The following is a 71189-nucleotide window of genomic DNA, read 5'->3' as shown; positions in this document are numbered from 1 at the left end:
CGTGAAGAATATTGACGCTCGGTAGACAGTCGCAGAAAAGTGTCATTGTTTAACAGCTGAAGAACATTAAGTTGTTCAGGGCAGTCTTATTCTAGGGTCTTAAAATCAGCGACAAAGCAACAGTTTTTCTGTAACAGTTCCATTGTAACAGCTGTTTTGCAACACCAATACACTGTTGCAAACAGTCTGTGTTATTACTTTTCACTCTTTTAATCATCTTTTGAGCAACAAACACATATTTTGTGATCATGATTAATATGAGGAGCTAAACCCCATTGCTGAGGCGATAGAGGAAGCTATTTTTCCAACAAAAAGTGGTATATTCTATTTTATCTTTTTATTTGCAATAATTATATGATTATTTGCCTTGAACTATTATTGAATATGATTTTTATTTGAGTGATTGTGATCTAGTTTGATGGAGTATGCTTAGTTTTAAGACTTTTGATGCTTCATACTTGGTATTTACAATTATTACTTTTGAAAATCTACTTGTTGCAATATTTTAGAATCAAATTAAATAACAAAATTTCACAAATATAAGTATTGATTTAATCACTTTGAATTTGGAAAATAGTGGAATATTAGCCTCAGTGTTTCTTTTAGTATTGATATCATCTTTGATTGAGTTTGCTATAATTTTTAGTGAGTTTTTTAGTATTATAATTTAAGTCTAATTAATATCCTTCACAAGTCTGAGAATCAAACCAGTTTTACCACTATCTACAAATCACATCAATGGCGCAGACTGTTGGCTTGGCATGGCGTTGGCTTGGCACCATGCTGGCTTGGCGTGGCGCAAACTTGATCTTGCGGGCCCAGTTGCCTCTTCCCGTACGTAGCTCAAATATGAAACCCTTTCCTTATTCAAATTCCAAAAGTGCCTATGAAAGGGGTTGGCTCTCCTTTTTATCCTGTACCTTTGTTATCACGTCCTGGTGTTAGCGGTAGCAATAAAGTGGGAAAGCATATTCCAGCTACGTACTCCATCGTTCCTCTTTCAATTCGTTTTCTTGTTTTCTTGTGTTGGTGCAAACCCTAGCCATAGGTATGCCTTCCATAAATCTGTAGAAATATTGTTCTTCTGAACTGGTGTAAACCCTAGCCATGGGCATGCCTTTCATAAACTTGTAGAAATACTTTATCATAAACAATTCCTCTTCGAATATCACCGTAGTAACGTCGGCTACCTCATGAGTAGTGACGTGACATGTAATCATTATTATGAAAAGTAGACACGTACGGGTAGGTGGCTGTGTTTTTTTTTCTTTGAAAGGAAAACAAAGCGCCTGGTTTATGGTTTGATTTGAATTGATAGATAACTGTTATTTATAAGGGTTTTGGATTATTATTCTTGGAATGAATTGTTTTAGAATAATGTTTTCTTGGTTTCGATTGCAAGTGAGCGAACATCCCAGGAAAACCATGGAACCGTGAGCGTTGCGTGTCAGTAGATAGCATGGGATAAAACATAACATGGCTACCGGTTTTATCATTCCAGTGAAAACTTGAAGTAGTAAACCATGTATTTTGTCTAAGCAAGACTTACTCGGTTTTTCGGATCTCCTGACGAGAAATGAATCTTCCGGGTGAAAGTCCAATTTTTGTGGGAAGCACCGCCGTGAGTGTGGAAAGTCTCCATTCGTCCCTGAATCGTTTGATGACCGAGTTGTCAATCCCTGATCGGCTCGTTTGCTTCTAACCTCTAGGAAGTTCCCAGTCATCCCTTGTCGCGTCACGACTGGTGATCGGGCCATCCGGTAACCGAGTCGTGGATCCATGATAAAATCGCTTTCTGCCGCCACCTTGGAAGTACCCAGTCATCCCTTGCCGTGTCATGACTGGTAACTAGGTCGTCTGGTAACTGAGTCGTCGATCCCTGAGTGGATCGTTTGCTTTCACCACTTTGATGTCTGGGTTGAAGTATGAGATTGGGAATTGGAAATTGATATTGTAATCGAGAGATTAATCTCCCACTTTGGTCGCCAACTGTTTGAGGGTGAAAACAGTTTCTGCTGATTTTGGTAATTTCGGGTGTATGGGTGAGAAACGAATTTAAATCATAAACAATGTACTGCAAGGGAGTACTTTAAATTCGAGAGATCAATCTGTATAAATCCGGCTTAAACTAAGAAATGGTCGTTCCAGACTTGCTTCGGTCACAAAGTGAAGTAGAAGGGTTGGTTTTGGGGAGGGAAGCGAAGAAAGTGTTGAGACCAGAATAATTGATTCTGGAAGAGTAGTTGTTTTACGACTTGTATCAGAAAGTGGGAAGCTAACAGATGGAGAGCTAGAAAATGTTTTTTGAGTGTTGTATGCTCCTGACCTGAACTTGTTGTACGGTGGAAATAGGTAATGCCTATTTATACAAGTCGAAGTGAAACGTACTCTGGTCTCATTAAGAAATGGAAAACGGGTGAGTAAATGGGAGGAGGTGGTAACCGGTAACGCATAGAATTGATGTTTCATAAAATAAAGCGTTTCACCATTACTCCCTGTATTTACTAACCGCCTCATCCTTATGAAACTTTATTATAACGGGCGTAGTGTACGCCGCAGGCTGTAAACGTCCAAACCAATACACAATGAACATCCCCCAGTTTGTGACATGCGTTGATGTCTCGAGTGTTTTCGTGGAAAAAATTTAGCATGTTGTTGTTGTCTGGAAAGTTGAGTTTGGGATACTTGCCGGCTCGGTGGTGACTTTCGACGATCGAGATTTTGCATCTTAAGAGGAAAGGTAGCCGTTGATTATTGCAACACTTCGTTTGGTAGCCAGTGGCATGAAAGCATGATCAGTATGGCTTTAATATGGCCTAGTTTAGGCGCAGCCAAAAGTTAGGGCCAAAGGTTGCCATGCGTTAGCTGGTGACCTTGGACGGCTAAGATCTGCACCTTAGATAAAAAAGTGGTCGTTGATTGTTACAGGTCTTCGTTTTGGTAGCCGCATAGGGAAGGCCGGCATGGTATGGCGAGGCAAGGTGGTTGGCATGCCATTGGCACACGTGGCATGGCATGCCTTGGCGTGGCCAAAACTAGGGTTTTGGGCCAAATGTTACCATGCGTTGTTTGGCGACCTTAGACGGCTAGGATTTGCATCTAGAATGGAACGGTAGTTGATGGAGGCGTCATTGTTTGTCATTGACAACTAGTTTTTTTTTTCACTTTTTCTATTTCTTCTTGGCGTGTAGCCGCTTTTGATGCTTTCAGGGATTTATTTTTATTTTCTCGTTTATATGAAGGAGCTAGGACTTCGCCAAGTAATATTCTTTCATTAAGATTTTGTAGTTTCACGTCTTGAATGAATGAACATCAAAAGAATCCGAAACCCCTCTTGCGAAAATAAGTTCCTTGATTTTCCTAGACCATCCAGCAAATGGAAAGACATCGTACACAAATAGTATCGATGGAATTGCCATGCGTGCTGGACAACATGTTGTTTTCGCAGCTAACACCTCTGAGTGCCAACACCATCCATAACAACCCAAAACAGGGGAAATAAAAATAATGGTTAAAGGTTTGACCGACCTGTTTCTTGGCTCCCCCTTGTAGTAGCACAGTTGTCGCACGCCGCGAGAAACAGAGGAGCGTCAGCTGAGACTTGAAACTAGATATCCTTGAAGAAGATATTTGTTCCGCCACTTGATGATTATCTTTTTTGCATATTCTCTTCTTCGGTGTTTTCGAATAAGGTATTTCTTGTAGGGTTTGACTTTTCTGGGTTCGATTTGATGGACAATGGTTTTTGTGAGGGTTTGGATTTAATCGGTGTTTTTCTCTTGAAATAATCCAGGAAAGCTTATTTTTGAAGGGAAGATGCTTTTTATTAAAATTGAAACCCTAGCCATGAATGCAAGAAGTGCAATCACTTTGGAAGGAATTACAAATATTGAATGAAAGGGAAATTGCTGAAAGAAATACTAAGGAGAATTTTGAGGCAAGAGGCGGTGTAACACTTTCAAGTTTTAAAAGGTTTAAGCCAGCGGGCATGTATTATTACACCTTCCAACTTGTCAGCATTGATGAGCTTGCAGTAGCCTCCTGAAATGACTTCTGCTACTAAGTAGGGTTCATCCGCGGGCTTGGACGAAGGTGGCTGAGCGGAAATTTTCACCACCATATCTACGACCTGGAAGGGGTTTTGAGGATGCGTGGCTGCTTGATCTCCGGATCCATTATTCTCGGTGACATCATCCAGATTTTTAACAAAATACTTGAAAGGCCTGGAAACCCATTCACATCTCTTAGTGGCGCCCGGGTTAAGGATCAGATCGAGTCCCCAATTCCGTACGAGAGGAGAAGTGGGTGATTGCAGAAAGGATTGTTCAATAAAACTTACTTGTGCTCGGAATCTGCGGATGAACGTTGGCAGGTTCTCTCCAGGTAGTTGGGTTACATTGGAAAGTTGTTGATACGGCAACCGATAATCTCCAGGACTGGATGGCTTGTTGGAGATTCTTTCAGGTATGGACACCGGCAAAAGGGACACACCCAACTTTGCTTTATTTCCATATACCCACGAGCTCCCAGAATCATTTCATATTTCAGAAATTCTTTGACAATGTGGAATTTTTCGCGTGTTAGAGCATCTCCCACCTTGATTTCGAGTTTAATATAGCCGTACGCATTCATTGCTTCCCCTTCCGAATTCTTGACCACGATTTGGGAGTGGGTAGCCTCCTGTTTCGAAATTCCTGTGGCTCTCAGGGTCTTGATGGTAACGATGTTGAATTCAGAAGCTGCGTCGATCAACGTGCTATCAAACTCGGTATTCTTCAAGCAAGCTGTGGTGAGTAGTCCCCAGTTGCATTTTCCAGCACAGCTTCCTGAGAGAGTTTGGGATTCTGGCGTGGCCTCTGTAATAGGAAAAAGTCGCTTTCCCGATACAACACGCTTAAGGGCTGCAAATATATCTTGACGTTGTGCCTTGGATAAATAGAGGATTTCGCACGCATGCTGCATGATGGATTGCACGGTTTCGTGAACAGAGTCCCCAGAGAGCATGCAACTCCTGACTGGAAGTAGATTTCTGTGAACTCCCTCGTTGCCCGGTTGAAGTTTCCCTGCCTCCACCTTTTCTTTGAAGATATGCTTTAATCTATCGCAGTCACTGGTCGGGTGATGGACAAACCTGTGGTAGCGAAAATACTTGGGATTTGTCATTTCTTCTTCGGTTAGTAGGCGCCTGATATGAGGCAATTTGATGGCGTCATCTTGGATCCATGCCTCCAGGAGTTCGATTACTTCCTTGATTGGGAACGAGAAATCTAAAGTATTTTCTCCGGATTCTTGGTGTCGCGCAGAAGCTCTGGCTGTAGTCTTCCGCGGTGGAGCCTCCTGACGTGCTTGGATTGTTGTTCTGCCGTTGGAGCCTTCCTTTTCCCTCCTTCCTCTACCACGCTCACAGAGGGGCCAGTGTTATATTTCTTGTTTATGAGGCGTCTATTTCCTCGAGTTTCGTGTGTGTCCTCACCTTTAGATGGCCTGGTTCTTTCCAACAATGTTGGTGTTGTTGTGGCCAACGTTTAGCAGCCTCATGAAGTTCATAAAATATCTCGAATTGCAGATTCTCTAGTAAGGCGCGATAGACGGGAACCATGCCATTGATGCAAGAATACACCTATTGTTTTTCGGTCACGTTTGGGTTGTGATAATCCAGCGCTTGAATTCTGAACCTTTTGACAAAATCATTTAGATGTTCATTGTTTCGTTGAAACATCCTTCCTAAATATGAGAAGGTAATTTGCTCAGACACAAAGAAGTACTTCTTGTAGAAGATGTAACCATGTCACACCAGTTGGAGATGATGTTTGGTTCAATGCTGTTGTACCATGTGTATGTTCTTCTAGTAAGTGACTTCGAAAACTCACTCAAACGGAGAACATGATTGTATTCGTGCTCGCCCAAGGATTCCAAAAATCTAGAGATATGTTCACGCGCATTACCAGTGTCGTCATACAGGGATAATTGAGGGGAAGAGTACCCCCTCGGAAGAGGGATTCTTTGTACTTCAGGAGGGTACGGGGGTTGATGCTGATGCATGCCTGCAGAATCACTTTTGTCTCGGTTTCGAAGGAGTTGTTCCAAATCTTCTCGTTTGACGAAATTGGATGGTTGATTCCTCTCCGCTGGAGCTCCTGAACGAGTCTCTTCATCTGTAAAAGTATGCCATATTGAGGTATCGGCGCCAGGGGTATTGAAGGTATTCCTCATTGGCTCTGGTTGGCGTAATTCCTATGGCAGATGCTCCGTTAATGTCTTGAGGAAAACAACCACCTCATTCTGATTCGAAGCCATGTCTGTCCGATCTCTAGCAAGAACTTCTTTCCTTTTCATGGCTTCCTATGGATCCTCCAGTCAATCGCCCTGATGGTGAAGTAGCAGTGGCTCTGGTGACGGTTGGAGGTGTCATACTTGAAGAAACGTTGAGGGTAGCAACAGTGGATCTGGCTCTGGTGATTGGAGGGAGGCGTAACGCCTGAAGGAACACTTTTCGCGTCGCTGGTGTTGGCAGGTGGCGTATTAATGGCACTGAAAGGAGTGCTAATACCGAGGATGATTTCAGGGCTAATGCTCTCAGGGTTTTTTGCTGATCCGTACCTGAGTTCTACCATCTTGAGACCGGGGTTGAAAACTGAAATTGGAAATTGGAAATTGATATTGCAACCGACAGATTAATCTCCCACTATGGTCGCCAATTGTTTGAGGGTGAAAACGGTTTCTGCTGGTTTTGGTAAATTCGTGTGTGTGGATGAGAAACGAGTCTAAACCCTAAACAATGTACTGCACGGGATTACTTTTGATTCAATAGATCAATCTGTACAATCCTGGCCTAAACCAAGAAATGGCCGTTCCAGGCTTGCTTCGGTCACAAAATGAAGGAGAAGGGTTGGTCTTAGGGAGGAAAGCGAAGAAAGTGTTGAGACCAGAATCGTTGATCCTGAAGGTGTGGTTGTTTATGACTTGTATCATAAAGTAGAACTGGCTAGCAGAATGGAAAGCTACCAGGTGATTTCTGGATACTATGTTGTTCTCCGACCGAAACTTGTTGTCTGGTGGAAATAGGTGAAACCTATTTATACAAGTCGTAATAAAACGTACCCTGGCCTCGTAGGAAGTGGAAAACGATTGAGTGGTGGAAGAATGGAGTAACGTGTAACACCAGGAATTATGCTTCCATAATGAATGATCCGTTTACACCATTACTTCTTGCCATTAGTAACCGCCCCACTTTATGACACTTTCTTGTAACTGGCGTATTGCACGCCGCACGCTGTAAACCACCAGACCAATACCCTAATGAGTATCCCCCAGTTTGTGACATGTTTAATGTCTCGAGTGTTTTCGTGGAAAACATGTAGCACTTTGCTACGCGTGGAAAGTCAAAATCAAGAGGCTTGCCGTAGAAAAATAGCATGTGATGCTAGTAGGCTCGTCTTGGCTGGTCGCCTAAAACTTGCCACAAGTCTGTCAGTTCGGTGGCAAACTTCGATGGCTGAGATCACATCTCATGAGGAAGGGTATCCGTTTATTATGTCTATCTTGTGTTGGCGCCTGATAATGTCGCAGTGGCGTTTTGGTGTATGCCAGTGGAAGTGCGGCATGGCTGGCATGGCTCGTGCATGCCAGTGGCACGGTGGTGCAAGTGACGCCTGGCGTAGCCATGGCCACTAGATTTAGGCGGCTGGTCGCCCAAAACTTGCCACAAGCCTGTCAGCTTGGTGGCGAACTTGGATGGCTGAGATTGCATCTCATGAGGAAGGGTAGTCGTTGATTATGACTACCTTCTGTTGGCGCCTGATAGTGGCACAATGGCGCCTTTAGTGCATGCCAGCGGAATTGTTTCGTGCATGCCAGTGGCACGGTGGAATGGCTAGCATAGTTTTTACATGCCAGCGGCACGATGGTGCTAGTGGCGCCTGGCGTAGCCATGGCCACTGAAATTTTGGCACGTTGGTGTTAGACTCAAACGTGGTGTGGAAACATCAGTTTCAATGGCCACATTGATTCCCATGTTCTGTGGAACATTGTTTGTCTCGGTTGGTGCGGCAACTTTTCCTAAATTAGGGTTTGGCATGTCGAAACCCTAATTAGCATATATGGCATGTAGCATGCGGTAGGAGGCCATGACATGATATCTTATACAAACGAAGCCAAAGTCATGCCGGAGGAGCCATAGGCAGGCCACCATGTAGAAACGACCACATGATCAAATATTTCGACGGGTGGCTATGATGTGGCGCCTTTTTTAGGGTTTCCTAAGTCCGTACGACTTGTGGCATGTTGCGGGCCCGAGGTGGCATAGTTTTGTGCCACGATTTGATATTAGGGTTTCTTCCACCGCCACTAGAGCATGGCCGCACCTAGGGTTTTGTCTATCCAAATTGAAGTCCGTTGTGAAGCTGGTCACGCACGGAGAGTTGGTTGGAAAGTTTTGGCATGTTGTCGCGGTAAGTGACGCGTTTGGCGTGTGCGCCTGGCATGCTTGTTTTGGCATGTTTGGCATATGCCGTTAGCATGTTGGCACGGTTTTGGAAATCCAACTTAGTATGGCGACCTTTTGACACAATTTCCACCTCTTTTAAGGATGTGGCAGGTTTATAGAAACCTGATTGGTCAATGAAAGTAGGAGGCCGGCAAAGCACGGGCGCGGCTACCCTTTTGGTGTGCGTGGCAGGTTTAATGCGACCTGATTGGTCGATAAAGGAATAAGGGTCGGTTGAGTAGCATGGGGCGTGGCCGAGTGGCGCTGGCTAGCCTATGGCGTGGCCACGCTCCCTTTTATTGCTGCTACTACCTCGCGGCTCCATTATTCTTTGTATTATGATTTTGGGTAGGACCCTGCTCCTACTAATCCACAGCGGATTAATTGCTTAGTTGTTTAAGCATAGTCTCGACCGACGAGGCGCCGAAATTTACAGAGCATCTGGGGTAGTTGTTACACGCGCCAGTCTGGATAAATTTCATATAAACATATTGAACGGCTCAATAAGTGCGCCGGCGGAGAGGTTGACCGAGCAGTGCTCTAACAAGTCTAAAAACATAAATGCCATGTTTTCCAAAGACTTAAGCTGTAAGACGGAAGGTGGGATTGGATGTCGGATTGCAGGGTGTGAAGCGGACTTGAAAATTTGCTTCCTACCGACATTGTGAGTGAAGTAAGGAGATAATTGGTCGGGTTCAGAATTTCTTGTTTGGCGACATAACCGACCCTGAGTCTAGAATATCCATGTGCGAACTTAATTATACGGATTTTTATAGAAGGATTGATTGGGAGATACTTTTTCTAATCGGGAGATATTTTTCTGTAGCTGCCGGCATGGTTTTTCAATGAAATCAGCATGGTTGATGGATTGTGTGCATTGAAAAACCATGGCGGCAGCTACAGTGAAATATGGGTAAAATTTTAAAGTATCCCCTAATTAATTGTTCTATTTTTATGGGTAAAATTTTATTTTCTTCGATAATATAGTACATGTTAAAAAAACACCATTATCAAAAGCAAGAAAATAAAAATGTGATGAGAAATATTTTCATTTTTTTTTATCATCAAACCACAAGTATTTCATTCCACAAGAAACATTTACATGATGGTTTAAAAGTGAAACAAGTATATCATAACATGAAATAAATACAAAGAAAAATACAAAACGTTAATAAATCGCGAAGAGAAAGAGCGATCTACCACGATAACACCCAAATTTTGTACTTTGAGATTGGAGAAGGAATGGTATACGAAACTATAATTCGACTATTCTGATAGATTTTTTTCTTCGTGGAAAGGAGTGACAGAGGAGTGATATACCCAAAATTCTTCATGTGCAACTAACCCGAACCCATGAACTATTTTTCTGATGAAGAAGAAATTGATCTTTGCCCTTGCTAAATCGCTGATGTACTTTTATCAACAAAAACCAAACACGAACAAATCCTTGGAAAAAAACACTAGAAAAGTGTAGATAGAATCGCCCAAATAGTGAAGATAAAAATCGCTCTAATATCGAAGAAATTATTGAAAACAACAAAAATAATTAAAAATAAGCAATCTTTGCTCAGACCTAGCCCCTAAAAGACTAAACCTGAGCAAAAGAAGAAGAAAAAGAAGAAGTTAATGGGTTTTTCTCTAATTTTTGAGAAGAGGGAGAGAAAAGATGCGGTTGAGAGATCGAGTTTATTTAAAAATCGAGGTTTATAGTCAGTTTTAACATATGATAATAAATAGAAAAACTTTACACTTAAATGTGGCACATATATTCTATTTATAAAGCCAAAAATAATAAGTAGTTATTGTATTAACTATTAGCAATGAGAGATTAATAGTCAATAAGGAAACAAAATATTAATTGAGTACACGTAAGGAAGTACCACACTATAACCTGGTTAGTTTGGGGACTAGTGTGATTATTTGGGGCATACGACTACAAGAAAAAAAATACTTTGAAGTAAAATGGATAACTTATCCAATTATTTTATTAAATGGTAAAATTATCTCTGATTAATTAGTGTTAATTTGGGTGATTAAATGATGTTTAATCAAGTTAATCCTGAAACAACTACCATTAATTCATCATCAAAACTTGAAAAAACTTGAACCAGAAACGGTTGATGTCAGCGCGGTTGTAAACCGATTATGGGTTGAGTTTTTCTAGTCGATGAAGAAAACCCAATATCGGTTTTTGTTAATGTCCACATAAACCGATTATTATAACGGAGTTTCTACAAGTCCACTTGATCCGATTGTGACATATTTTCAGAAACAAAATATTCATTACATAGTTTAGGAAATTAGCGCATTACATATATAGGACAATTCAACATGCGAATTCTAGAGTGAGACACGTCAAATGTTCGTCAATGAACCTCCTTGCACGACGGTGCAAAACCGCATATTCCTTGTGATGAATGAAATTATTTTTCCCATTACGAATTCTCCATAGGCCGTTGAAACGTTCCACCTGAAATTAAATTAATTATTTGATGTTGTATGCAAACATTAAAAGATGACATGGGCATTAAAATATCAGATTACTCACTTTTTCACGACGGGAAGATTGAGGATGATGGTCTAACACCATTTTGCTTACTTTAACATACTCTCGCATTGAGATTTTTATGTATTGGAATCGAAAACCTAAGTCTCTACGTTTACGGTTTTTAGGATTAGTGGTGTGTTTATAATAGAACTCTTTCACCATCTTCCAAAAAATTGAATATAGTCCGTTGGGACGTTCGTGGAAAACGGGGATGAACGACTTCATGAGCCGCATATCTTCTTTCGGAGCCCATTCCATTTTCTAGGCTAAGTGTGTGATGTAGGAGTGGCTCAAAGAGGTTGTCCTTATATTGATAAAGACTCAACAACTATTTTTTTCGAATTCAATTCACATAATCGGATTTTAGGGATGTCCACATAGACCGATTCTGGCCTAACAAAATCATATAAAATCAGCCTCGCCACAATCATATAAAATCAGCCTCGCCACAATCATCTTTTAAAAATGCACATGTAATCTGATTCTTGGCAAAAAAAAAAGTTACAGAAAAATAGCCAATTTTCTTTACTAGAATCGGATTACATTGAATGTCCACATAGACTGATTTTGAAGGTAGTCAAAATTCTGCCTCTAGACAATTGGTTTTTAATATTTCACTTGTAATCTGATTCTTATAAAAAAAGATACAGAAAAATTGCCACTTTTCCTCACAAGAATCGGATTAAATGGGATGCCCACATAGACCGGTTCTTATGGTTATCAAAACTTTAGATTTTTTTGTTTTCCCAGAATAGGACTTTAAAAGTATCCGTATAAACATATTCCGAATACTTACAAACCAGGTGAATGAAATTTTCAGAATCAGTCTATGTTGTGCACCCACAAAACCATATTATGAAATTGCACCCTTGGAGAACTGTCAGAATCGGATTTTATATAGGTAAATGTAAACCATTTTGACTGTAATACTTCCAGAATCCTACATATTTTGCACACACACATTGTAGTTGGTTCTTTTGTCGCGTCTTAGGAAAACACAAACAATTTTTAAAAGAAACCAGATTCAGTCATTCATAAACTAGGAATATAACCAAACATAATTCGACAATAAGTTTAAGACATAAGTTTTGACTCCATAATTATCCATAGTTAAAGACATAAGTTTGAAACCATTCATTCATCAACATCTTCATCACCACCAACACCCCCACCACGACCACCTCGTCCTCGTTTATCAGGTTGGGGGCTGCTCGATTCACATTCAGACTTCCTTTTTGCGGTGTTTCTCGTCCTCTTTTTCTTTGTATGCTCGACCACCTCCGCTTCCCCAAACTTTGCACCCACTTCTTCATCTTCGAGACTGTTCAATTCATCAATCATCTTTTCACTAGCCTTAACATTATACCTTCCCTGATATCTAGCATTGCTTGGGTTATCAAGTTCCCGACTCGTCTTCTCGGTTTCCATTTTAAACAACAAGAATTCAATAAATCATGATAAAGCCATTAACAAAACCATAATTGAGTAACAATATGCACTAGGTATACGAGAGTTGTATCTTTGTCATGTATCTGGGGCCTCTCATTTACTCGTGTCGCTCGAGTATGCTAAGTGTTTAGGTACCATGGCATGTAACCCGGAATTACCTCATCATCTGTTTTCGAATGACCATCCATATCATGTTTCTTGTACCTTCTCTCGTCCCAGTATTCACATGATGGTAAAGGGTCGTGAAAAATCTCAATATTATTATCTAATGACTCACTTTTTTTCTCATCGATATTAAACTTCTTGTGCTCCATAGGGATTTTTTTTGTATGTATCCCCATTGTCTTGCGACTCTCATCGGGTTGTACATTACATATCCTCTTGGGTGAAACAAATTCCCAAAATAACATTCTTGCTTGGTGCACCCAACCATTTTTCCTTTTCCTTTAGCCAAATATTTGTTGTAAGGGTCAAAGACAACATCTTTTGTCGTCAAGTTTTCCAACTGGTGTCTCAACTTCAGATAATCCATATTTTGGGACTTCAGCTTGATGTTGTAGGTGTACATGTCTCCATAACAGTTACATGTCTCCATAACTTCGGCTCCCGAGCCCCTTCGGTGGGAAGCATTTAGATTTTTACCACCCTCTCGACGAGGTTCCAAACTTTGAGGAGAATCAAAGTCATTTTTCCTCTTATATTTGTTTTCGGCTTGCCTTGGTTGCTATCCTTGTTTGGTCTGTAGAATACGGAGATAAGCGACAAACAACAATGGAATTCAATGCATATTTTTAAATTTTAGGTACACAATCGGTTTACTCGATACACATTTAAAATATGATTCCTAACATAACACATAAACAATCGGTTTATATAAGTGCTCATGTAATCCAATTCTAACAAAAAGAAGATACAGAAAAATTGGGCATTTTTTCTCACAACAATCGGTTTACTCGATGCACATATAAATCCGATTCTAACATTACACATCAACAATCAGTTTTTATAAATGCTCATGAAATCCGATTATGGGCTAAGCAGTTATGAAACCGAAAGCTACACAATCAGTTTTTGTGGACACATACTTAATCCGATTCTAACGAAAAAAAAAGTTACAGAAAAAATGGTTATCTCTACAGTAACTGAATCGGGTTATGTGGATATTAATATTGTCCGACTCTGGCTCAAATTTCTCAAACCAAAAAACACATGCACCACAATCGGTCTTTGTGGGCAAGAACATCAACCGTTTCTAAATGCAATAGGTTCACAAGTACTCTGGCATAATCCGATTCTGGCAAACCCAGGAACATTTGATTTCAAAATTTTCGATTTTTGAGCGATTGCATGTTACTAAAACCTAGTTTAGAAGATTGGGTTGATAGAAAAGTACATGATTCGACCCATTTCCTCCTCATGTTGTGTGGCCAAAGATGGTTCTTCATCCTCAACCGTTGTGTTCTTCCTTTTGTTTCGAATCGCTTCAACAATTCCGGTATTATTCTCACTAGGAAATTTCATGTTAGTAGCATGCTTCACTCTTGTTTGTTTCGACATTTTATAGAAAAAAGAAAACGATTAATCGTTTTTGGTTGGTTTCGGAAAAACATAAAAAGGGAGAAGAAGAGAAGAGAAGAATCGGTTTATAGCGAAAATGAAATTGATTTTGGTTTTAGGTTTTATTATTAAGAGTTAATAGGGGTAAATTGTTAGTATTAATATTTAATAGAGAGTAAATTGGTAGTTTCAGCAAAATTCAGACACCCGTTATCATTTCCTATTGGGTAGATGAAATAATAAATAGGCCTTAAATAATCACACTAGGCCTCAAACTAGCCAGTCACTATAAAGCCTTTTTTTAAATACATTTTTCTTCTTGTTCGAATTTAGTTCCAGCTAGTTAACTCGTATGCTCGATCATATTCTTCTCAATTTCATTTGGAAAATTTCTACAATCCATGTTACCGCAATCTAATACTACACGAGGTTTACCTGAATTTATAACAATACAATAACAAGTCAGTGATTGGCACCACACTTCTTCAATGTAAAGTTGGTTTTGCTTAATAAGATCAAACTGCGTGGAAATGTACAGTAAAACCTTGTAAATTAATACTCGCTAAATAAATAATCTCGCTAAAATAAAAAAAAAATTAGTTCCTTTTTGGGCCTGTAATGCTAAAATAATAATTTCGGGCGTATAATAATTTAATAGGTTTCAAAAATTTCCCTTAAATAATTATGGGTCCCAAATATTATATAAATTAATATTATATAAATTAAAAGGTTTTTTATACATATCAAACTTTAAAAGTTTTAATTAGGGTCATTGACCAACAATTTCCAATGGATGAATACGTATCTAATTTTCTATAGGCAATAGTCAATAGTAGAGTACTTCAAATTCCAAATCCTTCAAATTCAATTTACTAACCTTATCAATAAGAATATTCTCTAAATTAATATATTATTAATTTATCTTTAAAATAATAAATTATTAAATTATCGATAATTTAATATCTCTTTAAATTAATAAAATTTAGTGGTCCCAATGGTATTAAATTGTAGAGGTTGAACGGTGCTCGGCGTGGAAAGGCCCACCTAATAACTAAGACCAAGAGCATCCACTAGCTTGGGAACAATATACTGGTGGCAGCCCATCAACAAGTAATGTCGCGCATAGGAAGCTTTGTTCTTGCCAAACAGGCAACGGCCTTTTACTTGTTTTACCTTTATCCTGGCTCTACATGTAGTGGTTATTCTTCATGGTAATGTGGTCGTGCAAATTGGTTAGAAAGGTAAAAACACTGATTAATTATTGAATAAAAGTGACTAAATTAACATTGGAAATTCAGTTAATCAAAAATATAGAACCTTGAGCCCATGAGAATCGAAAGCCAAACAAAACATGAAAACACGTACCACCACTAAAATTCTTCAAATACAAGATTAAACAAGAAGGAAAAAAAATCATTCAATATCTTTTTGCATCATCTTCTTAAACTCTTCAAAATTAATATTACCATCACCATCAGTATCAAGAGCACTAATAATTCTTGCACAATCATCAGCGGAATAACCTAAGCCTTGTTGTAATTCTTCAGGAGATATCAAACCGTTTTTATCCATATCATACATCCCAAACGCAAACCTTATTTCTCTATCTTCAAAAACAATAGTCCCATCAGTAGGGCTGTTCATGGTCGGTTTTGGTTCGGTTTCTAGCCAAACCAAAACCGAAACCAATACTATCGGTTTATAAAAATCTAAACCAAACCAATCCATTAACCATTGGTTCGGTTTCCAAATGGTTCCAGCTGGTTTCGGTTTGTCCCAGTGGTTTTTGGTTAACCAATAATTCTATATATCAAACCAAAAGAAAAGTTGCACAACTTAATAGACAAAAAAATCGTGCCGATAGTATTGGTTTACACAAACAGATAATTTTTTTTATCAAGAATAGTTAAAGCTTACTCTATATCTAGAGATCGAAAGAAGATATATATAATATATCTTAATTTAGTTATTGACAAACAAAAAAGAAGGAAGAGGGGATGAAGAAAGTCTAGTAGCAGTAATGGCAGAGAGAAGGAGAAAGAGAGAGAGAGTATTATAATGAAATATTGGATTTAGGGTTTCTATTTATCCTTTACATCAATGGGTAGAATCTAATACTTGTACATCAACGATAGAAACTAAGTTTAAAAATTAATCGGTTTTCCAATGGTTTTTGGTTCGGTTTTAGCAGTCAAACCAAACCAAAACCAACACTATTGGTTTTCCACTTTCTACACCAAAACCAATCCATTAGTAAATGGTTCGGTTTGGTTTCTTCCTAATTGGTCTGGTTTGGTCCGGTTCCAACGAAAAACCGAAACCATGTTCAGCCCTACCCATCAGTATTACGGTGATATTCAATAAACTCTTTCAAATTTATAAATCCATCGCCATCTGTATCAATATCATCCATCATCTTTTTCAATACTTCTGGTGTCATTTCATCTCCAAGCTCTTTATATACATCTGATAACTCGGATAATGAAATTTTGCCATCTCCGTTTACATCAAACCGATTGAAAATATTCTCGATATCTTCTAATAATTCCTTTTCGTCTGCTGTCTTGCTGCTACTCATTTTCTTGTTCTTACAGCTCTCTCTCTCTCTTGTTTGATTTTTGGGTTTTGAATTTCTAATATGGGTGATATTAATAAGGAGGGAGATTTGTAACGTGGTTTTAACTAAGGAGGGGAAATACCTGACTTGCACTGTTGTCATTGCCACGACAAGAGGATTCCAATAGAATATATTCTATTTTGATTTTCTTGCTTGCCATTGTCTGATTGATATTCTTTTGCAAAAGAAATGCATGTCTATGAGAGGGATATGAACCTAACCGGAAATCAGCAACTCCCTTCCTTCACCATTGACTACATCTTTGCAGCAAATGGCTGTCGACAGTGTCAACCATAGTTTATTAAATTGCTGGTGTGAAATTCAAATTCAGTTAATGGGCATTTCTATATTGAAGTAAAACATTTATACAGTATCTTTTCGAAATGAAAGGTCAAAAAATAGTGCTATACAAACGCATAAATGTCATAGAAAGTGGTGCCCAAATAACTAAAAACAGCAAACAGAAAGATGATATCACAACTTGCCGTCCATTATTGGTAACAAGAATTTACATGTGAACCAATTTTTCTACACATTTACTACCCAAGTCTTCGATTGACGAATTGAGATGGTAATGCACATTGATTTGTTTTGTCTTCAATTTTTGGCCATGGTTGTTAAAGACTTAAAGAACGCGTTGTTACTTTCCAACCGAAGGACCCACCTTTTAGCAGAGAATAGATACTAGCTAGATGGTAAAGAAGTTGTGCTGCTCATTGTGCCATTATTTCATTGCGTTTGACACGAGCAGTACAGTTATTATGGAATAACTCTTTACATTAGAGAATTTTAGGTAATACAGCCACACTGAGTCATGAGCATTAAAATGTAGAATGGTAAGTTGTTCTTTCCTCATTCCCACACTGCACTTGCACATAACTAGAGCTGGAGGAGTGTCTACCTGTTGCTGAAAGGGATCCATCCCCTGCAATCTCCTGGTTAGTGCTAATATCTGGGTTGCCAATGATCACAATATATTGTCAACAACTGAGCCCCGTCATTCACTTTGATCACATTAAAGGGTAAAGCTTAGATTTTAAGTAGATTCAGAGAGCGTAAAAATATTTTGGATTAACCAACTATGACATTCTTAGATCATCTACAAATCCTCCAAATTTTAGAATACCTCGAACTTCCATGATATAGTAGTAACTAGAGCAGCAGTCATTTGTGAATTGAACTACTTATAACCTAAAAAGTCCTGAAATTGTGATCAAGTTATCAATGCCCACCAGTTATGCTTTTGTTGGATTTTGTTCTTAGTAACTCGTAATGCAAGTTACATGAGTTACGAAATCGGGGTCCCTTATCACACCTAAAATCAGCAATACGAGTCGACAAAAGAGTTGCCAAGTTCCCGGGATAATCTCACCAGCTTGGGAACTCAATGGGCAAAAGCTTTGAATCTTCAACACATAATCTTCGAGCTCAATGGTTATGGTTGATGCAAGCACAACCATAGACATATCTACAATAACCCAGCCGACCTGTATTAGACTTTATCTTAATAGAATCTTGTTTAAAAATTGATTCTGATTAATCAAAAAGTCAGAATACTTAATTGACTTCCTCCATTTAAGCTTAATTTATTAGTAAATGATCGTCATCAGATCTTGCCCATTGGTTAGGAGGTATAAACTAAGCAAAATTAATCAAACTAGAAAAATTAATCAATATCTTAAGACACCAAAGATTGAAAAGCCAAGATCCATTTCATTCATAATTACTCTCTGTTCCAAACAACTACAGTCAGTCAAATTATTACAGACTAAAGAAAAGAAACAGATCTCAAACTTTCCGGTGAGTAATTAAGTAAGTAAAAACTAAAAATTAAAAGATAACCACATTCATAATTCCCCAGAACAGCTGAACAAGTACCTGTTGTAGGAAATTAAGGTGACAATTTGGAGTATAGAGCAAGACAATCATCATCATCATCTAAGATTCTTCAGATTTAGGAGTAGAATTAGTCATCATCTTCTTAAACTCTTCAAAATTAACATTACCATCACCATCAGCATCAACAGAACCAATCATCTTCTCACAATCATGAACAGTACAACTCTCACCCAAACTTTTCAAAACCATATGTAACTCAGTAGCAGAAATCAAACCATTCTTATCTTTATCATACATATCAAAAGCATCTTTCAACTCTGTAATCCCATCAGCAACATTAGCACCATTAATATTAGATCCATCAGTAGTACCATGATGAAAATCAGCAAACTCTTTCAGATCTATAAATCCATCACCATCTTTATCAATTTCATCCATCATTTGTTTCAATTCTTCTGGGGATGTCTCAGATCCAAGTGCTTTTAATACATCTGATAACTCTGTGCTTGATATCTTACCATCTCCATTTGCATCAAATCTCTTGAATACACCTTCAACTTCTTCCATGTTTTCCAAGGATACTGAATATTTCTTCCCACTACTACTCATCTTTCTTTTTCTCTCTGGAAAAAACTCAGTTACAGTAAATTATTGCTTCGGCTGTGGCTTCTGTTTGGTTGGTTGTTCTTAAATAAGGAGGGAAAAATTTAACGCGTTTTTTGACGCGTTTGCCTTATAACGCGGATCTCCCTCGAAAAGGTAGTTTTTACTTTTTTTTTTTTTTTTTTTTTTTTTTTTTGGAGTTACTTTTTTTTAGTGTCTGTGGAGGAGAATCCAAACACGGGATGATGGTACGGGAACGGCAGAGCAAACACGCAATAGCAATGACCGTAGGGTGTATAGGTAGGTTGTACATGGAGGTAATGAATAAAGTAAACTCTTGACTTACAAGGAAGAGGTTCATTTGGTCACCGTAGGATTGGTTATAAATAAGGAAAGCTTTTGCAAAGAGCCAAAGGAGTCATTATGGTGGCAAGAAAAAAACTGTTCGTGGAAAATGATATTTGAAGGAGACGAGGAAATAAAGTGGAAAAAGAGGTGATAATTTTGTTCTTCGAGTATCAAGCACTCATGTAAACTTTTATCATCTTATCTCGTCTTTTTGGTAATTTGGGTCAAATCCTCCGGCATATTGCAAGTATTATTGCTTCTCCCTGTTTGGGACCTGTAATATCGATTAGGGAGTAACGAAACAAAACACAAAGTAAAATAGAACATATTGGAAGATATTTTTTTAATGATGGATAAGCAGGTTTTTCTCTCAGAGAGTTTTACAAAGCATGGATGCCTGGAGTTGGAGTAGCGACAACTATTTATGCTCTAGTTCTTACACACAACTAGAAGACGTTCTCCTCCAACTCCTATTAATTCTCAACCACTTAGGAAATGGTTTACCAAGTTAACCAACGAGAATTAAATACATAAGCCCATACCTATCCACCACTAAACTAGCCTTTAGGCAGTACATGAATGGGTTTTAAGTCCGTTAGAAACAGAAGGACTTATTCTTCCCACATCCATTTGATGCACCTAGATTAAGTATCCATGTATACTAAAATAGCAGCATCATGGTCAAATCCTGAACAACCAAATTATACATAATTGTACCACTATGGTCATATGCACATGCCAAATGTGTTTAGTGAAGACGATGCAAATATTATGTATAATAATATAGTAGAATGAAACAATGCAAGTGTTGTGTGCAAAGAAGTGTCGATAATTATTTGTGGTACTTTCCCCGATGGTGTGAGGCCTGACATTATTAACCAGCTTTGTCCATCAACACCATGGTTATCATTCGTAATCTTAGGCCGATTGGCCATACGGTCCAACACTCCCAACGAAAATGATTTACTCAGAGAAGAATTTGCACCGCATTTTCACCGTGTCCAACACTCCCAACGAAAATGATTTACTCAGAGAAGAATTTGCACCGCATTTTCACCGTGTGAGAGGATAAGTGGGGTCCATTTCTACCCCATCTCTATCCCAATGCACCGAACGGTGTCCTGAATCCGTGTGATCTTTCTCAGTGCATTCACGGTGCAAATTCTTTGATGGGTCTAGCAAGATTGAGATACAAGGAAAAAAACAAACTCATTGCCTGATGAAACAAATTAACAGGTTTTCAACCATAAGATCTCTAACAGATTACTTAATAATTTTTTTGATTAAACGGGTTACTACTTAATCACGCCTCTATGCATGGTATTATTCCTTTTTTCTCCGTGTTGTCCAGACTATATGCCATATGCGTTATTCGCCACATAGCTTTAGACCACCCCTGGTTCTCTGCTTCAAGCTTCCAGGGAATTTAATGGGCATATAGCTTTATACCCCTTGTTCCCTTCTTGAAGCTTCTGAGGAAAGAACGGTTGTTAAAATGTATTGTTAAGCTGCTCAAATTACTCCTATAGCTTCACTAAACTTGATCCTTACTTGAAAAGTATACTTACAATGATGCCGTATCATGTGGGAGTTTTAACAAATGTATTACCACTGGTCTCCTGTTTCAAATTTTAACAGCTCGTTTTATGTTGGCCAACCTTACAAAAAAAAACTTCAGGCTCTGCATTGTGAAGGTAACTTGTTATAGGGGCGGCATGGTTTATTAGAGGGGCGGCATTGTGATAGTAATGTCCCTCTAATTGGTTAGGGGATGTCCTATAAGGGTGTAAATTAACTAGATTACCTTTCCCATTTTTTAACATAAATCAAAGCTAAATTGAAAATTTGTTTTTTTTCTTCTTCTCTTCTCCTCCTCCCATCAACCGTAACCTCTATTAAAACTCAAAATTTCATCGTCTTCGATTAATCGACGATTCGAAAATTAATCAAGTGTAGTGTAATGACTTATATGAGGTATGTTTTGAAAACCCAGTTACGATTTGGTTTATTTTGTTCGATTTAATTTTAATTTCTATCAAAAATTAGGATTTTAGATGAAATTGAAATTTCTGGGTTTATGTGACTTACGGTTGTTTTTAACTCAATTACAAACCGTAACTGGATATTTTGATGTTGTTACGATTGGTAATAGTTCAATTACCAACCGTATGTTCTTATATCTGAGAATTTTCTTCAGTTACGGTTGGTAATCATTTTAGTTTACGAATCGTAACTCAGTTACGGTTGGTAACGAGCATTTGGTTATCAACCGTAACTGAGTTACGGTTGGTATCGAGCATTTAGTTACCAACCGTAACTGGTTTTACGATTGGTTTTTCTTCAAATTTAACCAGTTACGGTTGGTAGTTCATCTTTTACTAACCGTAACTTCGATTTACGGTTGGTTATGAAAAAAATTCCAACCGTAATTAGCTCTGAAAATGTAAAAAAATTGAATTTTTTACGTACTTTAGATAACTTTGAGCAACAAAAAGTTAGTTGGGACTAATTAAGAAGTATATCCGGTCATTTTTAGGTCCTGGTTCTTCATTTTGTTGGTTAATTTATTCAATTGATTGAGATTGACCTTCTCCTCTAAACTTTTTTTTTAACTCTAAAAATCAGATTTTGATTTTGAGTTAATATAAGTGAAATTAATCATTAACACTAAACTTGATTATCATCACTAAACTAGGTTATCAATTATGAGGGTTAATTTGCATTTCCAGTATTTTTTTTATAATGGATACTTTGAATGATCATATAATGACCTTTTTTGTCCTATTAGAATGCCGCCCCTCTAATAAACCATGCCCCTGTATAACTCAACCATCACATGGAACGTTTCACTTATTTATTTTATCTACATTCTACACTCAGTTGAAATATATATGTGGTGAAAATGACGGGTTCCATCTTTGTGGAGAATGTCGTCCATATAAGGTCGTGTTGGTCATGTCCCCAACCCCAAAGATATGCATAGATTTCCAGTTCATTTTGACTTGTTAATAGTCTACGGTTGACCGTGTTATAGGCATTCCTCTTAAACACAAATTCCGGACCAACAGGTGTTTAGAGTTGGCGTAGGTCCCATCTTGAAATTTAAATATTTAAATAGAGCTGTCAATTAGTAATCCGGTCCACGGGTTGACCCTAGCCCGGCTTGTTTTAATCCGGCTTGACTGGGCTTATTTCCTAAATGGGCCGGGCTAGGTCTGTTATATCTGACCCTAATAGAAAACAAGCCGGGCTAGGTCTAACCCGCGGGTTACAAGCCAACCCGTTAAATTAAGATAGTAACCTGTAATCGTAGGTATCGGTAGAATTTCATCTGCTACCCAGGTAACCGGGAACTCCTCATTCTTATCTATGTTTTCTAAAAGAAAGAGAAATCAGAAAACAGAAAACTTCTCTTCAAGACTTCAAGTTTTAGATCTGGACTGGAGGCAGAGGTATTCGTGCGTATTCGTTTCTTTTTTTAACTTAAAACTAAATAGGGTTGTTTTTTCTATTCTGAATTCTAGATTAGATTTTGATCTTTAGGTTTAACTATAATGATTTATTTTTTTTTAATTTTCTAACTATCTGTTATTCTGTTTGATTTTCAGGGGTTAGGGTTAGGGCTTTACTCGTAATCAACTAACCAAGTTTTATCCTTTAGGTTGTTTTTCACTTCTAAGTTATAGATTAGATTTTGATCTTTAAGTTTAACTTTAATGATCTTTTTTTTTTAATTTTCTAACTATCTGTTTGATTTTCAGGGGTTAGGGATTTCTTTAGACTACCGTTGAAGAAGAATAGGAAAAATTGGCCGATGATTTTACTTCTACTTTCCTAATCTAGGTGAGTAGTTCTAAGTTTTTAATGCATAACTTGTTTTAAGTACTGTTAGGTGTTTGTGGAAATGATTCTTAGAACCCCAATCCCCTTTTCACGAATTTGTGTCATTTATTGTTAACTCATGTCTCTTAATGTCAATCTATCTCTTAATGTCAATCTATAATAAATTAATAATGCATAGCTTGCTTACGTTATGCTTGTGATATTTATTTGAATTACAAAGGTTTACTGATTCTGAAAATGGAAATGAACTCCATATGCAGCATGTCAGAATCAGAAAGCACATGTTTTATTTTGGCTTACATGAAAGTGTAAAAAAACATACTTTTGTTGGCTTTGCCTTTACCAGTTTGGGATGTGTACTTGTTGGGATTTTAATTATTGACAGCTCTAGTCCCCTGTGATGTATCTCAAGGCTTACTAATTTTGATTTTTGAATTCTTTATGTAGCTTCCTAAAATGTCAGTTGAAGAAGACCATGACGATGTCATGAGTGAAGAGGATATCACAGTAGTAGAGTCAATGACAAGTCAAGAGCATGCTTCAAAGAAAAGGAAATTTACATCAAAAGTATGGAATGATTTTGATTGGTCACGAGACAAAGATGGTAAAGAAAAGTCTACGTGCAAGCATTGTAGGAAGGAATATGCTTATGACAGTCAGAAAGGAGGAACATCAACTATGTCAAGGCATTTAAAGAAGTGCCCTAGACTGAAGATGCAAGATGTGGGGAAACTTTTGTTATCTACAAATAATGGAGAACTGGCTACTCGTGCACGCAAAATAGATCAATCAAAGTTTCGGGATTTAGTTGCAAGACTAATTATTGGTAAAAATCTCCTCTTTAATTGTGTAGAATGGACTGAATTTAGGGAGTTATGTAGTTATCTGAATGTCGATGTTGAAACCATATCAAGGAATACTACAAGGTCTGATATTCTTAAAATGCATAAGTTCCAAAAAGAAGTTATTCGCAAGAAATTACAATGTGCTCCAGGTAAAATATGTCTAACATCAGACATGTGGACCTCCGTCAACACCACTGGATACATAAGTTTAACAGTACACTTTGTTGATCAAGATTGGGTATTGCAGAAGTTTCCTTTAAATTTTTCTCCACTGCCACCACCCCATACTGGTCAAGCACTTTCAGATAAGTTATTTCTGATGTTAAATGATTGGGGAATTGAAGGAAAAGTAACCAGCATCACTTTGGATAACGCTGCATCAAATACTTCATGTGCTAAGATAATGAAGAGTCGATTCATTGCAAGGAATGTTATGTCGGATACTGGGAAAAGAAACTTTCATATAAGGTGTTGTGCTCACATAATAAATCTTATTGTAAGAGATGGACTGACAGAGATTGATCCAGCAGTAATCAAGATAAGGTTAGCAGTGAAGTACCTTAAAGGTTCACAAAGAAAAAATTTCTTGGATACTGTCAGCGATTTAGGAATGTCAGTAAAGATGGGTGTTCGACAAGATGTTAAGACAAGATGGAATTCTACTTATCTTATGTTGCAAAGTTGTATTTCGTATGAAAAAGTCTTCACTCATTTGAGGTTGGTGGACCCTGACTATGCAGAGTCTCCTAATGGGTAAGAATGGGAGCAAATCAAAGTGGTCACGAAGTTTCTCAAGGTCTTTTATGACCTCACGACTCTATTCTCTGGAAACAAGTATCCTACTTCTAATTTTTATTTTGATGGGGTTTGTCAGATTAAAGTATTATTAGATCAAGAGACAACTAATGACATTGAGTTCATCAGAAACATGGCGAAGAAAATGCAAGAAAAATTTGCCAAGTATTGGAAAAAATTGAGTCCAATATTGGCAATGGCAGTCGTTTTAGACCCTCGATTGAAGTTTGAATTTGTAGAGTTTACTTTAGAAAAGGTGTATCATGTTGAGCGTGAAATGAAGAAGGAAGTTGATATTATTAGAAAAAGGATGGCGGCACTCTATAAAGAGTATCATACGGCATCAACTTTAAGAGGTTAGACAACCAATGAAACTCAGAATTCGGGTACTGTAAATGGTGGGAATTCTGGACGCAATGGAAGTGCTTTTATGCAGGTGATATTTCTTTAAGTTTTAACTGCTTGAACATTTCTATAACTGTCCATATAGAACTGGTAGTTAATTGTTGAAGTTTTTTGATGCAGGAATTTGCCGCGGCAAAAAAAAAAATGGTGGTCAACAATCTGACAAGTCAGAACTAGAACAATATCTAAGTGAGTCATCAGGATCAATGTCAACTGATTTTGACATCTTGAAGTATTGGAGAAGCCAAGAACTACGATACCCTAATCTTACAAGAATGGCAACCGATATTTTATCAATTCCTATTTCAACTGTTGCTTCGGAATCTGAATTTAGCCTTGGGGGAAGGGTACTTGACAGATATCGCAGCTCCTTATCACCTGAAAGTGTCGAGGCATTGATAACAACTCGTGATTGGATATATGGAATCGGTAAGACTATAAGAGGCTAAGTGTCTTGAGTAATATTTAAAATTAGTTGTAAGTCTATTTAACAATATATATGAGATTGATAATTACTTATTTTCAATTATATGTAGGAGCTGCATCAACTGATGTTGAGGAAGTGAAAGATAATGATATTAGTGAGGATGTATTGGCTTTTGAGCCAGCAAACAACAATGAGGCAGTAAGTTCTTATGCGTCTAATTAGTATCTGTACTTCAGCGATATAAAGCGGGTAATTATGAAAATTCTATTTATTTACATTAACACATCCTTTTGTTTGATATACTTTTTGCTGGAAATTACAGATTCATACGGGAGCATCTTGAAGTGATACACTTCTATACACAAAATTACAAAGATACATGGAAAAAGAACATTCTTTGGGCACTGATTTAGGAAATATTTTGGACTTCCATATGATATTATCACTGTCTCCTATTTTTTGTATAAATATGAAGGGAGAAACTAACGATATATATTGTATATGTGACTGCATACGAGGGTTTAGTACTTCAGTTTGTCCACTTTTGTATATAAAAGGACAAACATAGATAATAGTTACTGTCACTTTGAGGATTCTTATATGAATCACAATCCTGGACCTATCATATATCCTTAATTCCTTATTAAGGAATATGATACTTTTTGTGCAGGAATTGGTTGTTATTATGGTCTCCTCTTCACTAGTGTAGTGATGAAGTGTTTTAGACTTTTAGTAGGTGATACTGTGGTAAACTGGTAGGCAGTAAAAGTGGAAGTTTGTATTTTTTTTTGGTTTTATATATGCATGTAACTATGTCTATATGTATTCCACTCCACAATTTTGGTTTGGTTCATTTCAATTATGTTTTAGTTGTACTGTGGAATCTGTAATCTGTTTTCAGTATTCATATTTTTAGCACAAAATTAATAAAGTCAAATTTACCAGCCAACCCGCAACCCATCAGATCCAACCCGTCTAGGGCTAGGGTTGGGGTTTTGGGCTTGTACATGAATAGTACTAGGGCTAGGATTGACCCTAACCCGTCCGTGGCTTGTCAAGCTAGGGTCGGGTTGACCCTAGCTTGCCCGTTTGACAGCTCTACATTTAAAGAATTGCCATCCTCTGCGGTATCACAAGTCCAAAATTGTTTTTGGGTTTGGACTAGTACATGTGATGGGCTTGATATAATTAAAAAAAATATGTTGTTTGGAAATTTAGAAGGTACTCAATAGAACATCGCAACCATTAAAAAAAATATGGTACTCATATTCATGTTTTTTTGGTGATAACTGGATCTGTCAAATATCTGAGTTTTTAGGCTTAGTCTTTCGATCTAGCATCTAGATTTGAAGTTCAAATCACCTAGAATACCCATATAATAGAACATCGCAACCATTTCGCGAAAAGTAGATTTTGATCGCGCTGAATAGAACACCGCAACCATCTCAGTCGTCAGATCAAAAAATAAAACAATCACACTGAACCATTCCGCGAAAAGTAGAATTTTGGTTGCGCTGAATGAAACAACGAAACTATCTCGCTACTAGTTGGCATTCGAGATATATCTGGAGAGACACGTAGTGTTGAAGAATAGTCAATGCGTTGAGAAGAAATTGCAACGCTTTTTGTCTAATCTAAAAGTCAAATCTAGCACATAAGACTTAGACTTATGTAATAGTTAGCATAATCCTGGTTATATGGTCAGTGATTTCATTGACACCAACCCAAGGAAATGGAATCATAATTTAGTCACTTCTTTCTTCACTCCAGAGAATAGTTCTAAGCAGGTGTAGATAGATTAGTTTGGCGGGCCTTATACGAAAACTGGTAATTTCTCGGTTAAGTCATGCTATAGAGTTAACATTAGGGAGCTGATACAAGTTCTCATAGACTATGCAATGATAGTATTTATAAGTTCATATGGAGACTGCCAATAATTCCTTAGATACAATTGTTTTTGTGGAAATGCTATGAAAATATTATACCTTCCAAAACTAAGATAGGTAGATATAACTCTTCTCATACTCTTACTTATAGCATGTGTAACAACAATAAGTTGGAAACTGCTGAGCATATCATTTTATACTGTGATTTTGCTTTATCGGTGTGGAATTCTTTCCCTTGGGGAAGCCATATCTCGTAGTACCAAAACTAAACTATCGCTATCAAATATTAGGTGAAGGAACTTTTAGATAGCACCCTATCTATTGGCCAAAAGTGTGACATTAGTACTACATTTGATATTTCGTGTTGAGTTTATCTCGCTTATATATTTCTCGGAATATGTATTGCCAAGCTTTCGCTTCGGTAAAATTCATCTTACATTCGTGATGAAAGTCCGAATAAGATCATCTGAAAATTACCGAGTTACATCTTACATGGTTTGTGTGATACAATCATTTGGTGTTGCCTTGAAATGTTTCATTATGATAATTTCAATAACTTGGAAATTGCTTTGACGAAAAATAGTTTGTGAAGAATAACTATATAATGCCCTCTAAGAAAGTTTCAATGATTGAAATTAAGAGTTGATTATGTAACCATCTTTGGATATAAGCATATACAGTGTATTCGCGCATTAGTTGTATAAATCCATAAACCGGGAGCCAAGTGTATGCATATGTGTATACGAAATTGGTGAAGGAGACAGGTTAAGTATGCGTACCCGTACGCATACTGGCGGAAGTTTTCAAACCGAAAATTTCTGCTGAGTTTGGAAACTAAAACAAACTTAAATCCGGTTGCTTAAGTACGCATACCCGTACGCATACTTAAGATGGTTACTTTATCAAATCGGTCAGTTCATGAACTTATACATTTAAATCATAAGGAATGCAATCTTTGCAAACCGTGGATATAATGTTTCATGATTGATTCAAGTGAATCAAGTCGATTTTGTTTCGATTGTGTTCTTGTATATTTCTATGAGAATATCGCAATTGAACAACTCTTTAACTAGTTTCATTTGAGTCATTTTAACTAGTTATGGATAAGATGAATATGGTTGATATGAGAGTTATCATATGCCTAACTTCGATTGACCGCTGTTGAGCCAACATAGTGTACACGTTTGGGTATGGTTCATAAACCTGAATGAGGGTACATTTCATTTGTGTCTAACAATCTAAATTCGATCTAACGGTTGAAAGATATTAGCTTGGCTGAATCGGATTTTTCATCTAACGGTGAATATTGAATGTTTAGTTACCAAGGTAACTTGGATTGCAAACCCTTATTTGAAAACTATACAAAGGAGAACTCTAGCAACTGTGAAACCTAATCCCCACACTTCTTTGTGTTAATAGTTACATAAGCTAGAGTCGATTTTCCTTTAACCTTAGGTTTTCCTAAACCTTGTAGGTTAACGACTTGAAAGACTTCGTTGGGATTGTGAAGCCAGACCCAACTATTTCTCTTGTAATTGCGTGTTCTGATCTTGCCCGATTCTATTGTTTGAGTGCTATCTTCTCTAAGATTTGCTCGAGATTAATTTCTCCGATAGGAAAGATAAAACGTGATCACAAACATCTTCGTCTCATCGTTTGTGATTCCACAATATCTAGTTTCGCCATCATACGATTTAGATTATTGTGAGGTGATTGATAATACTAGGCTGATATTCAGGAATATAAGTCCGGTTTATCAATTGGTTCATGTTCAACTCGATTTATCAAAAGACGAAACAAAAACTCTTGGGTATTTTCGTGGGAGACAGATTTATTCAATCCTATATACTTTTCTGTGTGAGACAGATTTGTTTATCAAGTTTCGACTTTGGGTCGTAGCAACTCTTGGTTGTGGGTGAGATCAACTAAGGGAATCAAGTTCGTAGTATCTTGTTGGGATCAAAGATGTAAGGAACGCAATTGTACCTTGAATCGGTGTGAGATTGATTAGGGTTCAACTGCAGTCCAGTCCGAAGTTCATTGGTAGTAGGCTAGTGTCTGTAGCGGCTTAATACAGTGTGGTGTTCAAACTGGATTAGGTCCCGGGGTTTTTCTGCATTTGCGGTTTCCTCGTTAACAAAATTCTAGTGTCTGTGTTATTTCTTTTCCCCATCTTTTTTTGTTATATAAATGAAATATCACAGGTTGTGTGTTGTATCGATCAATTAGGAAATCCAACCTTTGGTTGTTGATTGAGATTGATTGATCCTTGAATATTAGTTTTTGATACCGTTCAAGTTTACTCCTCTATATTCAATCAGGCTCGCAGATTTCTATTTGTTGATTGCGGATTGAATTAAGAGTTAGAGATATTAATACTCTTTGATATACTTTTCTCTATATTGAGTCTGACTGTCTAGTTGATTCTCTAGAAAGTATATTGGAGTAAGTCCTCTCAGATTGCCAAACGAATTGCTGGGTATGGTTGTTAGACCCCCGTATTTTCAATTGGTATCAGAGCAGGCAAACACGTTAAAGACCTTATAAGTCTGTGTTTGTAGCGATCTGATATGGACATAGGTGATATTTCTGATCACGTACCACTAGTTCAGGAACATTCCATCTTGGATAAAAGTCATGTTTCCATTGAGAATTCCATTACAACTTCGTTATCTTCCAAACTCACTCCAAACTGGGAGGCTCGTCTTGATGAACAATTAGATGAACTCTCTGATAATAGTGATTCAGAAGAAGGAAAAAATTTCGAAGAAGAAGTCTCACAGTACATTATCCTCTTTGAGCGTCTTCTAAAAAAAAAGGTCAACATCTTGCTTGGCTGAATTCCTAACTCCTTTCTGCATTGAAAACAGAAAATTGAGAAAACTCTTTAAAGGGTACGATTGTGGGTATAGTTTATTACAGGTTACTCTAAAAAATCGTGACGAGGATATATGTTCAGAGAATTCTGAATGTGATGATCTTCGTCGAAATCTCTTTGTGTTGAAAGAAAGACTTGCAGAAACTGAAGCAAGATATGACTCTCAACAAAAATGTTTGAATGACAGAGAAAAGGTTTTTCTATTCAGAGAAAGACAATCGGAGACTGATCTTAGTGCTACTCTTAAAAAGGTCAATGTCCTGGAAGAGAATTTGAAAAAATTCAACTCTAGCTCTACAAAACTGTCTTCTATGCTTGGAGCATGTAAAGGACCTCGAAATAAATGTGGACTAAGCTATAAAGGTACTAACGCTCCAAGTACTAGTAATATGGTTTTTGTCAAGGAAAATGATCCTCTTCGATCTACAACTACATATGTGCCTGGAAATGAAGTTCATCAGTCTTCAAGGACGAATCATATGAGAATGAATAAATACGATCCTCAACTGCTATTATTGCGGAAAGAAAGGTCACATCGAAAAAAATGTCATCTTCGTCTATGGAATGAAAAACTTCATAACATTCTCATATGGATGTCTAAAGAAGTAATCAAATCTGTTCCCAAGTGTTCAGTTAAAGATTCATTCCACAATCCAGAAAAATGTTGTGATGGGACAATTCCTGATTATCAACATAACATTTTCCTTCTTACAATTGTAAAAAGAATAATGTTGTATGGATGACTGACATCTCTGAAAGACCTGTAAGGAGAAAAAGATATCGAAGAAAGAAAAATTCTTCAAAATTATCTCTTTCCGTCAAGGATGATATTGCTTCTAAAATAAATGCTCCTGGCTACATTCATATCAACAATCATGTGTCAGAATTCAAGACCAATATCAACGGTCTCAAACGCAAGATCAAGAAGGCGAAAAAAGCAGCTGATTCAGGTAAGTCATGTTCCTCTCTAGTCAATTCTTTTATAGATGTGCATAATAATTCTATCATAAGTCAAGAGAGCAGGCCATAATGTATCAATATCTCTGATGAAAATCATGTTCATCATCATACAACTTGACCGGTTCCGTGTGTATATCTTCTTTATGGACCAGTGAGAAGATACACATGACTCTCAAGAAGATGACTACTTCTTGACAAATGGTTTATGTTGTTTTGAGATATCTTTGATCCTCATTCTCGGAACCTTCTTTTGTTCTCGCAGTTCTTTCTCAAGAAAAAAAATCACTAGTTGATCTTCCTAAACTAATAGTTGAGTTTTGTTAGATTCACAAGCTCCTGTCATGGATTTTAATACGTTTTGCTCCATCTGGTCCTTGTCCTTGCTATTTGGGTCTCGACCACGAACCCGTGCACCCGGACCTTTTGTCTATACGCCCATAAGGAACCCTAGGTTTCTCGTGCATGTACCTTTAAATATATGTTAGGAGATCCTCTCTTTGATATATTCCGGTACAGTGACAGCGGAGCTCTCTTTGGGTTGACTGATCAAGTGCACTATGGAGGAAAGCAAGATGGAAGTTAGCTTTAAAGAAAAGTCTTTTGATCTCGATGATAACCCCATTCCTGTTATTTGCTATAAAGCAATTGATCATGAAAAAGATCTTCCAATCCAGATTTGCATTCAGCTGGTTGGAAGTCTTCTTCAAGATTTTGAGGTCGTCCGTTAACATCTTGAGATTGCATCAAAGAATCTAGTTTTTTTGAAGGAGGAGCTAAAGAAAGCAACGGATGAAATCGCCCTTGTGTGTTCTCTGGTTGCTGATTTTGTCTAGTAAATATTCTTTTTATGTGTTTAGAAGAATAACTAGGATTTGAAATAGCCACTACTGTGAGTACAGATAGCTAGTTCCAAACGTTCTCATCTTCAATGTTTTTAGATTTATTTATTTAAATTCTAAGTTATTTGGAAGATGATGTTTGCAATTTTAATCTCTATGGTTTTATATATTGCAAATTGTTTTGGGATATGTTGTTTATGTCCATGAACCTTGATTGTCCCATACTTGTTCAAAAGTTATCTCTATTATATGTCGGTATAAAAGTATTGATAAAATATAGAATGAACTTTTGACATTACAAAAGTTATGCCTTTTATGTCATTATGCAAATATTGATGAAAGAAAGGATGAACTTTTGTTTACGAGAATTGTCTATATGATGTTATTATGAAAATAGTGATGGAAAATATAGTAAATTCTTTTTTATTCCGCAATATTGATCTTCTCGTATCCTCATCTTTGTGTTTTTACTGTGTTGCTGCGTAAGTTCTCTTACGTCGAGCATGTGTAATTGAATTGATCATCTTGTGTGGTTAATTCTATTGATCCTTTGGATACAAATATATGTTTTCATGTGATTTGGTTATGTCCAAAGAAATCCTTTTTTTCTTGTAAAAGCAAGGTCGCCTTTGTTGTTCTCTCGGGAATGACATTTTATGGGGGATAGTTCTTTTTGAACTTGTGCTTAATTGCCATATCTTTGTGGGGAGTGCGGCTGTGGAATATTATAGGGGTTATCATGTATCTTTATAAACTCCTTTATGAATACATTTAACTTCGGCTTTATGATTGCATCTAAATTTGTTGGTATGTTGTTCTCTTTTGGTCATGAAGAATCTCTATGGAAATTTCATGAGGATCCCACTAATTTTCGTACCTTTGCCAATTTTATTGAAAAAGGGGGAGAATTAATGTGCAGTTTCATACTACAAATACATATGGTTTATCATTATGTAAGGGAGAGTGGTTTTCATATTGAGATGATGTATTAACTAACTGGGAGTAATACATATCACCGTAGTATTATTGTCAAAGTTGTGATGCAATTGAACTTTAATGCTGTGTAATAATGTTATGACACTGTATAACAATGATTGAGAGCATTTGTTTTCTCATTGTTATCCCTGCGGATCATCAACATCTATGAGACTAAACTTACAACCTTTGGAATCATGGAGTACTTAGAAGTGACGAAGATCTCGAGTCGTGTTGAAGATGCCAAGGAGATCAAGCATTTGGATGAGAAGCTACAAAAATTTTATTTATTTTGTAATCCATATGTATTGATAGTTTTGTCACTAAAATTGACAAAAGGGGAGATTGTTAGAGCATTGCTCGGTCGAACTCTCACGCGTTGCTATCTCAAGCATGTTTGTCAATGTTAGTGATCAAAACTATGATTCTTGATTTCTAGCCTATTTAGATGTCTCGGACTAGGACATAGATTGTGTAGTTGAGCTTTAGACTTCACGGCGTTCATCTCTTGAAAACGAAGAACTACTAAGGGGAGCTTGTGGAACTTCATCAATAAAAGGTATGTGGAGACTAAACTTATCTATCACTTGGAAAGTCTATTTCTAATCTATATCCTATATTGAGACATAAGTCGTGTTATGATATAGTTTTCTATTATACACATTTGAGATTTCGAGCTGAGTTTATCTCCCGTATATATTTCTCGGAATATGTGTTGGCAATCTTTCGCTTCGACCAAATTCATCTTACATTCGTGATGAATGTCCGAATAAGATCATATGAAAATTACCGAGTTACATATTATATGGTTTGTGTGATACTATCATTTGGTGTTGCCTTGGAATGTTTCATTATGATAATTTCAATAACTTGAAAGTTGCTTTGACGAAAAATAGTTTGTGAACAACAACTATATAACGTCCTATAAGAAAGTTTCAATGATTGAAATAAAGAGTTGATTATGTAACCATCTTTGGATATAAGCATATACAGTGTGTTCGCGCATTAGTATATAAATCCATAAACCGGGAGCCAAGTGTATGCATATGTGTGTATGCGAAATTGGTGAAGGAGAAAGGTTAAGTATGCGTACCCGTACGTATACTTGCGGAAGTTTTCCAACCAAAAATTTCTGATGAGTTTGGATTTGACAAAATCTTAACTAGTCACCTTAAGTATGCGTACCCGCATACTGGCGGAAGTTTTCAAACCGAAAATTTCTGCTGAGTTTGGAAACTAAAACAAACTCAAATCCGGTTGCTTAAGTACGCATACCCGTACGCATACTTAAGATGGTTACTTTATCAAATCGGTCATTGCATGAACTTAAACATTTAAATCATAAGGAATGCAATCTTTGCAAACCGTGGATATAATGTTTCATGATTGATTCAAGTGAATCAAATCGATTTTGTTTCGATTATGTTCTTGTATATTTCTATGAGAATATCGCAATTGAACAACTCTTTAACTAGTTTCATTTGAGTCATTTGAACTAGTTATGGATAAGATGAATATGGTTAATATGAGAGTTATCATATGGATAACTTCGGTTGACCATTGTTGAGCCAACACGAGTGTACACGTTTGGGTACGGTTCATAAACCTAAATGAGGGCACATTTCATTTGTGTCTAACAAGCTAAATTCGATCTAACAGTTGAAAGATATTAGCTTGGTTGAATCAGGTTTTTCATCTAACGGTGAATATTTAATGCTTTGTTACCAAGGTAACTTGGATTGCAAACCCTGATTTGAAAACTATACAAAGGAGAACTCTAGCAACTGGGAAACCTAATCCCCACACTTATGTGTGTTACTAGTTTCATAAGCTAGAGTTGATTTTCCTTTAACCTTAGATTTTCCTAAACCTTTTACGTTAACGAATTGAAAGACTTCACTGTGATTGTGAAGCCAGACCCAACTATTTCTCTTGTGGTTTCCTGTTCTAATCTTGCCTGATTATATCGTTTGAGTACTATCTTCTCTAAGATTTGCTCGAGATTAATTTCTCCGATAGGCAAGATAAAACGTGATCACAAACATCTTCGTCTCATCGTTTGTGATTCCACAATATCTAGTTTCGCTATTATACGAGTAAGATTATTGTGAGGTGATTGATAATACTAAGCTGTTCTTCGGGAATATAAGTCCGGTTTATCAATTGGTTCATGTTCACCTTGATTTATCAAAAGACGGAACAAAAAATCTTGGATATTTCTATGGGAGATATATTTATTCAATCCTATAGGCTTTTCTGTGTGAGACAGATAACCTCGAGTATATATACATAAATGTACATTTACCGTCATAGAAATTATTCCATAGAGTGAGCATTTGTTTCGATAGATTAGAAAGGTAGAATTAAACAAGAATCCAAATGAAATCAATTATCATCTTTGTTGATGAAGTCCTTGTTTATGTCTTCTTGTAGTCTTCAAACTTTATCCTTCAAGGATAGCTTCGATTCTACTTCTTAGACTTAATCTAGTCTGAAACTATCTTAAATATGCTAAATCAAGAATGCATTTTGGCAACTAAAGTTGACAACTAACTTGACATACCAATTCTAGTGGGTTCAACCGAGAAATGCTCTAACAATAACATAGATATGTATTATTAAATATGAAAATAAAAACAACTACCTAAAAATAAAGCTTATGGCATCAATTTTTTTCTTTTTCACGTATGATAGTATTCTGATTTGGTAACAAATATGATGTTTGGTTCTAATAAATATCACCTTAAGATGATTCAATATCAAACAACTAGAAATATTTATTTGACATTATATGTGATATCCCGTGTATCACATACATAATATATATATAGAGGGAGGATTCATGGACACTCTTGTATGCACACTATCATACTTGTTTATTCTATTTTCTCCATAAAATCCAAACGACGACGAATTTAAATTTAAGATTTTGATGATACCTTCCTCTTATAAAACTCTACATTCCTACCAAAAATGATCAAAATTTGAGACGTGTAACATCACTATCTTCCCCTTTGAAAATCAGTCGTTAAAAGTTAACAGTTGAAGTTAAGATCGGTAAATGGTAAGGCTTTATATCTTGGGTCATGATTTAGATCGGTAAAGTGTCAAGGAAGAATATACAAGCTGTTTTATAACCTTGCTATATTTAATTACGAAGTATAACGTTTATCTTTTGAACTTTGTAATTGCGACATAGATAAACTTTATAACTTGTTACTAGATTGTGTAATGAACTTAGGATTGATTTCATGCCTGAAAACTATGTTAAATTACACGAGTTTAAGGGAGTACACTTATGAACTTGTTTCGTAGTTAAAAGAAATCAAATTGATTGGTGGTCCGGTTTCATTGAAGATCTAAAGCAGATCCGATCCCTACTTATGTTGGGAACCATGGTAGACCGATACTTACCTATATGGGGAATGAAGGTAAAACCCAATCCCTACCTAAATTTGGGAACTAAAGTAGAACGATTCCCATAAGCAAAACCGATTTCTCTTGTCACGTATATTTTAGGGTTTGTGTGATTTTTGAAATTGGGTTGGCAAAATAAGAAAGATCAAGATGTAGATATAGTGAGTAATCTGAACATGTGCACAAATCTTATATTTTATTTTTCAAATATATTCCTTGATACTCAAAGTGAGATCCCAGACCGAAATATTTGAGAATTTTTTTATTAAAATTCTACTACCATTGGCTGATGAGGAGATGGTTGTGCATATACTACCAACGGTTGATGAGGAGACCGAGGCATCGGTGCAGGAATAAGCTATTGTTGCTCACAGTGAAACTGAATGATATGATGTTGTTGCTCTTGGGGCTGAGGTGTTTTTTCTACCAAGAAATTAATTTGCTGCACCAATTCCTCGTTATGATTATGCCTTGATAACCATTACCCATTTGATTTATCCTATCACTGTATTGCTTGCGATACACCCATCCATTGACTTGGTTGACAGTAAGATCTATTTATATTTCTAACTGATCCCTCCTCGCTGGAGTTGGATTTCCATCTTCTTCATCATACAACTCTTCCAATCTTCTATACTGTTCTGGAGTGAAAGTTTTCCCTCCCATGTTTGAATATTAATCACTTTGGAATCACCCAAGTACTCTCACACGAGAATCAGGTTCACGGAATAGTCTCTGTAAACTTTATGATTTTGAGAGAAAGTGATATAACTCCAGATACTATTCCTTGATTGAGACTCATTAAGTTGAACTTTCGGAATTGTGTTTATGTTTGCCCATACAGATTGCCTAAGAATAGTTGGTGGTGTACAAGTGTTTTCACTTTCATTTAGTTTTGGCTTGTAAAAACAGTAATCATAGGAGCAGTGGCTACCTAAGATTTAAGACCTTTTCCACCAAAATTTCATCCCCGCAAAGGTGAAGGTCCTAAAAATAGATGACCTGGCTAAGTGGGGGTAAAAGAGAAAGTCTATATTATACTTTCTCTATAACATGGGGTCTTAATTCCACATCATCATTTATTTCTAAATTTAAACAAAGATTGTTAGATAAGACCTTGGAGAGGTGTTAATAAGACCTCCACATAGGATGACCTTGACCCCAAGCATTGGAGATGCTCTTAGGCAAGCCTAAGTTTTTTTCTATGAAAAAAGTAAAAGAAAAGTGATGTCAATCGTTACTGGCCGGATTGGGGTATACCCAAACTAAATGCGATATAGTGATCACGAAACAGGGTCATTTGAAAGTAAAATCTAAAGCCCCTTATTCATCTATCTTTAATGATGTTTAATATTAGATTAAATTTGTTAAGAGAATATTTTGTTTATGGTTTTTGTTTGCTTTAACTAATGAATCTTGTTAGAATTTTTTTTGGAATTTGGTTTTTAAGAATTTTCTAACGAAAATTTATTACTCTAATCAAAGACTTCTCAAAATGGAATTGAAAAAGATTCTGTTGGTTTAATTTCTTCAAATTAAAGAAAGAATTCAAGAATTCATAACCCAGGTTATGAAAAGCCGTTATGCTCGACTGCACAAAAACATGCCGACCAGGCATGGTCGTCATGATCGTATAATAACAAAATGACGACGTTTAATAGTCAATCAAATATAATCATATTGTACTTATTCCAACCATGCCGAATAACTATTGCCAGACGTCTTCACAGTTATTGTTTCAAAAACATGACGACTAAAAGAAAAAATAGAGATAAGAAAATCGGCATTTTAGCAATTTTGGTCGTCAGGATCGAAAATGTATTAAAGTGACGACCATAACCTAGTCGGAAAGTTAGGTTTTGAAAATCCCGACGACTGATTACAAAATGGGACACATGAAAAATAATTTTATGACAATATTAGTCGGCATGATTTAGATTTTCATAACAGGACGACTAATCGTATTCATCAACTAGTCGTTAAGGTTTGGGATTAATATCATGACGACCCTGTGAATGTTACTTTCAGAGATGAAAAGTCGTCCCGATGTTCATCCCAAGAAGATGACGACCAAAATAAAACTTGAAAATTCGTCAAGACCGATGAAGAGATACCCTGACGACTATATAACTGCAAATCAACAATTTCAAATTTTCTGACATTATTTGACATTCAAACAACAAAATAAAGAAGTGATCGTTAGATTGGGAAGGAGAATAGGTTCATTTGAGTTTGATATAAACAAGGTGTTACTTTTAATCGTCGAGTTTTTTTTGAAACGAAATGATGGAGATAGAGAATAAAACGATTGAAAAGAAGAAGTAGTGGTTGTTAGGTTGGGAAGGCGAATGAATTGGTTCGAGGTTGGGAAGAAAAAGAGTTTGGTGAGATAGTTAGATATTTTTGCCCGTTTGAACACCCCTTAACATTTCAACTAAGTCCACTTAAATTTTTATAGAGGAAGGGTCCCCTCACACTGTTATTTTCACACTATCTCATACGTTTGGAGACATTTTTTTTAACCAAAACTAAATGGTAACGTATTTGAAGCTAATATTTTGGGGATATGTTCGTCTTACAAAGATCTACATACTCACAAAAAATGAGCTTATTCTGAAACGTATAACTCTACCATCTACTACTTTGAAAAATGACCGTCGAATCCATTAATTTTCAACCGTTAAAATTAAGATTAGTATATGGTGAAGTTTGGTATTTCGGAAAGTGCTCATTTTTTTATGTGTATGTAGAGCTATGTAAGACGAACATATAGCCAAAATATCAGCTTTAAATACGTTAGTGTTTGATTTTGATTAAAAAAACATCTCTCAACGTGTAAGATAATGTGAAAATAAGAGTATGAAGGGATCTTATCTCATTTTTATATACCTCAAATTAGTCTGGGTGCCGGTCAATTTTTCTTGGGGAAAAATATCGTTTGGTCCTTTTTTAGGTAGGCCCATGTCAGTCTAGTCCTTTGGGAAAACGCCTTTACTGTTTGGTCCATAATTATTTAAAAATATTAAATGGACAAAAGTACCCTTCCGTGTTAATTTTTAGTTATTTTTTGTAGCAGTTCATTCGTCAAAATGAACTCCGGTTAATTTCTACTTACTTTTTCAGAAATCACCTATATAAACCAGAGTTCATTCCAGAGATGAACTCCATATAAAAACCTAAAAAAACAAAGTTCATTCCAGAAATGAACTCCATATAAAAACCTAAAAAAAACAAAGTTCATTCCAGAAATGAACTCCATATAAAAACCTAAAAAAAACAAAGTTCATTCCAGAAATGAACTCCATATAAAAACCTAAAAAAACCAGAGTTCATTCCAGAAATGAACTCCATATAAAACTTAAAGAACCCAGAGTTCATTCCAGAGATGAACTCCATATAAAAACCTAAAAAAACAAAGTTCATTCCAGAAATGAACTCCATATAAAAACCTAAAAAAACAGAGTTCATTCCAGAAATGAACTCCATATAAAAACCTAAAAAAACAGAGTTCATTCCAGAAATGAACTCCATATAAAACCTAAAAAAACCAGAGTTCATTCCAGAAATGAACTCCATATAAAAACCTAAAAAAAACAGAGTTCATTCCAGAAATGAACTCCATATAAAAACCTAAAAAAACAGAGTTCATTTCAGAAATGAACTTCATATAAAAACCTAAAAAAAACAGAGTTCATTTATGAAATGAACTGCAACATCATCATCTTCATCATCTCCGTCGTCTTCAACAACAGCATCAAACATCATCGTCTTTAAAACAGCACCAGCAACATCATATTCATCATGTTTATCGTCTTCAACACGAGCAACAAACATAAATAAAAATCAAGATCGTCATCAAAATCTAGATCTTCAACATAAAAAATCAAGATCTTCGTCTTCAACATCTTCATAATCAAAATCAAGATCTTCGTCTTCAATATCTTCATAAAAAATCAAGATCTTCAACATCTTCATCGTCGTCTTCAACAGATGTAGATGAATCTTCAACAGCAGCGACGGATTTCGTCGTAAATCATCTTCATCATCTATAACCGCAACAACAACAAATAACATGATTTCATCTTCATCATCGTAAACCCTAAGTTCATCTTCAACATCACCAACATGAGCAGCAGCAACGTATTCAACAGTAGCAGGAAGAAAAATAAGAAAAAATAATGGAGACGCCATTATTACCAAGAAGAAAAGAAGAAGAAGAAGAAAAAAAAGAAAGAAATTATATCTGAAAATAAATATGACAGAAAAAGGAAATCTGAAAAAGATTTTTTCTTTACTGATTTTTGTATATTTGTGGCCCCAAAAGGGTATTTCTGCCAATACATAATGACAATTACATCATCCATGACATCACCGTAGGACCAAATCATTACTTCTAGGACCAAACCATAATTTATATTTCCAAATAGAACCAAACAGACAGTTGACTGGGTCAAATGGACTAGACTCTCTCGAATATATTATTTCTAGGACCGGTATTTCCTACTTTGTTTTTTTTTTGTGGACCAACCGTAACAACACAAACAACCGTCACTAACCGACGAACCACTAGACTAAACTGTTGTCCTTGCTGTGTCCGCTCCAAAAGTCCAGCAGAAAGAGATCTTACATTACATCCTTCCTCAGTTGTCAACCGTCCATAAAAATCTCCACGCTTACATCCAACGAATCTAAACACTTAAAGGGATGATTCCTCCGCAGCCACACTCGGATTCAATATTGTTATCTTATTCACTTAACAGTATTCAAATACTTCCATCCTTTCTACTCCACAACTAGAAGTAAAAAATCTCAATTATTTAATCTCAAGAAATTATTTATTGATTTTCACGCCACAAGAATTACTTTACAACTATGAATTTGACCTCACCTGATCATCTTTGAGTGAAAATCTGAGAGAAAATTCATACAGTACAGAGAGATCATCATTTCCATGGCTCTATACTCTGCTTTCTGCTTCAATAGTATCGTTGTTTCAAACCCTAGAATTCGCAAGAATCATTGTTTCAATTTGAACAAGAAACGTGGAAGTAAACTCAGTATTCGTTCTCCGAGTAATCGATTCTGTAAATTTCAAGGTAAGAACTTGATTTCTATCTTTTCTTAAGCTTCAATTTTGGGATGTGGTGGATTCTCGATTTATTATGGTTCATGAATCTGATTTATACCGGTTAATGCGGGTTTAATCATTAATAGGTAAAGCGCTTTCGGATGAGAATGGTTCGGCAGATGTAGATGATTCGGATCTTGTAGTGTGTTTTGGAGAGTTGTTAATTGATTTTGTACCAACAACTAGTGGGCTTTCACTTGCTGATGCAGAAGCTTTTAAAAAAGCACCAGGTGGTGCACCTGCTAATGTTGCTGTTGGCATATCTCGTCTCGGTGGATCATCGGCTTTTATGGGCAAGGTATCATCATACTGCTAATATTATTGTGAGAATGTAGTGCATAATGAAAAGAACATTCGGGGATTAGTTTTCATTCGGACACCACGAAATGTCAAGATAGTGCCAATCTAAGAATGTCAAGGGATGATACAGATCCTACCCCTTTATATATTACGACTACATTATGTTTATGTTTTGTAAGTCCTTTGTGGGAACTTAAATGATGGCAGCGTAGAGATGTTTTTTTGTGAATATGGTTGGTTATATGTGCAGGTTGGTGAAGATGAATTCGGGTATATGCTTTCTGATATGTTGAAAGAAAATAATGTGAACAACACGGGGTTGCGGTTTGATACTGTTGCTAGAACTGCTTTAGCATTTGTCACATTGAGGACTGACGGGGAACGTGAGTTTATGTTTTATCGTAATCCGAGTGCTGATATGCTGCTTCAAGAAAATGAACTTGATTATGATCTCATTAAGAAGGTACTTTGAGAAAATTATGGTAGTACATTGCTAATAAAATTGACCAACATTACTGGCGAACGACTTTCTCATTTCTTTTGTTCTTTATTGGTAATTTGCTTATTGGATGAGCAGGTTTCTTAATGTTGGATTGTGTATGTTTTTTGTGCACTCTACAGGCGAAAATATTCCACTATGGTTCTATTAGTCTGATTACAGAACCATGCAAGTCAGCGCACATTGCAGCCACAAAGGCTGCAAAAGATGCCGGTGTGTTGTTGTCTTATGATCCTAATTTAAGACTTCCATTGTGGCCATCAGCAGAGAGTGCCAGAGAAGGAATCCTTAGCATATGGGAAACTGCTGATGTTATTAAGGTAGACATCTATTGAGCTATAAGTGTTCTTATAACTCCATAATAACTGTTAACCCCTTTATATGCAATGAAAGCAACCACATAATATGGTTAAACCAAGTGAATACCATCTTTGCTTTATATTTATTCCCTTGACATAAATCAGGTAAGTGCAGAAGAGATTTCATTTCTAACTCAAGGCGAAGACCCATATGACGATGCTGTTGTTCACAAACTTTTCCATCCAAACCTCAAGATGTTGGTGGTTACCGAAGGACCAGATGGTTGCAGATATTACTGCCAGGTAAGGAACTGGTACTTTATTTTCTCTTAATGCGTCTTTCTTTGAAATAGGATATATCCATCCATGTTTACAATTTTTGAAATTGGAAGTACTCTTACACAGGACTTCAGTGGGCGAGTTAAAGGCTTAAAGGTAAAAGTTGTTGATACTACTGGTGCCGGAGATGCTTTTGTTGCTGGAATATTATCACTACTCGCAAAAGATCTTTCCTTGCTTCAGGTATTTGCTTCCCTTGATACTCAATCTAAAGCAATGTTTTTTTTGTAGATTGCTTCTGTGTTGCGCTTAATAATATAATAATCCCTAGTAAGCGACAGAATGTTATTAGATTGAATACTTGTTTTTGCTGGTATATAGGATGAAGGCAGATTAAGAGAAGCGCTGAGGTTTGCAAATGCTTGCGGTGCACTGACAGTAATGGAAAGAGGTGCTATTCCAGCTTTGCCAACTAATGAAATTGTGATGAAGGAGTTACATAAGATTGTGTTGTAGAAATCTCATTCAACTCTAGAACCTGTAATTTATCTGTATGTTTAAATAGTCATTTTATAAACTGGATTCGAAGGTGAGTGGCTTCGATTGTACTTCAAGAATGTAACATCAGCAAATAAAAGAAGTTGATATGAACTTTTCCCGTTCACGATCTTGTGTGGCCTCGTTCTTTCATGTTAAGTTTTAGGTTCTGGTATTGCTGGCAGGATTTTCCAGATTCATAGAAAAGTTTTTTCTGGGCATGACATAGAATCGACTCTAAGTGAAACATAAGCCTATGTTGCAATGCTCATACAGACCATATCATTGCATGTTCCTGAAATATAGAATCCCAGTAATGCCCTTCACTCTGAAAAAAGACATGCTAAAGAAATAAGGGTGAAAAATGTAAGTTAAAATTAGACCACTAATTTCTTAGTTAGATCCGTTTGGGGAGGCTAAATAAGAGTTCAAATAACTAATGACCTTACATATTTCAATTCATCAACTTTAAAACCCCCTCTTGCAAAACACAAATGCCAAAACAATTTACCCCAGAATACTAAGCAGTATCAATCAGATTTGAAACTAAGACTTGCAGAGATGGGAGACCAGGCTGAGATTGACAGAATCTTCAACAAATTTGACATCAATGGTGATGGTAAGATATCATCCTCTGAGCTAGGTGAAGCTTTGAAAACCTTAGGATCAGCTTCAGCAGACGAGATTCAGCGAATGATGGCTGAGATCGATACAGACGGTGACGGATTCATCTCTAAAGATGAATTTGCCGCATTTTATCGTGCCAATGGTGGTTTAATGAAAGACATTGCAAAGATCTTCTAATTGTGGTGTTTGAATATATATCACTCTCACCATCTATATATGCTACTTATCTTCATGTTGATGTAGCTTTACAACAATGTGCAAGGTACAGTGTCTATTATTACATTTGCTGTTCATCATAAAATGTTTCTTTTCATTATGTCAAGGCATTTGCTTTTGTAACCTTGGATAACAAAGATTTTAGTTTCTGTTTTGAATGAAGTTTCCCTAAAGGAGTTGTATGCATCCATGCTGACTTATTCATTTGTGTTCTGTTGAATCAAATTTTCATACATGTTCACATATCATTTTACAAATGATAATCTCTGAAAAGAATGTGGACAGATTGAGAACATAAGCATATACGAAATTTAAGACTTGGAACGGCAAACCTTTATTACTTATTGAGAATTGATGATGTATGATATATACAGTCAATTCTTCATAGGAAAACTCAAGAGCATATACAACTTACACCCTTCACTCAGTCTAAATTCAATCACCCAAGAAAAAGGAAAAAAAAACACTAGAAAAAACCAAAAAATGGAAAACTGAATTTGTTTTCAATGGTGGTTAGATTCAACGGCAATATAGGTGATCATAGTCTTCAAGATCAGCAACACCTAACATTGCTAAAGCTAAGTGGTTTGTCATGTCACTCTTAGTTTGTAATTGGTGTTGAGAGTGATAATCAGAAACAAAAGCAGAAAGATCAGGAGTTTTACTCTTGTTTGAGTTATGGAAGTTCTCATCTCCTCGTAATACAGCGATGATCTCGTCGATGTTTTGTCTACTAGATTCTTCACTGGTTATACAAGCGGCTGCAGCTTCAACCATTCGTGTCATTTGTCTTAAATGGCGTGGACGAAGCCTTAGCTTTGGATCAACCAACTCTTTGATAGCTTCACCTCCTTGCTGTAAGAGTGGCTTCGCCTACAAAAGATAAAAGACAAAAGTCAAGTTTTCCCTTGTTTATTTTACGCAAGTTCAAACTAATAAGCAAGTAAATATTTTATAATCAGGTTCCTCCGCAAAAGTTAGAGAACTAACATTATATTATTGGAAAATCGGATGTTAGGAGCCATTAGGTGAAGGATACTTGGAGCTCGGATTTGGTTAAAGGCTTGGAGCAAATAGCCGAACTAAATATTTCCAACAAGCTAATAGTTGGCTCACATATACTACCTCCGTTTCAAAAGATAGGCTTGTTTCATGTGCAAATTTGCACATGAAACAAGCCTATCTTTTTGAAACGGAGGGAATAATGTATTAGTGCAAAAAGGTTGAACAATTTTAGGCATCCATCTTTTCCAAATGAAGATTTAACATATAACACCTTCTTTAGTACATTTCTAGGTAACAGTTGCATTTATAAGTAAGGACAGAAGTAACAGTTTCTGAGAAAATGTCAATCTTAAGCAAGCCGCTCAATCAAACCTGACTAAGAATTCAAAGCCTTGGGCTAGATAGGGCTACATCAGAACAAGAACACAACCAACCAGATTTGCTGCCTTAAATATCACCTAAATTTCACATGATAGCAGCAACATTGCGTAACTTGTGTTACATATCTACTAGCATAGTTACACACAAACATTTGAGAATGATGGTTTCAAGAGAAAATAATCCTCGATTCAGACAAACCGCTCAACTGAAGCTTGAACTTTTGAAAATTGGAAAATTTTGAGGTCAACTCCTAGGAACGTGACAATAATAGTTTATATTCGTTATCTTTAGATGTGACAATAAACTAATGTACTTATCGTAAGTTGTATTAGTGTTAATAGATGTATTTCATTTGCTAAGGAAATGAAAATGAGTGATTAAATCGATGAACTGCTAAGAACAGAAACAGTAGGTAGATCTGTTTTCATCACAAGCAATTAGCCTAGTTTGCTTCAAATTAATCTAACTAATCCGAAAAAGAAAAGAATCCAATTTTCTCTTGTAATCAAAACAAAGGTAGATCCTAAAAAGAGACCAACTAATACTATGAAATAAAACAAGCTTCAGATATTTTAACCAACTGTTTTCATTACCCTTCCAAACACAAGCTATAGCTAATAAGAGACTAACAACTAAAATCCAAGTATCTGGATAAAACTTTAACTTACCCACACGACTAAATTCTCATCTCCGGGAGCTCTTTTTGCCTCGATCGGTTTCCGGCCTGTTATTAGCTCCAACAGTACCACACCAAATGCATACACATCCGTTTTACCGGACACTTTCCCGTGTTGAAAATATTCAGGGGCCAAATACCTTTAAATCAAATTATAGCTTTAGAAATTTCCTTTCATTTCACAAAGAAATTAAAAAATCATCAACACAGTGTTTCAGGGATATCTTACCCAAAGGTTCCTTTCACAGTTTTACACAGGAAAGGAACTGATGGCGCAGTAGTCCATGTCGCCAATCCAAAATCACAAAGCTGTAAAGATACCTTTAATTAATCAGATTCAACCAAAAATGGCATTCTCTATGTTAGGATTGAATAAGATTTTGCAAACTGACTGACCTTGGGTGTTTTGTTGGAAGTAAGGAGGATGTTAGAAGGTTTAATATCTCTATGAACCACACATTTATCAGTTCCATTGTGCAGATATGTTACAGCCTCAGCAATTCCCATTGCAATCTTAAATCTACTAGACCATGGAAGAGATGCTGAACCCCTTATCCCTCTCTTCTTCTCATGAAGATGGTATTCTAAACTTCCACCAGAAACATACTTATAGACAAGAAATAGACCCTCATCTGCATCAATACAGAACCCCAAAAGTGGAACAATATACCTGTTCTCCAATGAACTTGCAATCAATAATTCTCTACAGAATGCCTTTGGTGCTTCACTATCCTCTTTGTCTAATCTTTTTATTGCAACTGAAGTTCTTCTAAAACCAACTTTCCCTCTGAATACATAACTCAATGCACCTCTTCCCAATACTCTCCCTAATCCAAACAAAAGAAGAAAATTTTAAAATTTATTAACAGAAAAACAATAAAATTTAAACACAAAAAAAAACACCAACTTTGTACCTTTTCGAAAATTCTGTGTGGCAGATCTGATTTCAGAGTAACTGAATCTTATCAATGTATCAGCAACTGGTGATATACTTTTCTCTAGAGACTCCAATCTTCTCCATTTCAACAAGTCATTTGTATTGTATTGGATGTTTTTAGACCCAGTATCTAAATTCACCATTAAGATAGTAGTACCACCTGCTGAAGAAGAAGTAGATGAAGAATGGTTGAAACAAATTGAATCAAATTCCCTTTGCGAACCAAAACTGAATCTAAATGAAGAATGTGCAGTATAAGAATCAGCAGCATTAGCATTAGCAGCAGCAGAAGCAGAAGGTGTAATGAATTCAGCACTGACATTAACACCACTTGATGATTCAGCTAATAACCAAGCTTTATTATGTTCAGATATTTCTTCATTATTATTCTTCTTTACTTGCTTATTACTAGTACCATCTATCATCTTCTTGTCACTTTTTTGTCTCTGTATTTTTTTACTACCTGGTAGTACACAACCCAAACCCAATTCCCAGACCATTTTCTGTAAAAGATTTACAACTTCAAAATCTAAAACATGGTATTCTGTTTCGTTGATCACTGTTGAAGTACTAGAAGAAGTGGGTTTTTTGGCATTACTAGTAGTTTCTTGAGAGCAAACCATTTGATTCAAAAAAAGAGTGAGCTTTGAGAACAGATCTCAAGAGAAAGGAGAAAACAACAAGAAGAACCCAAATATCCAAAAAGAAAGGGGCTATAATTCTTTGCTTTAAAATGAAGTTGAGAATTTCAATAAAAGAAGACAGAGAGATGGAGAAGAATAAAAGAAAGGATTTTTCTTTCTTAAAAAATATTGTTTCATTAATGGAAGGTGAATGTGAAGAAGAAGAAGAGCAGGTGGTGGTAACTGGTGATATGGACCCAAAACTGATTCTTTATCTTTTGATTAGAATATTTATTCAAGAAAGGTGAAGTGAGATCATGAAATTGAATTTGATTCTGTGATTTTGTATAGTGAAGGAGAGAAAAAGGAAGAGATTCTAGTTGCTGGTCAGAAATGGACAGATAATTCCACAAGGCTATAGGCGACCAATTTTACACGATGTGTTGCATATCTTGGAGGAAAATAAAATCTTCCGGGAGCATAGATTTTTAGCATGAAAAGTGAAATTTTTTGGATTTCGATTTCCATATATAAAGATGTGATTAAAACTGGATTAGTGAAGTTTGGTAGAATGAAATCTCTACCCATAATAACAATTATGCTACATTTATCAAATGAAATCTCTGAAAAATTTCCTCTGACTATCTTGGTAATGTGACCGTTTCTACAGAAATAGAAGTCATAAGTAAAATCATTTTAAAAAGTTAATTTTTTTGAATTCTCAAAGTTTGACTCAAACTGACTTTTAACTTTTCGATTTAAGTCAAAGAACAATTTCTAGAAATTTTTGTGAAACTATTTACAGGCTTACAGTTTGTTTGGATTGCAAAGTAGAAGTAATTTCTCGATTCCTAAAAATCGAAAAGTCAGAAATCAATTTGGCTGTCAAAATTCAAAACGACTTCTAGAAATGGAAAAATAATTTTACCTATGACTTCAATTTCTGGAAACACAAAAATCAGTATCTAAAAGCGCTATTAGAGATACAGCTTGTTTGACCACGCTATGAATTCCCAGTCAGTCGTTGTGAACGGTCATAAGGCCATTCGAGACGTTATTAGAAAACTAAAGGTTTGTTTCCTAGGGTCTTAATGGAAAATAAAATAAAATTAGTTAACTTAATTCTGCCACCCTCAGCCTTAATCTTTCGGTTTGGTCACCATCCAACACCTTCCAACTTCTCCAACCACCACCTAATCATGGGGTGTCAATGTTGCCGAGAAGTTGGCACCCGTTTATCTGTTGACGACCAATAAGGAGCACAAATGTACTACATCAGCTGGTTTAGGTTGTCAAAACCACTGTATTTGATTTTGCAAGGTTCCCGGTGAGCTAATAGCCATTGACAACCTTGTGTTAGGTAAATGCTCTGGATGAGAGACCCCAACAGAATTATCCATTAAAGAAATCTATTATCTATTTTAGTTATGGTTAGGACATTGAATCATGCAATTCCAAAACGGGTGAGGGGGAGGCTAACTAATTTTTCGGTTGCATGCGTCATATGTGAGCCATTGACAAGCCTAGCTAGGCTTTCAATTTGTATGGCCGTATGTATGGGTTCAAAGATTGATAATTTTGTAGGTCCTCACAAAAAGTTAGATAGATAGAATGAAATAAATTTGGTGATTTTGATGGATTGTCACATAATATTTCATGATTTTCAGGGTAGTTGATGCTGCCTTTGATGGAAGCTAAAAGTCTAGGTCTAATGCATTCGTTAGTTGTGGACCTTTTGGCACCTATTTCTCTTGCACGTGTATAGTTAAATGGACACGACTTACGGAGGTCTCGTAAGTATATGGCCCATGGAAAATAAAAGTTCAATAAAAGAAATTATCATTTGGCTCATGAAAGATTTCGAATGATTATTTGTGTAATTTCTTAGTACTAATCGGAAAACAAAAAGGGGAGATGGTGTATGTTAATTTTTTATGGAAAATTGTTGATTTTTGATTTGATTATACATAATGCTTTGTTAGATGTTAAGCATGATCCAACTTGAGACTTCTTAATATCAACGAAATAGAACAATATTAATATTTTCGTCAAGATAAACAAAACTTCATGAATAGTTCTATGTACGTATTCACTATGATTTTCTTATTTTCTTGTGGAATCTTATCGGAAGTGTAACGTTACTAGTTTAGGTTGTGAGTATCACAAATCATTTACTTTTTTAAATGTTAAATCAGTGTGAGGTTCATCGTGAATTTGCCGTGGAATTTGTTTTGGCACATTAAGAATTTGTTGAGATTTTATCTCAAAAGTTGGTGTACTAATTGTTATATAATTTATTTTAAAAACTGAAAAAATTAGGATAATATATTCTCTCCCAATTATGTAGTTTTGCATTAGGTAAGAGTACTGGTGTACTACAATGCCGTGTAATTATATGTCATAGTAAGCTCACAAGAAACACAAAAGATTGTTATTATGCAAAAATTGCTCCATAAACCAACAAAAGCAAACAAAAAATAGCAAAATGATTGAAGAAAAATTTGCGCAAACAATGAAAACAATGTTTATGCAAAAATAATGGAAGTGAAGAAAGTCCGTGACATGACTTGTGGCAAACCATTTTGTAACCGATCAAATAAAAAAATAATACCGTAAAAGAATCACCCAAAGGAAGATTATTAACGTTAATTTTCTTTTTTGTTAATATATGCGGTCATTTGTTTCAATTTTTGTCTCAATGGACTGTTATAACTAATCATGCATCCGTGCTAGAGTGGATGCTGCTTGCACCCTAAGAGCGTCCACAGTGGTGCGAGTATAACTAAAGACCAAAGACTAAAAAAAAGATCAAATTTGGGTTTAGTCCGTCCTGTGGCGTAGCGGGTGACGAGTAAATTTGGTCGCGCGTTGATATAAAGTCCGCTTCATCGTCCAGCGTAGATAAAGATTACGCCTGGCATTGGGCGTTGATAAAGATAACGCCTGCTATGGGGCGTTGATAAAAATAACGCCTGGTATGGGGCGTGAACTATAGCAACGCCTGGTGTGTGGGATGGAGATTATACGTTCGCCCGGGTTCAAAAAAAAAAAAAAAAAAAAAAAAAAGTGGGGCGTTGATAAAGACAACGCCCCAAGCAAATTTCCTAAAGTTTTAAAACTTTAGGCGTTGACTATATAAATGCCTCTCTTTAGGCGTTAAGAATATAAACGCCTGATGCCCGCGTTAACTTTACGTACGCCCGACGGGGCGTACATTTAACCAACGCCCCATCCAGGCGTACATTTTACCAACGCCTGTTCGTTGGGCGTTAACTATACGAGTGCCTGATGAGTGGCGTAGACTATATCAATGTCCGTGGTGTAGGCGGAGATTATATAAACGCCTGACTATATTTTGGTTTGGTCTTGGTCGCCGACCAAATTTGGTCTGGTTTTTACTCTTTGATCAAATTTTGATCGATAGTCCATCCCACTGCCCCAGCCCACTGGACCAAATATTTGGGTTTACTCGTCCACTGCAGTTGATCTAAGTTACTACATCAAGTGAAAACTAATCTATCTGCTTGCTCCTTAGTTATGTATGGACTCGTGGGCCAATCTATCAACATCAAGTGAAAACTAATGGGAATCCCGATTATCCGTTTTTTTTCCGTCCAGAAAACCATCCGTGTAGAAATTTACGCTCACGTCCGATTTTTTAGGAAAATCTTCTCCCCAACCCATATTTTTTAAAATTATATTTTCGTATTCTATTCTTATCCCAAACTGACCTTTCGGGTTTTTATTTGTTCGTTTTTCACTCTTTTCTGTTTTCTTCATGACATGGTTCATGTTTTTCTTTATAGGCCTTGCAATCCATATTGAGCGTATTTGTCCGCCGCTTCCGGTGTCTAATTCACAGTTCACACACATGCTACAATGACAATTACAGTGGGAAACAACACCGTAAGCCGAAGCGAGTTCAGAAAGGTTTCCTTAGTTCGGATTGTTCTTTGGAACATGAAGTTGGAATCGCTAGTAATCGCGGATCCTTTTTTATTGTCTTAAGCATTTGTCCGGAAGTTCCTGACTTCTCCTTTAGAGGGCTGGCACAAAAGCAGCAGAAGGGAAGAAGAAGCCTAAGAATGGCAGATGTCGTACACTTGAGTGACACACCACCATCCAATAACATGTTGCCACCAGAAGTAGAATCCCGTATTTCTTCTAGATAATCTCCTAATTGTTCCAGAGCAACTAATTCTTCACGACATGGAGAGAGAGAATCGATAGAGAAGTTGTTGATTTTCTTTGCAACCAACATTATCTTTAGATTTCAACTTCGAATTTTTTGTTTCTGAGTTTAGTTCGATTTCCGTTTCTCTTTTAGGTTTTAGATCTTTCTTTTTGTTATTCTTTTTAGGGTTTTGAAGCACATGAGGTTTTACAAAGGGAATGAGCTCTACAAACTTAAGGCAATCATAGATTCATTTTTTTCTATCTAGCTTCAATTTTTATTTCGTTTTTGTTGGTTCTTTTTATGTTTAGATGTTTCTAATATATGGGAAAATGGTGTTATCAATTTCCTGGTGGGATGGGAACTTCTAATCTAACATTAGATGATGTTCAATCTTCTTCTTCGGATTGTTTTTAATTTATTAGTCAAAGTGCTTCACCTTCATTTCCATAATATCGAGATTGGAAACTGAATTTTGATCCAAATCTCAAACAAACAGGGGTGTATTGGGCTAGGATTTACAAGGATATTTCACAATCCTAAAAGCTCATTGGTATTAAATTAGCATACATAAGGAATCATTAAATATCCATGGTATTCAATTAGGATTGTTTTAGATTCCACAAATATCCATGGTATTCAATTTATTTAAGATTTCTTAGGATAGTTAAGGGCCAAGATAAATATGGATTGTTATGGATATTTGTAGGCAAAATATGTGTGTTATTATCTCATATCAATCTCAACCCAAACCACAAGAGTTTGATGGATTATGCTATCACATCATGCTATGTTTTTCCACCACCACCTACCAACCATTGCCCCACCACACACCACCAACCAGTAACACCAACACCATCACCACCACCAAATCACCATCATAGGCCACCAACAACCACCATCGCCACCAACAACCATCGCCAACACACATCAACAACCACCACCGCCACCAACAACCACCACCGCCACACACCAACATCCAGAACCTCGACCACTAACAACCGCCACAGACCACCACCACCAACAACAACCACCGCCACCATCACCTACCACCGCCACCACCTCAATTTATGGATTTTTTTTCTAAAAAAGGAAACATGGTGACCTTGGATTTTTTCAATTATACTATAGCAATTTGGTAATTGATCCACTTTAATTTTATAAATCTAAATTAATCCGTTATAATCCAAATTATATATATCTATAATAATCTATAAGATTCTTTTAAGAAACATTATAATCTACTAGATTCAGGCAAACTAATATCTATTTTTATCCATATAAATCCTAATTCAATACACCCCTGTAAAGGTAAGTTTAAGCATTGTATGTGATATTCCCTTCGTCCCACAAACAGGTGAACTAATTCATGCATAATTTTTAAGGAAAGGAGGAGGACTAAGTATTTTTTACAATTATACACTTATAGATAATAACTAGTAAAACTTAGAAATGATTTATCTCTAAAACTATACCACAGATTTTCGTAAACTTTATACCATTGAAAAACATTTTAAAACTCCTATATAACAAATATAAACATGGCTATCAAATTATACCTATAACAATTATAATGCGGAAGTAAAGTAAATAATATGACACACAAGATTTAGTTACCGAGGAAAACTGCAAGGCAGAAAAATCCTTGGACCTAAGCTAGTTTTGAACACACTCATAATTAAGTAGTTATATTCAGATTGACTACCAAAAACTTTGTATAGTTGAGTCAAAGTAAACTACTCCATAGTTACTCAGTTCCTTCAATATCCCTACACCTACAACCAATCTGGTTTACGCACGTGAATTCCAACATAGATTCCACTATCTCAACTCGCTTCACCTGCTATGAATACTTTTGATATCTCAACTTTTTTGGATCGTAATACGAAATAGTAAAGGCCTAACTTGTTTCAACAACCACCTCATTGTGTACCTCCCAAACACGGCAATGGTCAAAGATAAGTTCAGTATAAAGGACTTTTCAGTTATAAAATCCTTTGGATAAAGATCAATACCAAGACAAAGATTATAAAAATAACTTATCACATTCAGCAAGCTCTAGTCAAGCAATTTTACGAGGTAAAATAACTAACAAGTTTTCCACATGTCTGATGTTTATTGAGATAAACTGCTTGTTAGATACCATAGAATCAAGTGTGCACGAAGTATTATAATGATCAGAAGGAAATCTTCTAGTCTATAATCTTCAATTTCAAAATATTATCTCCCTAAACAACCCGATTACTACGGTCTATGAATGATCGATCACACGCAGAACAGTGTATGTTAACGTTGGATGATCACTATTTCTATTATTATATCTATAATCAAATAGATCTGAAATAGTTAATCCGCGAAAAAAAATTCTGAGGGTTATCAGACATTTTTGGGGATTACTAGTCCTCGTTCACTACCCCTCTTAGTCATATGAATTTGATTTGATTTGATTTTTTGAAAAAATATGTAATCCTCTCAGAGTCACTGATCTAGTAAGATTGCACATATCATTAAAAAATATAACAAAATACTTGTATTATAATAATTAATTAATTAACTGTAATACATCAAACGTATTAAATACATGACTCCCGGAGAAAAAAAAAGTTGATGTTATTTGAGCGATGATTTTTGAATTAAGATTCCACAATTTTAACTTGAAGAATTTATCTTCTTCACTGTCTTATTCGAAGTAACAAACACAAATCACAATTCTTGCGATCAATTCTGAGATATCCGTGAAATTGAAGAATCATATCATGCAGAAAGAAGTCACCCTTTATTAATTTGAAACGATTATATCAAGGGAAAATTAATAAAGTGTCCTGCTTCAAACCATATAATTAATAAACCGGCCAAGCTTTTAAATTCTTTTAGAAACTGGCCTTTCTGTTAGAGTTGACACCTGGGCCCACCAGATCGGTCAGCTGCGTTGAATAAGTCAAACTCGGTAGGAGAATTTATGACTGTGCCCTTGCCCATTTAAAGACCCGTGTGGTGTAATCTCTCACCACACTTTCTCTTTCTCCCTCGTTCTCTTTCTCCCTCGTTCTCTTCTCCCTCGTTCTCTTCTCCCTCGTTCTGAAACTAGGGTTAGGTATTGAAGCTGTTTGAAAAGAAAAAGAAAACTGATGTTATTGAAGTTGTTTTTGCTGAAGACATAGATGTTAGCAGAAAGACCAGAGTGTATTTGGAAGAAAAGTTCTATATATTTAGGGATTCAGAGATAGTGGTGATACAGTGAAGATGAGGTACAAACCGGGATTGAAACAGTCTGAATCAAGGTAAGATTAACGAAACCCGTGACTTAATATATGATGAAAATCATTGTATTGATAGTTAATTAATTTAATTGATCGATTTATTTTTAGGGTTTCTGTTTTTTTTCCTTTGTAATTAGGGTTTATTTGAAACCAAATTTTTATTGTTTAATTGGGGTTTAATTTTCGTGATTGGGTGTTTGATTTTAAGTAATATTTCTTAATTAGGTTTTCATTGGGTTTTCATAGGTTTATATCTGATTTTGTTTCATTTATGTTGCAGTCAGTTCAAATTTAGGAATATCAGTGTATATGCGGAGCCAAAGAATGAGACTTTGGTATTTCCTGATTGCCATAGAGATGAAACAGACTTGATGACACTTAAGTATATGGTGTATAAGGGTTTGTCTATGGATGTTAAAGAGAAGTTTAATTTATATTGGTTTAAGGAAGAATGTCTGCCACTGCCATTGTTAAACAATGATGATTTTGATAATTTTTGGGAGGATTCATTTGTAAATGAGGATGGATGTATATGTTTGTGTATGGGGATGAAAGACACAGTGTTTGGGACTCCAAATACTACACCAAAGAAGAAGACCGTTAGTAAGGGAACCACCCCTAGAAGATCCCCAAGGCTAAATAGTGTGGATAAATCAGTTGAAGGTGCATCAAGAAAGCTGAGTTTCATGGATGTGCCCATGTCCAAACATTCTCAGGCTAGTAGCAGTGGTTGCAGTCAGTCAAAAGCTACAAATGAAGTTAAGTTTGTTGAAGATGTGGACAATATTCAGCTGGAAAACACCAAAGAAGATGAATGTCACCCAATTGAGAATCCAGAAGCTCCTCCAGTATATGACAGTGATGAAGACATTGAGTATGGGTCAGATGAAGAAGAACAAGAAGAGAAAGAAGAAGGAGAAAAAGAAGGCAAAGAAAAAGGTATATTTCATTTATAACTGATTTCATTTATTATAATTTGTAACTTATTATATGGTACTGATGTTGATCTTGAATGTGAAGGTAAGGATGTGGATGAAAGACCTGCTTACATGGATGACTTTGATGATGATTTTGGTCAGGACATGAAGGGTGAGCATGATGTAGATCTTTTCCCTGAAGAAGAAGTTTTTACTCCAGTAGATCCTAGCAAAATGGAGGTAAAAACTAGATTTGCAAATAAGGAAGCATTTAAGAAACATCTCAGGGGTTATTGTGTTCTTAATAAGTGTCAATATATTTTGGATAGAAGTGCTCCCTCTAGAATTAAGGCTGAGTGTAGGTTTAAAACAGAACATGATTGTCCTTGGTTTGTGTATGCTAGCAAGAAAGAGGGTGAGAAGACTTTTGTTCTTAGGAAAGTGAATTTGGAACATAAGTGTGAAGGGGATCCCCAAAATAGGAATAGATCTGCTGATCCTCATTTTGTAAAGGATTTTGTTCTTGATCAGATGAAGAATAAGCCTAAAAAAGTTGTTCCAGACCCTTATAAAATCAAGGAAGACTTCTTAGCTGAAAAGAGAGTAAATATACCATATCAGTGTGCATGGAAGGCTAGGAATCTAGTTTTAGAGTCATTATATGGGAACTATAAAGAAAGTTACAATGAAGTACCAGCATTCTGCAAGATGTTTACAAAATGCAATGATGGGTCTGTTGCTAAGTTCACTTTTGACACAGTGAATAACACCTTTGAAAGCATGACACTCTCATTTGAACCTGCAATGAGGGGTTGGCGAAAAGCATGCAGGGGAGTTATAGGGCTTGATGCCTGCCATATAACAGGGGAATATGGGGGAGTATTGATGTCTGCAACTGCACTTGATGGACAGAATGGGTTAGTAATGTTAGGAATTATGGTATGCAGAGCTGAAACAAAGGAAAATTGGATCATTTTTTTGAAGCATTTGAAGGATGCAATATTAGCACATCCAGTGAAAGTGGCTTTCATTTCAGATAGGCAAAAAGGTTTATTGGAAGCTGTTGGTATAGTGTTCCCTGGCCATCACCACAGATACTGTTGGAGGTAACTTTCTTGTCTAACTTTGTTTCTTGTTTCTTTTGTTTGTCAGATCAGATAAAGTCCTTATGTTAATTGCAATGTGTTAAAATGCAGACATTTATACAAAAATTTCAAGAAGGATTACAAGGGTCTTGAATTATACAGTTCTTTATGGAATGCAGCAAAAGCATACAAAGAAAAGCATTTTCAGGTTTGACAGTTCACAACAGTTCTTTGTTATTGGTTTTATGCACTATTTGACAGTCAAGTTAGCTAGTTTTTGATTGGCTGTGCAGGAACATTTTGACAATATTGTGAAACAGAGTGCTGCAGCTGGTGCTTATCTCAGTAGAGAAGATCCTGCTACATGGTCCAGGGCCTTTTTTAACCCTATTCACTGTTGTGAACATATGAACAACAATTTTTCAGAGTCTTTTAACAATATGATCAACAAGATGAGAAATAAACCAATTATAATGATAGGAATAATGTATGCTAACTTAGTGATGGGTACATGGTACAATAGGAGGACTGAATCTGCATCATGGGTAGATGGTAATTTGGTTCCTACTGCTGTTACATTGATTAAGAAAATGTTGGAATTTGTGACTGACTATGGTGTTGACCCTTGTGTGACTGGAGAGTTATATATGGTGACTAGTCCAAAGAATTCTGTGTTCACAGTGAACATACTTGCCAAGACTTGCTCTTGTTTGCAGTGGCAGTTGAGGGGGTTCCCCTGTATGCATGCAGTGAGTGCATTGCATAGCATAAGGCCACAATGGAGAAAGTAAGATTTCTCTTTTTTTAAATCTGTACCTTGTCTCAGAACTTATTTATGCAATTTCTAGGCCTTAAATGTATCTAGCACTAACCTTTACATACTCTGCTTGAGCAGGTACTGCAGTGATTACTATTCAGTGGAGAACTATAAGGCCACATATGCACCAACTTTTGCACCACTAGATGATAAAAGTGAATGGGTCCAGGTACTTTTTCTTCTTAAATTTGTAACTATATGCCATATTTATATTCTCAACTACATTAATATAAGTGCATTTGTTCTTGCAGCCAAACATGAACAAGAAGATCTTGAACCCTCCTCACAGTAGGAAACCAGGAAGACCCAAGAGCAAGAGGGTAAGAAGTTATGATGAACCTCGTGTTGAGAAGACAAAAAGGAGGTGTGGGAAATGTGGAAATGTTACTAACCACAACAAAAGAACATGTGCTGGTGGTGAAGTGGGATCTAATCCAACTGCAAAGAGGCAAAGGACTGAATGTGATGCACAAAGCTTCACCTTCAGCAACATAGAGCCAAGTCAGACCACCGGAGTTAGGGGTGCAGCTAAGTCAAACAAGAAGAAGAGAACGGCATCATTTGTTGGTGAATGTTTTACAGGGCCTGGCAGTCAGCCTTTGGCAACACCATCTTCTACTCCAGCTTCCACAACACCTATGAGTCTGCCATCTATAGCACCATCTTCTACTCCACCCTCTACAATAAATAACCTTTATCAGAACTTCTTTGGCATTGGATCTGTATCTCAGAATATAAAACAAGGAAAGGGAAGGGGAAATGGAAAGGCTAAGAAGAAATGATTTGAGATTCGTTTTCTGATTTTTTGTGTTTAAGAAGACAATATTTTTTTCTTTTGTAGACTTGAATTAATGCTGAATCAAAAGTGGATGGTTGTTTATTAGTACATTTGCAGGTTACATTTTCAGATTGTTGAGTTCCTTACATATAGCATTAAGTTGTAAACTTGAATGCATAATTCTGTTTTTTGCAGCAATGAAGACTTCATCTGAGACCCATTTAAAACCGTCACAATCTGTACAAGTGAGGTATGCTATGTTCTTGTTGTGTTCATTCTTGCAAAATTTCATCTCCATTTTTGATTGGCAGTGATCTTTGTTGCAGGTTTGATTTTGCAGTGGGCAGTTTTTGAAGCAATGACCAGATTCTCCGCAAGCGTAACAACCATTCTCTACTGGTAATTTCACCATCTTGCATTTGACAGGATCGATGGCATCGTCAAACCATTCAAAGTACTGACAGGTTGGAATTGAACACTTCAAAAACATTTTTTTCGTTTGTTTCTTTTGCTTTTGAACACAATAGTTGCCTTATACCATTACATGGTATATATTTGCATCTGGAATAAATCCAAGGACATACCTTTGGATCATGAATTCCCTGTGCACAGATAGAACATGAAATTAGGGGTTGTTTTAATCTTAATCTTACCTTGCTGCTGCTACTGCTGCCTGGAGAGTTTACTTCATTTTGGCTCATGTCTTATTTATTTTTATTTTTTTGATCTGTTGAGTATGACAAATACTATGGTTCTTCTCTGCAGGACCTAATTTATATGAATGAAGCTGAATCTGACCGTTACAAATCCAACCGTTACAAATCCGACCGTTGCAATGAGTCACCGAGTTGACTCGATACTGGTTTGGTTACGAACTCAGACGAGGGTTAAGTCGTCTTTTACCTAGCAGGTTAACTGCCACGTAGCCAGTTAACTACCTAAATCCGTTTTTTGAAAAAAACGGGATGGAAAATGTCAATATCGGCCAGTTTATATAAAGATTCAAAAAAACGACCAGTTTCTTAAATATGGTTCAAAAAGGTGGTTACTTTATTAAAAAGCCCTTATATCAATCATAAGAAACGACTTTAAGGCTAAAAAAAATAAATAAAAAAAAAAAAAAACCTATGATTGACATGTAACAATTATTAGAAACGATATTGAAATTGGAAAAACTTTCGAATAACCTAAAATAGTGATGATTTTATTTAAAATACTACTAATATCTTTACTTATTGTCCAAATATGTCTGGAAAATCTGAATAATTCGGATAATCCAACTGATTTGGAATACAATATTGGAGAATCCAAGATTTGGGAAGATTTGTTTTTGTAGAGTTACTTAGATTTAGCATCACAGAGGTTCCTTGGCTTGGACTAGATTATGGACATGCACATGTATTATGTGAAGAAAATTCTCTAAACTACAATAGGCAAGCTTTGGTTAGTGGATGCTAGAGGTGTGCAAATTCATGTAGACGAGAGATAGTTATAGGAAACTGAGTTTAGTTAGGTAACATTTTGTATTCACAATTAGGGAAATTTCTACGGCAATAGACAAATCCATTTTTTTGTGAGCCAGGTGGATGGCCAAACTGGCTTTTCCACTATGGTAAAGCACTAAGAGTTAGATAAATAAGCACGCGTGCTTGAGACAAACGCTGAAGTTTAAAGAAAAAGCGTGGGCGTCGAACAGAAAAACTCGGGCGTTGGACAGACAAACTCGGGCATCAAATCTATCAACGCGCGTTGGTCCTATCAACGTGGGCGTGAGATACAAAATCTCCAACGGCCACAATTCCAACGTCTATATTATCAAAACCTATAAATTGGATTAAACTCACTTCATTTCTGTCACACCAGTACTTTCCTTCTTCTAGAAAACTCTTCTAAATCAAATTTTTTTGATACAATATGAGCGGCCTTATAAGAAAAACGGTCAATAGTGTAAAGAAGAAAAGAGATCGAAGAAATAAACTGGAACCACTGCCTGCCACAAGTGTATATTTTTCTCAAAATCGGGAAGCAGAGCTTGCTGCGCCGAGTGTCGTTGTTGGTCCATCATTAGTCCAAGGTCATGTGTCGGGGCATCAAGATTGTTCTGATAGTATTTTTATATGAGAGGTAGATTTTCATACTTAAAGGCTATTTATAATGTTTTACCCCATCAATTCCGAGAAAAGGTTGACAGATGTCCCCAGTGTGCGCTTTATAATGTGAAGCCTAGAAGATACAACAACAAAATTCCGATAACATTGGTAGAAAGGAGGTGGGCAACGATGTACACATTCTATTTCATTGATTTTGAAATTGGTAAGCTTGTTTAGCTTATCTTAAATTATATTTTTTAAATAATTATTAAAATAATCAAAAGAATTAATCGTAATTGATATTATATTTGTAATAGGAATTAAGCCCCTTGATTTATTTTTCATTTGTGAGATCCTAATTGTAATAAGAGAGCCGCCAGCGTTCAACCAAGACGAATGGATATCAAATAGTAAATGGGAGACGCTTTTTCCATCGTTTATAGATTCAGGAATACCTGAAGGTTGTGAACAACTGAAAGGAGGTGGGATTAAATGTCCAGCGTTAGAGTTTTTCCTTAACCAACCAAGAAACCCAAAGCATGTAGGTGATTATCTGAACTCGAAAGGATGTTTATCTTATGGGTAGTGGGTCAGACGTTATTTCCAAACTCAACTTTCGTTGCTCGTGTTGGGTTGGCTTCAAGCGTTAGAAGATCTTGACAAAGCACCAGATTATGACTAGGGATCTACAATTTTAGCAGAATTTTATTATGGGTTGGATCATGCGTCCATGGGTGGAGATAACTTCATTGGTTTCTGGAGCATCATAGAGGTAAATATCAAAATTATTATTTTAAAATTTAAATAATTTTTACGAGCAAATGTAGATTAAGTCAAAATACTAAAATTATGGAGTAATTTGCAGTATTGGTGGTATACCTACTTTCGTGTTGGTAAACCAATCCTTAACGACGATACACAAAGATTTCAAATGTTGAATATGTACATCTCGACCAACTTAGCGAAGGGCACTGGCAGCGACATCTCGGGTTCCAGTTTTGTTCAGAGGTTTCATCAGATGACTCGGAGCCACAACAACGTCGTTGTTCCCCCTTACATTGATTTTCCTGAGTATGATGCTGATGTTGGACGAAGTATTCTTGATTATTCTCTGCGTAGAGTTGTTTTTTACACTCCACTATTGGATAGAGGGGTTTGGTACATGGGAGAAAGACTGTAGTACCAAATGCAAGGTATATATGCAATTGCAATTAACGCGCCACAACAGATGCAAACCTCTGGATCAGATTTTGAACGGCTGAGAAGAACCAATTGGGCGAGGTATGAACTAAATACACAGAGGGATATTAGTGAAGCGTAGTATGTCAAATGGTACGCGTCGATTTCGCATCCTGTAATTGGGATACACAACAATCACATCTATGGGTTTGATCTCCCAGCGTTATCACGCCTGTCCCATGATGCAAATATCGTTCCTAGCCATCCACCTCCAAAAGATCCATGCTTTATGACTTACCCCACCACGGGTGTATGTTCTTCATCATCTTCATCGAATTTTCCCTAAATTCGTTGGGAGATGCCAAATATTACTTCACAAGGTGAGCCAACCACGATCCACGTTGTTTCCCAAGGTATGGAATGTGATTATCCTTACTACAATGTGACTGCCAGTGAGGGAGAGTTGAGGAGCCAACTGAATGATTTGCATTGGATGACTCGGCAAATGATGGCTACACACTTGGATGTGTGTTGGAAATGGCACGAGAACACAATGTTTGGATTGAGTTCAACTGAAAATGATGATGGGCGGCGGTCACATTCTTCTGATTCCTCCAGGAGAAACAGATCAAGGCACGAAAGTGATGACACAGTGGTGGGAGAAACACAAGTACGACAGAGTTCTTCTTCACCACATATACGACACAATACTTCTTCACCACAAATTGTGCATGTATCTCAGCCTCAAGTATTTCGGCTAGATACTAGGCGCATTTCATCATCATTCTCGCCCTATAACCCAAATGATTGCTATACACCACCACCACCACAACCACAAACATCTTATATGCTTGGAGGACCGAGTGCACCGAGTGCTTTCCAACAATCGCCTAATATTCTTCAACCATCTTTATATCCTTATGGAAATTTATTTAATATGTTGGCAAGTGGGGACGTCGCAGGTCTATCCCAAGTCTTGGAGAATTGTTGACTCCAAAAGATAACAATGGGAGAGATAGCGATAAGCGACGTTAGAGAGACTGTTTGTAATTTTTAATTATGCTGCATTTGTAATTTTAGTTTTAAAAATACGACGGTCTTAATTAAATAAAATTACATATGTTTAAAATTAAGCGTTTTACATTAGCTTCTCCGAACTACAGCGGACTATATTAGCTTCAAACAAGGGGTTGAAACTGTTCAACACCTTAAGGATTTCGAAACATTTTTTGAAAGGAAAAGCCACATTTTTCCATCTTCGCCATTCAGCCAAAGATCTTGTTACCATCTCAGTGACGTGTTTTCAAAGTTGTTGTAGTAATAAATAGAGTTCGTTCAAGACTTGTGAAGGTTGTGCTTTTAGATTTAAATTTTAAAACTAAAGAAAATAAACCAAATTAAAACTGATTATATTAGAGAGACCGGGGTTCAGGATTTCACCATTCACCAAAATTCATGTAATTTAATGTTAATTTTTATCATGCAATTCTAGACAATATAAATCCAATCAAAAGAAATTGTGATTCTAATCATTGCCTAAATTAGATTTTCAAAACATCAATTGTTAATCGCAAGCATGAAGTATCAGAATCCCTAAACTAAGCATACTTCATCAAGAGAAAACACAACTAATTAATAAAAATCATTACTCAATTTTCATTCGGTGCAAATAATCATAAAAGAATTGCATAAATAAATTCAAATAAATTTTACCACATAACTTTTGGAAGAATGACTTCCTCCATCGCCCCGGAAGATTGGGTTTAGCTCATCATTGTGTAAACACGCTCAAAATATTTGTTCGTTGCTTCAAAAATTGTATACAAAGATAAAATGGAGAGAAAATGATGAAAATCGGGTGTTTAAAACTCTTCCCCTAATCACCCCTTCTATGTGATCCTAGGAACCTATTTATACCCAGTAGCACCAAGAAATCTCGCTATAACTCAAGATAATTCTCTCTTAACTCGGCCTTGATGAAAAATATTCTGGGAATATTTTCTTCCCATTTTCACACGTCTTCTGAGTTGTATGGTATATCCAAATCTTCTCATTTAATTGAGCCAAATAATGAAGAGAATATCTTCAATTAATTCCGTGAATAATTCCTTCCCTGTTTTCGACAATATCCAAAAGTATACGATTTCCTTCCATTCAAGACACGTACAAAATCTTACTGTCATGGTAAGAAGATAATCATGTCTTAAAGACACAAATATCCCAATAATATCATGACCAGAATCTCACACAGTTGAGATTTCTTTTCCCGCCAAATATCTTTCCCGTGAAGAAGAAGATGGGTGCCCCCTATCCGGTCCTGGGGTGCGAATAGCAGATGCCATTAGGGGTGTCTCTGATCAGCTTCTTGGGTGCAAATATCCTTTGGGTACCCGTTATCATTTGGGCGCCCCTTATACACAAGTGAGAGTATGAATAACACGTTCCTTCCGGTGCTTTAGATAACTTTTTGAGCCGATTTTTCCAAGAATGTTTATTTCCAAAAACACCTAAAAACACATAAAATACCATAATAAGTACAAAAAATCGAGTACCAACAATACATGAAATTAAGGACAACGTAGACACAAAAATGTGTCTATCAAATACCCCCAAACTTATTATTTGCTAGTCCTCGAGCAAATCTAGAAAATAAAAATGACTACACTTAGCACGTGCAGCAAGCCGTTAAACCGCTAGGTGGCCCAAGTGGCGGAGTGTTGTCTCCGGAGGGTTTACCAGAGGTGTACCCACAAAACCTTTACTCCAGACCCTAGCTATCTACGCAGAACCTTGGAAGGCACTCAAGAATCTCCTTGGTTGGCATACAATCATTGACTATAGGAGGAAGTACCCTGATGCGAAATTCCAATTGTTGTACACGAGTTTGCACTCAGCATACTAAAATTCATATATAAGTGACAGAGCTCTACTCAGATAGTTTCTGTACATCATAACCGGAGTCAACCAATCACATGGAAAGATTAAGAAGATGGATAAAGAGATGGTTAAAAGTGAACGGTGTTTCCCATATCTGTCTGAAGGCCTCTGCCAAGGTGAACCTATCCTAATGGACTGAGATACCGGTCTGACTAATATCAACACATCTGGCATATACAAGGGGACACGATAAACCTAGGCAACACAACTGCATCAAGGCACTCGACTTTATTTTATTCCGGTTGGTCTAATGGTCTGTTTTTTTTTTTTGTTGTTTGGTATCTCAATCACTCTATTCCACCCTAGCAAAGGTAACAACTTGAATTGCGTGCCCCACCAAATCACTTACAAAAAATAAAACAGAAGGATTAGGATTCAACGAGATATGGCGAAACTACCATGTTTTTTTTAATTCTAACACCTGAGCTTTGTTCTTTTATGAATAGACTCTTTAGATGTTTCCATCTAATCAGATTGGTTCCTCAACTCCTACAACCAAGATGTTCCCATCCACTTAGATTGGTTAGTGCAACCTTAATAAGCATAAATTTCTAGGCTCTGGAGTTTATTTGTTGCACTAAGAGCTAACAAAAAGTTTTTCCCCACCCCAAACTTAAATCTAACATTGTCCTCAATGTTCTAAAGATGAAATTAAAAGCATGAACAATAAGAAACTGTTACCACTTGATGGATGGAAAAAGAAATAAGGAAGGATATTACCGTAAGCATGAGTACCTCCCAGGAAATGCTAAATTTAAAGTCTTTAGCTACATCAAATACCTCAAAAAGGATTGTCACCTTCCAAAGTCATATATCAATAGTCGAAACAATTGTGGGTCCATAAGACCAAATAGAGCTGACACCAGTATGAGACAACTGCACTGATTCAGAAAAATGAAAAAGGAGCACGTCCTCATCTAAGGTTTTTCAAGACAACTGGGTTTATCTGCGGCGCGTAATTGAACTTCATATGTGTGTCTCGATAAATAGATTCATCCGAAAAAGGGTCTCTAATACCTGGGTTACCTCCTGGACAGTATCAGGAGGATCGGGTTGCGGAGTCTGAAAAGACTCAAGTAATATCTCAGATGTACAAGGCTCGAGTCCCAAGTTAGGGACTCTAATTAGGGATACGATACAATCACAAGAACCATCACTACACCCCGAACTTAGGGTTCACAGACAAACCTCTAACTATTTCTTGAATTTCCGGATCTTCAGAGTCCTTAAAATACTCAAGAGATTCTTCTAGTTCTCTACCCCCAAACTTAGGGTCATCATTATTCTCAGAAAAACCTAAAACTATTGCCTGAATTTCTGGGTCCATAGAATCTTTAAAATACTCAAGAGCTTCTTCTAAAGATTGATCACATATCTGATCTAAGAGAATGGTTTCCTCAAAATCATCTAAAGAATCTACCAGTAAAGTGTCAAGCCAATTATCCAACTAAATAAAGTGCTAATCATATTCACTTCTTCTAAATCATCTTCTCAGAAGGTTGTCTAGTAACATTAAAGACATTTAGTTCAGTGGTCATATTACCAAAGGATATGTTCATAAGCCCAGTCCTACAGTTGATGACAGCGTTAGCTGTGGCTAAAAATGGGCGACCTAAAATCACTGGGATTTGACGACTTGGGTCCTGAACAGGCTGGGTGTCTAGAACAACGAAATCCACAGGATAAATAAACTTATCAACCTCAATCAGAACATCCTCTATGACACCACGAGGGACTTTGACAGACCTATCAGCTAATTGTAGTGTCATTTTAGTCGGTTTCAACTTACCAAGACCTAGCTGGGTGTATACATGATACGGGAGTAAGTTAACACTATCTCCTAAGTCAAGTAAAGCTTTATCGACCATGTGATTACCAATCGCACAAGATATGGTGGGGCATCCAGGATCCTTATACTTAGGGGGTGTTTGGTTCAGAAGAATGGAACTTACCTGACCAGCTAAAAAAGCTTTCTTATGGACATTAAGCTTACGCTTTCGTGTACAAAGATCTTTAAGGAACTTGGCATAAGCAGGCATCTGCCTAATTGCTTCTAATAGCAGAATGTTGATGTTCACCTGCTTAAATGTTTCCATTATCTCGTTGAAAGTCGACTCCTTCTTTGTTGGGGTAACAAATGTGGATATGGGGCTCTAGGCACAAAGGTAGACCTATCAGGAATTTCTTGGGAATCCTTAGAGACTGTTTCAGTTTCCTCGTCTACGGGCTCCTCTTGGGAAGTAGAAGGTGGAACTACAGTATGTCCACTAGGCATGGCTACCTTATTGTTTACCGTTTTACCACTCCTAAGGGTTGTTATCGAGTTCACATGGTTTGATGATTTCTCACCAGCTAAAGATATTTGATGGACTCCCCTAGGGTTGGGTTGTGGTTGACTAGGAAACTTTCCTTTTTCTCTCAATGTCTCATTTATCTGACTAACCTGGGTTTTCAACTCGGAAATAGCCTGAGAGTTAGCTGTACCATTTTTATTTTCATCTAATCCTTGTGCAACCGATTGCTGAAATTCTAAGTGTTCGAGTTAACAAGGCAAGAGACTCTTCTAAACTCATATTTTCTTATCTGAAGGGATCTGAAACTGTGCCGGAGCTGAAGGATTCTTAGTATAGCCAAAACCTGGGGGAACCTGAGCATTACTAGACTGACCTTGATTCTGGCCCTTGGACCAAGAAAGGTTTGGATGGTTTCTCCATCCAGGGTTATAGGTTTCTGAATATGGGTCAAACTTCTGTTGGTTATCAAACCTAGTGTTGTTATAAAGAGCATTGGCTTGCTCTTCAACAGCATGGCCTTCCCAAAAAGGCTCATTTCTTCCACTACTACCACTAGAATGACCTAATTCTAAGGCTTCTAACCTTTTGGCTATAGCTATTTTGGCATCTGACTCATAAGATCCTTCTACCCTATTAACATTTCCTCTACTTAGAAGAATTGTTTTCTGGGGTTCCCTACTATTTTCCCATTGTTGGGTCTTATCGGCGATTTCATTCAAAAATGTCATCGCTTCATCAACAGTTTTATTCTCAAACCCACCTGTGCATAACTCAACCATGGTTGTTGTTGAATAATCTAAACCCTCGTAGAGGATCTGAACTAACCTAACCTTCTCCAAACCATGATGAGGACATTGAGATATCAAGTCATTGAACCTTTCTAAGTACCTATATAAAGATTCTCCCTCTTGTTGGGCAAAAGTACATATTTGTGTCCTAATAGACGATGTTTTATGCCTTGGGAAAAACTTATGTATAAAGGCAGAAGTAAGTTGGTCATAGGTTTCAATTGACTCAGAGTCCAAACTATACAGCCAAGATTTGGCTTTATCTTTTAAGGAAAAGGGGAATAACCTAAGTTTCAACGCATCATCACTTAGGTTTTTAATTTTCAGAGTACTACAAACTTCCTCAAATTCCCTAACATGAAAATAGGGGTTCTCATTCTCCTTCCCTAAAAACATTGGGAGCATCTGTAAAGTCCCAGGTTTCAGTTCATAATTTGCCTCGGTTTCAGCTAACTTGATACAAGACGGACGAGAGGTCCTAGTTGGGTTTAGCAAAGCTTTCAAAGTTGCCATTTCTGGCACTACCAAAGGACTAGGAGTACTTTCCTCACAAAGAGACAGATTCTCAAAACTGAAGTTTCCAAAAACGGGGCTCTCAAAAGAAGAGTCTTCGAGCTCCCCGTCTTCACAAGAAGAACTACTAGGTTTTTCACTAATCAAACGACCTAGAGTGTTTCTTTTCCAAGCCCGTTTAAAAACTTCGGGCATACACTAGAAAAACAAAATCAAAAAGAAAAGTCCTAAAACGGAAGGGATGTTCTATGCAAACACAAACAAGGCTGACTCCACCACAGCAAACCTACTGATTTCTAGCAAACAAAAAGCATGATGGCTCCACTTAGATTGTTTCTAGACCAGCTTCTAATCCTTCGAACGGGAATTCGTTACAATTTAAGCAAACCCCTCTGGAATCAATCCGAGTTAAAGTAAGTTGAATAGAGGCGAGGGAAGCTCGGTGGAGCTTTGATACCCAAGGCCTCACCGGTATATACAAGGCGGCGCAGTCACGCATTCAACTTACAGAAACCGTCAAGAACTTCGAAGTATGCTTAAAAGAGTAACCAATATTTTTCGAATGACTTTCCTGTTAAGCTCGTTACCCTATCGGTCTCGTTCTAGTCAAAATTTTAGGCTTAGGTTCGCGTTTGGTGTCGTTTTCCTAAGGCGGGCAAGAAGAGAACGGTGATGAAATCCGAACCCTTATCTTGTATGGCCAGTCCTTCCCTTTACTAGGAAATTAAAGCAGCTTTTCAAGTCCTCAACATATATGCATACGAAGGAAGACAGTAACTCGCTGACAGGGGATTCGCGAGTGTTTCGACAAACTTACCTCCCGTACCAGACGGGGGATGAACCTTTGTAGTCGACTCGGGCCACGACTCCTATGTCATGTACGAACCCGAGGGGCCGAGGTGATATCGTAATCACCGTCCTTCTCTGCAAACAGTTTATATTTAAACTACCCTTCCGTAGGGATTAAAAATAATGTCCCAAAATTTAAAGTCCAAAGTCCAAAAATATAAAGTGCAAAAGAAAAAGAAAGTCTAATAAATTAAAAATATCTCTCTTTTTTTTCTCTCTTTTTAAAAAAAGAAATCTTCTTTTTTCGCTCCTTTCGCTTTGCCTTTTACTCCAGTCTTTAAGTATTCAACCAAAAGCTTTGGCAAAATTTTCTTTTGCTCCAAATTACAAAATCTTAAAGAAAAAGAAAAAAACCCAAAAACGTAAAGAATAACAAATAAAAAAAAAACCTAAAAAAAAAAAAATCTAAAAACTCTAGCCTAAAGACAAGTCCGCGTCGGCGGCGCCAAAAATTTGATGTGTTTTCAAAGTTGTTGTAGTAATAAATAGAGTTCGTTCAAGACTTGTGAAGGTTGTGCTTTTAGAATTAAATTTTAAAACTAAAGAAAATAAAGCAAATTAAAACTGATTATATTAGAGAGACCGGGATTCAGGATTTCACCATTCACCAAAATTCATGTAATTTAATGTTAATTTTTATCATGCAATTCTAGACAATATAACTCCAATCAAAAGAAATTGTGATTTTAATCATTTCCTAAATTAGATTTTCAAAACATCAATTGTTAATCGCAAAGCATGAAGTATCAAAAGCCCTAAACTAAGCATACTTCATCAAGAGAAAACACAACTAATTAATAAAAATCATTACTCAATTTTCATTCGGTGCAAATAATCATAAAAGAATTGCATAAATAAATTCAAATAAATTTTACCACATAACTTTTGGAAGAATGGCTTCCTCCATCGCCCCGGAAGATTGGGTTTAGCTCATCATTGTGTAAACACGCTCAAAATATTTGTTCATTGCTTCAAAAATATTTTACAAAGATAAAATGGAAAGAAAATGATGAAAATCGTGTGTTTAAAACTCTTCCCCTAATCACTTCCTAGTCACCCCTTCTATGTGATCCTAGGAACCTATTTATACCCAGTAGCACCAAGAAATCTCGTTATAACTCAAGATAACTCTCTCTTAACTCGGCCTTGATGAAAAATATTCTGGGAATATTTTCTTCCCATTTTCACACGTCTTCTGAGTTGTATGGTATATCCAAATCTTCTCATTTAATTGAGCCAAATAATGAAGAGAATATCTTCAATTAATTCCGTGAATAATTCCTTC

General features: G+C 36.6%; 7 protein-coding genes across 8 annotated transcripts; 4 read left to right on the top strand and 3 right to left on the bottom strand.

Moving 5' to 3' along the window:
* Positions 1 to 15323: 15323 nt before the first annotated feature.
* Positions 15324 to 18167, bottom strand: LOC113275518 (probable calcium-binding protein CML26). The gene is made up of 2 exons (XM_026525048.1): positions 16376 to 18167; positions 15324 to 15663 (listed from the first exon to the last, which is right to left on the bottom strand). The coding sequence occupies exons 1-2, from the start codon at positions 16756 to 16758 to the stop codon at positions 15453 to 15455; spliced, it is 594 nt and encodes a 197-aa protein (XP_026380833.1). The 5' UTR covers positions 16759 to 18167; the 3' UTR covers positions 15324 to 15452.
* Positions 18168 to 18349: 182 nt separating this feature from the next.
* LOC113275519 (probable calcium-binding protein CML18) lies at positions 18350 to 19185 on the bottom strand. Its single transcript, XM_026525049.1, has one exon. The coding sequence runs from the start codon at positions 19102 to 19104 to the stop codon at positions 18595 to 18597; it is 510 nt and encodes a 169-aa protein (XP_026380834.1). The 5' UTR covers positions 19105 to 19185; the 3' UTR covers positions 18350 to 18594.
* Positions 19186 to 41476: 22291 nt separating this feature from the next.
* Positions 41477 to 43886, top strand: LOC113275516 (probable fructokinase-6, chloroplastic). Its single transcript, XM_026525047.1, has 7 exons — positions 41477 to 41812; positions 41931 to 42142; positions 42395 to 42607; positions 42766 to 42963; positions 43108 to 43245; positions 43348 to 43464; positions 43603 to 43886. The coding sequence occupies exons 1-7, from the start codon at positions 41668 to 41670 to the stop codon at positions 43735 to 43737; spliced, it is 1158 nt and encodes a 385-aa protein (XP_026380832.1). The 5' UTR covers positions 41477 to 41667; the 3' UTR covers positions 43738 to 43886.
* A 358-nt stretch (positions 43887 to 44244) lies between these two features.
* LOC113275515 (polcalcin Syr v 3-like) lies at positions 44245 to 44763 on the top strand. Its single transcript, XM_026525046.1, has one exon. It carries the CDS (start codon positions 44320 to 44322, stop codon positions 44560 to 44562), a length of 243 nt encoding a protein of 80 aa, XP_026380831.1. The 5' UTR covers positions 44245 to 44319; the 3' UTR covers positions 44563 to 44763.
* A 148-nt stretch (positions 44764 to 44911) lies between these two features.
* Positions 44912 to 48741, bottom strand: LOC113275514 (probable serine/threonine-protein kinase PBL7). The gene is made up of 5 exons (XM_026525045.1): positions 47578 to 48741; positions 47060 to 47490; positions 46893 to 46972; positions 46656 to 46803; positions 44912 to 45474 (listed from the first exon to the last, which is right to left on the bottom strand). The coding sequence occupies exons 1-5, from the start codon at positions 48221 to 48223 to the stop codon at positions 45121 to 45123; spliced, it is 1659 nt and encodes a 552-aa protein (XP_026380830.1). The 5' UTR covers positions 48224 to 48741; the 3' UTR covers positions 44912 to 45120.
* Positions 48742 to 56570: 7829 nt separating this feature from the next.
* Positions 56571 to 58208, top strand: LOC113272524. Its single transcript, XM_026522346.1, has 5 exons — positions 56571 to 56596; positions 56678 to 57680; positions 57771 to 57867; positions 57953 to 58004; positions 58183 to 58208. Exons 2-5 carry the CDS (start codon positions 56707 to 56709, stop codon positions 58206 to 58208), a joined length of 1149 nt encoding a protein of 382 aa, XP_026378131.1. The 5' UTR covers positions 56571 to 56596; positions 56678 to 56706.
* A 93-nt stretch (positions 58209 to 58301) lies between these two features.
* Positions 58302 to 59799, top strand: LOC113275513. Of its 2 annotated transcripts, XR_003323637.1 has the most exons (4): positions 58302 to 58446; positions 58555 to 58645; positions 59450 to 59504; positions 59581 to 59799. XR_003323637.1 is itself a non-coding variant. In XM_026525044.1 (3 exons), exons 1-3 carry the CDS (start codon positions 58307 to 58309, stop codon positions 59256 to 59258), a joined length of 762 nt encoding a protein of 253 aa, XP_026380829.1. In that variant the 5' UTR covers positions 58302 to 58306; the 3' UTR covers position 59259. The 2 variants fall into 2 exon arrangements, 1 of the variants encoding a protein (XP_026380829.1); XM_026525044.1 differs by lacking the exons at positions 59450 to 59504; positions 59581 to 59799 and adding an exon at positions 58728 to 59259.
* The last annotated feature ends 11390 nt before the right edge of the window (positions 59800 to 71189 follow it).

The sequence above is a fragment of the Papaver somniferum genome, chromosome 4, assembly GCF_003573695.1.
Source record: "Papaver somniferum cultivar HN1 chromosome 4, ASM357369v1, whole genome shotgun sequence".
In the NCBI taxonomy this organism is placed as follows: domain Eukaryota; kingdom Viridiplantae; phylum Streptophyta; class Magnoliopsida; order Ranunculales; family Papaveraceae; genus Papaver; species Papaver somniferum.
Note: the sequence above shows the minus strand (reverse complement) of the source record. Positions and strands in the feature narration are given on the sequence as shown.

Bases quoted from the DNA above. Each gene is read 5' to 3' on its own strand.
- LOC113275518 (XM_026525048.1), bottom strand. From the start codon at position 16,758: ATGACAACAGTGCAAGTCAGGTATTTCCCCTCCTTAGTTAAAACCACG. The intron at 15,664-16,375 runs GTAGGGCTGAAC...CCCTACTGATGG, and splicing joins TATCACCGTAATACTGATGG to GACTATTGTTTTTGAAGATA.
- LOC113275519 (XM_026525049.1), bottom strand. From the start codon at position 19,104: ATGAGTAGTAGTGGGAAGAAATATTCAGTATCCTTGGAAAACATGGAA.
- LOC113275516 (XM_026525047.1), top strand. From the start codon at position 41,668: ATGGCTCTATACTCTGCTTTCTGCTTCAATAGTATCGTTGTTTCAAAC. The intron at 41,813-41,930 runs GTAAGAACTTGA...AATCATTAATAG, and splicing joins TCGATTCTGTAAATTTCAAG to GTAAAGCGCTTTCGGATGAG. The intron at 43,246-43,347 runs GTAAGGAACTGG...ACTCTTACACAG, and splicing joins GTTGCAGATATTACTGCCAG to GACTTCAGTGGGCGAGTTAA.
- LOC113275515 (XM_026525046.1), top strand. From the start codon at position 44,320: ATGGGAGACCAGGCTGAGATTGACAGAATCTTCAACAAATTTGACATC.
- LOC113275514 (XM_026525045.1), bottom strand. From the start codon at position 48,223: ATGGTTTGCTCTCAAGAAACTACTAGTAATGCCAAAAAACCCACTTCT. The intron at 47,491-47,577 runs GTACAAAGTTGG...TGTTTGGATTAG, and splicing joins CACACAGAATTTTCGAAAAG to GGAGAGTATTGGGAAGAGGT. The intron at 45,475-46,655 runs GTAAGTTAAAGT...TATCTTTTGTAG, and splicing joins ATGAGAATTTAGTCGTGTGG to GCGAAGCCACTCTTACAGCA.
- LOC113272524 (XM_026522346.1), top strand. From the start codon at position 56,707: ATGGATGACTTTGATGATGATTTTGGTCAGGACATGAAGGGTGAGCAT. The intron at 57,868-57,952 runs GTTTGACAGTTC...TTGGCTGTGCAG, and splicing joins ACAAAGAAAAGCATTTTCAG to GAACATTTTGACAATATTGT. The intron at 58,005-58,182 runs GTAGAGAAGATC...ATGGTACAATAG, and splicing joins TGCAGCTGGTGCTTATCTCA to GAGGACTGAATCTGCATCAT.
- LOC113275513 (XM_026525044.1), top strand. From the start codon at position 58,307: ATGGTGACTAGTCCAAAGAATTCTGTGTTCACAGTGAACATACTTGCC. The intron at 58,447-58,554 runs GTAAGATTTCTC...CTGCTTGAGCAG, and splicing joins ATAAGGCCACAATGGAGAAA to GTACTGCAGTGATTACTATT. The intron at 58,646-58,727 runs GTACTTTTTCTT...TTGTTCTTGCAG, and splicing joins ATAAAAGTGAATGGGTCCAG to CCAAACATGAACAAGAAGAT.